At 35.3% G+C, this 72089-nt stretch overlaps 3 protein-coding genes across 3 annotated transcripts; all 3 read right to left on the bottom strand.

Moving 5' to 3' along the window:
• Window positions 1–23079: 23079 nt before the first annotated feature.
• LOC129001106 (uncharacterized) lies at window positions 23080–24042 on the bottom strand. Its single transcript, XM_054428288.1, has one exon. It carries the CDS (start codon window positions 24040–24042, stop codon window positions 23080–23082), a length of 963 nt encoding a protein of 320 aa, XP_054284263.1.
• Window positions 24043–24616: 574 nt separating this feature from the next.
• Window positions 24617–25864, bottom strand: LOC129001099 (uncharacterized). Its single transcript, XM_054428274.1, has one exon. It carries the CDS (start codon window positions 25862–25864, stop codon window positions 24617–24619), a length of 1248 nt encoding a protein of 415 aa, XP_054284249.1.
• A 111-nt stretch (window positions 25865–25975) lies between these two features.
• On the bottom strand, window positions 25976–28384 carry LOC129001088 (uncharacterized). Its single transcript, XM_054428262.1, has one exon. The coding sequence runs from the start codon at window positions 28382–28384 to the stop codon at window positions 25976–25978; it is 2409 nt and encodes an 802-aa protein (XP_054284237.1).
• Window positions 28385–72089: the final 43705 nt, after the last annotated feature.

Genomic DNA, 72089 nt, shown 5'->3' with positions numbered 1-72089 from the left:
ATACATGTAAATTAGTATGCGAAATGGGGCGAATCCTATCCGCCCAAAGGAAATATAACTGATATTCTGGAAATCTTGACAAAATTTCCAGTAATTTGACACTTTAATCATGAAATTTTGTCAAAAATTAAAGCGAGGGTGAGCGTTTAAAAATGGGATGATTTAAGGTTTTTTTTATATTTCCAATAAAAAAAACACCAAAACTCGACATTTTGTTACCTCGCCCTCGCCTTAATTTTGGATCAATTTTAATGATTAAAGTGTCAAATTACTGGAAATTTTGTCAAGATTTCCAGAATATCATTTATATTTCCTTTGGGCGGATAGGATTCGCCCCATTTCGCATACTAATTTACATGTATTTCTTATGGAAGGAGATTTTAATAAGATATCAATTAAATAAGTTATAACTCGTAATCTGTTGAACCAAAATAAACACATTATATACTTTTCTTGTAGAAAATTTAATCTTCTTCAATTTTATTATTTACTATAGTATACAAAAATTTGATAGTTTTCGAGATATAATCAAAAAACCCAAAATGCGTACCTTTCTCCCCCCCCCTTTCCCCCCCTCCACCCCCTGGCTCACCACCTAGGAGTCAGGACTTTTGGTATGTTAACACCCTAAGCCCCCTGAACAAGTTTCTGAAGGAATCGCTTAGTTACCTGCTCACGCACTCTACACCTCATTCCTTGACTGGACTATTACTATTCGTATCATAACTGTTGTTAGTGCTCTGTATACAAACTCACTTCAATACAAGTTAACTATGCATTATTGACAACCAATGGGTTATACCATTAAGAAGGTTCAATGAGGTGGGGCTCCCAGAACCTGAGATCCACAAAATATCTGCAATTCTTAAATATCTGGTAAAGTCCAATAGTTGTAGCTGCTTTTTTCAATCATCTGTTGCAGAAAATTGATCCACCATGAATGAATTGAAATCTGTAAGGGCAATTATGTATTTTATTTCGTTATTGAAACGTTTGGTAAGTCCAAACCAATGAGAAAGACGTCCTAGAGGTTTCGCCTCAGATTATGGAAGATGGATAAGATATGGATAAGAATACAACTTATATTTATTTTACCTTATTTTTTCTTGTGTGAACATCTGAGTTTTTACTAACTTTAGAGCCACTGCAGTTTTATAGTTGTCGAAGACGATGTGTCACGTAGTTGACGTTAATTGTGTATTTACAAAACAATTTAAACACAGGTTGTTTGTCAGTAATAGTTGCTTACGAAACATTAACAAACTTTACCCCAGACACCACACACGGGGTGCGGCATCTCGCTGTTTCCACGTTTTGTAGTAAGCTGCATACATAAGTTGCATGATAGCATTGACTTTATATTTTATGACAGTCTACAGGCGGTTCACGTTCCCGTTTGAGTGTCTACAACAAGCCACATACTGCTGGAGAAGAGCCGTGTCACTTTAAATGTTCAAGTTTGCTCTCGTCAACCAACCTCACATTGGTAGTCACACTCCTTAGTTTACGTTATGAATTGAACACCACAAATACTTGCTACAAAAACCTTTATTTGACATATCTCGTGGATAATTTTTTTTACCTAAAGGATTGTGTACACTGTTGTGTTGTAAATATTTAAATTCTATTATTTCGGGTATTTTGCTAACCAACGGAATACACCTATCTATTTACTATTTTTTGTAAGTAAATAAATTTAGTAGTAATAAGTAGAAGGGAGTTAATTTTATGTCTTGAGGGTAAAAAAAAGAAAACTCTTTTCCCCCCATAAAACTCCGTTCCCATTAGTCTGGTCATGCCGGTTTGCTAACTCGTTCGAATAAACATAGGATACATTTTGAACCTGATATCATCAAAATAATATGATTATTTATTTATTTATAGTGCTAACGGACACACCCATATAAGAATAAACTGATGCTTTTTTGCATCTGGGGACATAAAGCAATAAGTAAATCATTTCGGGTCCAGTTCTTACCATGAGACCTACGGTAATAGTTTACGGTGATATCCCTATATGGGAATTTCGCTAAAAGGGGAAAAATGCAAAATGAACAAATTCAAAGTGAACTGATTTACAGTAGCAAATTTAATCAGAATATGTGATTTAAAATAGACAAATTGAAAATGATGTTATTCAATGTGTATATTACATATCTTAAACCAATGGATAACTTCATCTACAGTACTTACTGGTGTGTCACATCAGAATGTTTTCAAGACAATGGGTTATATTGTGAGTTTTGCTGGGGGTTGACTTTGTTAAAAGCGTTTGAGGGTGTAGCGGCATGATTATAAATTGTGTTTTTCCTATCTTTATGACCATACAACATCAAAACAATAGCCTATCAATTTAACCTGCAAACAGTTAAATATCAGGCCGATATTATCTGCTAGGTGATGTTTGCTTCTTATCACATTGTTCACAACAATCTAGATAAGTTCTTTGTGCATACAACTAAGTTTACAGATAGCTTACTTAATTTTATGCAATAAATAAGACATAAGAGCAAGTAATTTGACAAACCGTAGTAACTGAGAAACCGTCATCAACCGCCCGTATGTAACCTCTTCGTAATATTTATAATACCCTCGACATAACAGTGACAATAAAAACGATCTATGCAAAATCATTAAAAGCATAAGACTGGCAGGCATTCCTTAAAAAAAAAAAAACAAAGCAATCATGTATTAAAACAAATAATATGGGGAACTCTTTATTTCCACAAAATACAGAGTAGAGAGATACATGGAACTGGAAAGGGACGCAAAGTATGACAAATGAGCCGTTTAAACAGCTGTTTATGACAGGTGTTCAAAATCCCACATTCCTAGGAAATTCTGCTGTTTTGCGATTTTATACCACTCAGTTTTTAAAGCTATTTAAACTTATTTAGGACTTCTAATTTTCCCATTCGTTTATGTTTCCAGTAAATCCCTTAAAAATTCTTCGATATAATCTGAATAACACCTAAACCCTACAACAGAGTGGTAACACGTATTAGTTGAATCTTTATATTTAAACAGTCAATTGCCTTACCAAAATTTATAGGATCAAGTGAGGAACGCGCTGATCACTATGCTACATATCCTCATTCTTTACCAGTGCTGTTAGATGGGTAGCCTGGGATTTTTACAAAAATAAAGTTTAAATATGATTTAATACATGAATCCCCAATGATGAAGGGGAATATGCAACTCATTCATATAAAGTTATTTTGTATGTGTTTTCTCCACTGACTAATAATTCAATATAATATTTTTAACTTAAACTGTTGTATTGGATTCATGGTGTCTACTGATAAACTTCTTAATATTGGGCGTTGTATACTGTCCAAGTGTTATGACGTCCAATCACATCACCTAGTCTCACAATGACCAAAACCAATACATAAGAAAAAAATGTGAAAAAACAAATTAAAGGAGTCTAATAACGTCCAAGTCCTGTTATGTCAAAAAACGTTGGAAAACATTCGAACACTGTAGTCTCGATCCGATGATAACCAACATTTCAGCAAGGTCATGTATCATAAGATACATTTTCTGTTTAAGAATGTCATAATGTAGGCCCGTCTATTATCTTGATAATGTTTGAAAATTGAAACCTTCAATTTGACAATAGGGATTTTAAATATCCATGCAAAATCATTAATAAGTATACTAGTGTACCTGTTGCTCGAATTCGAGCAATTGCGAAGCATTACAGGCGACTCACGAAGATTATGGAAATACTCACGATCTACACAACAGTTAGATATAATCAAAATCTTTTGTAAATATCTTATATTTCTCAAAAAGCTGATCTTGTTTTTTAGTGTTTCTAAAAAATTTTCCCTCTCATAGCCGCATTAGGTTGTCTATAATTACAATTATAAATGAAAAAAACATTATTTCTTTTCTTCTACTTGGTTGTGTTCTATGACTTTTTCTATGTTTCCATTGTTTGCCATCGGTTATTTCAATGATTTCTCAAGAAATGTAGCATATTGTTAATTCAGTTTTATTTTTAGCCTATATTAAATTGTCCAGGATTTCTCGCTTTTTTCCATTGTAATAATAATTTCACCAACCCAAGTTTCGTCTACAGATGCAATACGCCAAAGAATATCACCTACGTACAATCTCCAAGAAGTGGTAAAAAAAAGGCAGAAACCAAGCCAATAGACAATAGATATAAGTTAACTCCATAAGAAATCATTTTAAGAGTTACTGTGATATTCCACTGATTTGGTAATAGAAAATTATATTGCAAAACATGACACGATGCAGAATAAAATCGATTTTAAAATCAGAAAAACCCATTGCAAATACTGTACTTCATTTTGAAAAATTCAATAAATCACAATTTAAATATTAACAGCTGTTTCATTAAAAAGTAGTGTAGAATTATGCATATGGTAAACAAATTTGAAGAGGCAACTTTAAAGGCTTCTGGGGCAGAGCCCCAAGGGAATTTACCTCGTTCCTCTTTTGATGGCTCATCTATAGACCAAGACCTTTCTTTAGAGACCCCTACCAAGTTTCTACGCCCAGTCGTTCTCTCAAATTAGCTGGGACAAAAACCCAGTTTTTCCTCCATAAGAATAACATGGGATGGGAATTCAAAGGCCACTGGGGCAGAGCCCCAAAGGAATTTACCACGTTTCTCTTTTGATGGCTCATCTACAGACCAAGACCTTTCTTTAGACACCTCTACCGAGTTTCTACGCCCAGCCGTTCTCTCAATTTAGCTATGACAAAGAAAAACAGTTTCAAAATTAATATATAGATAATTATAATGTTTTTATGGACACGAAAATTTTAAATTTTAAACATTTAACTTTTTTGAATAAATTATTTTTTTTTTATTTTTTTTTTATTAGTCTATATTATTTACAGTTCTCTTTACTTGAAATTTTGCCAATATGTTGAGTTAAGTCGATTTCGAGCTACAAGTGATACAAGGCAGCCAGTTCCTACTGCCAAAATCACAAGGCTGAAGAAAAGAAAGAAGAATGTTTGGTGAGGCAGCGCCATCGGAAGTATCAGCCATCAGCATCAGCCGTCAGCAAGCCGCTCTTCGCCTCAGCAGCACTTCCGGTATCAGCACTCCGCACCTGTGTTGGCTCATCTCAATTTAAATTTATCAGTTTACTCAGAGCAAACCTTATCTCTGTCGGTAAATCCGTGATCGGAAAATATTCTAAGGCGCTAAATAACAAAAAAAAGAAACATTACATATATTAATGATATTATAGATTGTTTTGAACGCTGTTGGTTATATAACTATTAGTTATAGTATTTATAAATCAGATAACATTTGACATTAGGTTTCTATGTAAAAGAAATAGTAAATCTAAAAGAATGTCAAATGGTTAATTTATTATAAAACATGTTGGAAATAAACAATATACTACGCCAGTAAATTAGGGATATATAATATTTAAGGTCTCATTTTAAGACTTTTATCCGGGACCGATTTACTTATTCGTTTTGATGTCCCCAGAGACCAAAAACACCATCCATTCAAATAAATACGTAGATGTCTCTGTTAGCACGATAGCTCGAGTAAAACTGATCCGATTTTAATGAAATTTGGTACAAAAATTTAACCTTTGTATATTTGAACGAGTTCGCGGACTAACGCGATTTGATTACAGGAGCTGGATTTTATAATAATGATATAGCCTATTAGTTATTCTTTCAGCACGGAAAGAACACTGTTCAGTTAAACTGATTTTCTGAATATAATTAAACACAGTGGAACACCGTGTTTTCCTACAAATTCTTATGTAAATGTCAGTAATCTTCTCAGCCACCTATGTGGTTTACATTTAGATTAAAACAGCGTGTAAATAGTGTTAACCCAGGTAAAACAATCCTACCCCTCCCTGCTACAATACATTATGAATCTCTTTTGGGACTGCACATTTTTTACTGTGAGCGTTATTTTAAGCACGCCAAAGCTTTCATCTGGCCAATAACCCTTCGCAACGATTTCATAAAAAATGTAATTCGTGGTTGTTGGTAAAGTAGAGTATGCAACAATGTCATCACAAAGGTTGGTGGTATTTTATTAAAACTTTGCTTCAAAAGCCCAACAGATATTTTATGGACGCGACATCGAAACTAATAACATTTCATCAGCCAACTTTCCTGTTACTTGCATAATTTAAAATAGCGAGAGTGGTGTTATGCAGCCTTTACCTGCGTTTGGATAAATTTTAAAAGCTTAGTTCAAAGAGTTATAAAAGTCTTTTAATATGGCCTACTAAAAAATACATTTAACTCTAAAATCTTTCTAGAACACAATATAGAACGAATATAACGAATACAACGAATAGAAAATGTTTAAATTAATGAAGAATTCCAAATATCCATGCATAAAAGCATATATGTGCAAACACAAAATGTGTCTCAATTGAAATATTATGTAGCACTTCCTTAGAAGTATATTTTATACATTTCCTTTCTCCCCCGATAATTATCTTCTGCTAACGTAGGTTAACGGCAGATTATTGTAAATCAACGGTAATGTACACATAACCAACGTGTTGTATGCCTACTTAGTGGATTACCAGTTTAGTGTTGTACACCACCTCACTACAGGAGCTATTGTACTACCTGTTGCCGCCGTTTGTCGAATCTCATCCCTCAACTGACGAACACTCTAGGCGACTTGATGGTTCTTACACTGATCTCAGTTTGCTATCGGGAAAAAACGTCCAAATTGTAGTACTCAATACGCAACAAAACAATACTATACGTGGCCAAGGGAATGGCGTGGGTAATTTAATAGTAGTTAAAGTTGAGCACTCTCATTTGATATCTACATTAGTGTATATACACAAAAATGAATAAGTACATTAATTATCTACGTAGGTTCTAACTCAGATCTCACTCATACGACTGAAATACGATATATTGCAATAAATGCTTTTTGAATGAACGGCTAATCATTATCTTTGTTTTCCACAAACATTTATCAAAACTTGATTTAGATTAACAAACTATACATTCAAAATAATGTTCAGTTCATATTAAAATTCTTTAAACCAGAAGCCAAACTTTAGAAGTCAATCACGTCTCGAAGCACGTTTGGAGGGACTAATGTCGCCAATACGAGAGCTAACATTTACACATTGAATATTCAATATCTGGCAATTGTTGTAAAACCTAGATAGTGTCACATAAGCTTTGTTTGGATTAATTATTGTAGAGTGGGTCGGGCCTGATCCAACCTAACCTGTTAACGTATGGTGGAACAAAAGAGTGTTTTAAGATAATAGTAGTCTAGTGTTTCTATATTGATTCATAAACAATATTGTAAATATATAGCTGTAAATATTACATATAATATGGATACAGGAACAATATGATTCTTTAAAATTCCCCAACAAATTCCACAGCCTAAATAAAAATCATTTAACATATTCTGTTCCTTCTATATTGAAACTTATTTGGGCACATTTTCTAGTTTAAAATATAATTAATACTTGTCAACATGACATGGGTTGGGGTGAGGACGAGGCTGATGAGGTCGCCATTGAACGCCTCGGGATTATTTCGCAGCTTCACTATTGTCATTGAAAATAAAGCTTAACAATCAAACACTCTGGGAGCCGCAATTCATTCCAGCAGAACACGACTACTTTGCAATGTCGCACCTACTCAGAATATTCCTATCTTCATCCTTAAATTAAATTATTATGAGCACCAAGATATAATTCAAGTAATAACCGAAAACCCAAATCTGTAAAAATCGCTAAAGTATTCTTCCCTAAAACATTGTTACTCCTTGTATTCTCCTAAATTGTGGTAACAGTTTTGAAAAGGTTTCATAATTTTACATTTAAATCCCAGTACATAGTATGGAAGTTACTTTTACCTACGACCGTTTTTAAACAAGCCTTTCAGTTCAGTTCTTAGAACTGAAAAGATCCACTCAACAACATAGTTTATTTACTTAACAACATTGTTTTTTTCTCTGTTTTTCTTAACAACGCGGGTAACGGACCAATGAGGTTCAAGGATTGAGAGAAAAGAAGTAAAATTGTCATGCTTTGAACTTCAACTAATCAGCTGTTCAGGCCAATTTAATTGTTAATGAGTGGTGCAATAAATTAATGTTTGGTACAACGATTCGTTGCATCACTGTCATTGGCAATGAGAAATTATAAACGAAATAAGCTATGATTAGTGATTGATAAGTAATTAAAACACTGTCGTAGGTAAAGTAGGGTACGCAACCCGCGTAAATAGTCTAGTAAAGGGTGGCTAGTAAATGGTCACCTTTTATGAGTGCCTTAAGAACTCTCGTAGAAGTTTTTAATGCATTGGCCAAGGCTCGTACCTTAAATTTCTACTCGTGTTGGTAACACGACCTTGCGCGATCGTTGCGAAAACTACTATTTCCTAATTTTAAACTATTTGATATATACAGTTAAATCGGATAGTTCACAGCTTCATTGCGCAGAGCCTACAGCTATACTTAGTTTATACTTAGTGTTCAAATTTCGTACGGATACAGCAAGTATGTTTCCACACGACATTTATAACTTTTATGTTACTTTCTGCTATCTTTTTCACAATCTCGATGGAAGTACAGTAACACAATCGAAGAAACGTCATCTGCAGAGTCGCCAATTTTCCGTCCTCGTGGTTCCCCTTGCTGCGGTAAGATCCTGTCCAGATGTCGCCGTCTTGACTGAGATTCTCGGCTGGTTAGGCAGCAACTTGTATTTTTCCCCTTCAAAGACATTAAACATCAACTTGTTTCTTTATTTCGAGCTGCAAACAATGGAAAATCTCTGGGAATTGCATTATTTAAATCTGTCCAAGTTTAAATTGTTTTGTCGTCAACTATTCTCAGTAAACACGCATAAAGAAAGATGTAACGCGCGAATGGGGTGGATTACGTTTTTGGATAACGAAGTATGATAAATATTTATAATTATATGAGGAACATTATGTTCTTAATGTAATATCCGTTAGTATTTCATTCACGGGAAGTTTAATATTAAAAAAAACTGTATTCTGTACACTTTTTGGTTCATAAAATTAATGGCAATCAAGCAAACCATTTCGTTCTTAAATATGTGTTGTTATGTTTATAAACTGTTTTGTCCTGTAATATATTTATGCCCACCCCACTTGCAAAAAGTTATATTCATGATAATATTGAATCAGGTAGAATAAGTATTTTTTATAAGTCGTGTAAAGTGATTTTTTGTGTTAATTAAACATTATGTAGGGTACAAAAACTCATCTCGAGACACTCTGATCCTAATATGTGAAATAATACTAATATGTGCTAGAGGTGCATCGTAGATTATTTTTGCTATTCGGCAATGGGTTGGATTTTATTTGTTGCTAACTTACAATGTTACTGTGATGAATATAATGCACATGTAAAAGGGTTAAAAGGTGTTAATTAAGTTATATCGGCTTGTTCGTGCTGCCCTCAGCTCCAGTCGGGCTGATAAGGGACATTAATTGGTGGTTGTATGGCAACATTATCTGGTATCTTACTTGGCACTGCTCCCCTCTAATATGTTTACATTTAATTAACTTTTTTAAACAATTAACATCGGATGAAAGTTCGATCGTTTTAGATGCTAAGCTATGGATACTCAGCAATCCTCAAATTTAACATTGTTCAAGCAATCGAATGTTTCAGAGTACATAGCAATTGAGAGTTAGCTACGAATATGATGTACAATATTATATTCTTTCACAAAGTACGATCACTGGATGCAGCAATGAAACTGGCAGTAAACCCTATATTAACACATTAGTCAAAGTAATTAAAAGAATTGCCGAGCGAAATAGCCTCAATATAAATTTTTTTAACTGATCGAGGAATTAATTGGAAAAACATTTAAATCCTCCCATTTACTGACATTAATTGGTCTATTACTTTCTGTATAGTGATAGATTTTTCAGGTGAATCTCATTGTATTATCATAGGTATAATCTCATAGGTATAGGACAGTTGGCAAAATTGCAAACGGGGAATATTTACAATTATTTTAGTGAAATCAATCTTTAGAGTATAAAATGATTTAAACTATTTCACTTAAAGTTGTAAAACATCAAATTCAAGAAAATTTGAATTCATCAACATATCTCCTCAATCAAAATTGTTTTCTGAGATTTCTCTAATGCACTCAGACTGAAACCATCAGATTCGCTTGAGGAATAAAATCCTTAATAACTCAACCAGAAGGTCGTCAAGCCGCTGAAGGGTGTTGCATATTCAAGCAACAATAAAGCTGTTCTCAGACATCTGCTGAATTGCGGCGTAAACGATAGAGAGAGTTGCAGCCTGCTGAGTGGAACAAGCTTGATCCTCTGCTGTTAATATAGACACTGAGATATACTTGGCTGGATTGTTGAATTAAACAAGCTCTATATGTAAACATTGAGATATACGCGTTATTCTTTGTATGATGTCCAGTTAAACAAGCTGAACCCTCTTGCAGCTGTATAGACATTGAGAGGATACGCATCTCGTATTGAATTTATAGTCTAGTTCACTACCATGTAGACAAACATATGAACGTCCTGGAACAAGCAAAAACTTTGGCATTAAGGTCCACCACAAAATAGAGTCTGGGGAAACCTTGTATTTACAAACTATACCTTCCTTTTATTTATTTTACTACCCCTGTTAACAAGAGTGTTGTATTTGTAGCACCTGTTTGCTCTTCCTGATTGGTCGTGTAATGGACGACATTGAGCTACCAGATACACTGTGCTTGTGGTTGTGTGTATACACGTCCGTGTGTGAGAGTGTGTTAACGCACACATTGAGCTACCAGATACACTGTACTTGTGGTTGTGTGTGTACACGTCCGTGTGTGAGAGTGTGTTAACGCACAAAGGCGTCTATTATTGGCGTGAATTGTGCACGTTCAATGATCTGGAATCTCTGATAACAAATGGGCTTCATCAGCTACAGCCACAACCCCTCTATTGATTTCACTCCATTTAATAATTGGCAGATAAGCTTCTGCGCTTATAAACTTTAGATTTTTTAGTCACATAATGTGATACGATTGTGTGTTCTAAACGCTTTCATTAGGCTTTAAATCTGCATTAGATGTATATCATGTACATTCCATTTATATACCCAACCTCCAACATTCATCATACATTGTGTTCATAGTATCTGTCCACCTAATCCAAACCGTTATTTATTTATATAAGAGCTTTTAAACGTATTATAAATTAATCCATGATGCTATTAATTACATCCATAACTACTTTACTATACATCAAGGGGATTTTAACTCAATAAATTGGCGTTCCTAATTTTAAATATTGTTATGGGATGAGTTTCAGAAAACATAGACGAATTTAAACATATTTAAATAGCTACAGAGATTACATCCACAATCTGGTTTGATGTGTTGATGGACTGATTGTAGAATTTATTTTCTCAACAGTAATGATTAAAAATATTGTATTGAGTGTATTTCTATGTCAAAAGCATGATTTTACTAGGGAAACGGCCAGGATCCTGGTCTTACTTCTTTTGAACATTGACCTATCATGTTTGAGAAATAGGTTCCGTAGAAGTCCCTTTGTATAATGAATTACCAAGTTAGTGTTTTGAAATTTAAAATGTGTTATAATTGAGTTAAATTATAAAAACCTTTGCCTCAGAAAATTGCAGTAAAAGTGAATTTCCGTTTACCTAAATGGATTGTTTAATATTTCCTCAATTAATATGTGACATTTATTCCTAATTAAAATAACGTTCGGTTAAACGACTACTTAGTTTTGCGGCTACAGCGAAGTAATAAGGGGCGTTCTTTTACTATAGGAAAATGTGTATAGCTTAGGATTACACAAAATAGTGCATCCCTTCATTCCTGTTAAAATTAATGTTCAAAAGTTAATGTAACTTCTGTGATTTTACCTATTAAATATCACAGTTAGCCTAATCTCATCGCTTACCCATGATAAATATTGTTGACAAGCTAATGGGAGAAAGTATGTATCAGATTGCTGATACCGTTTATTTTTTATTTTTTTATGTAACTGGTTAACCGTAACAAATATACCAACGTATTGGTGGCAAGTAGTGGAGCTTCTCTTGGCCCTGTCCTTGATGTCAAGAAGTGTTCAGTTTGTAAACACCGCACTACGACTCGCGAACCTCGTCTTAATTTAAATTAATTACAATAATTATGTTAAACGTTTGAAAGAAAACAACAGAGAGTGTTTGATATGCATGTTCAAATGTTTTTAAAACATCATACACTATATTTACGAATAATACAAATGTTGTTCCACTTTTCTTCTACAACGATCGAGATGCTTCAAACAACATTTCGTTTTAACCTGACTTGCTTTAAAACGTTTGCTTCACGGTTTTTATTTTACATGTATAAGAGAATAAATTAAATGACTGATTGAGGCATTTTAACCCAGTTATAAAATAAAATAACAGATAAATAAATACAAAACTTGTTATATTACAATAGGTATATTTGATCTACAAACTCCACGACTAATTTTAACGAAACAGTTTAGATTCTATGATTTAATTTTAACAACGAAGCAAAAATATAAACTATTGAATTCCATTTTAAACATGATAAAGCTCACTTAGAGGATGGCATCTGCTGTATAAAGTGACGGATTTGACTTTTAAATTAGGTTCGTTCCAAGAATAAGCAAGGAAGCATGATATCGCTCAAGAATCAAGTGGTACGAGAATTCTGGGTGTATCTATTGTTATAATTTTACAAAATTAGTCCTCACGGTAGTATAGGTAATTGTTAAAACATCGAGATATTGTACAATGTTTTATATATAACCACATAAGTTGACATGGAGAAAGCTTTAGTTATTAGGCCTACTTATTGATTTAAACAGAATATGAACCCTAACATTATTGTCTTGGGAGTAGATGAACTAAATAATTATTTATTTAATAATAAGATAAAAAGCTCTCTTACTTTCCCTAGACATTGCTGAGGCTGAAAGGGATTTTTTTAAGTCACTATACAAAATTAAAACAATAAAAATTAGTTATACCGAACTCAATCATCTGAACATTTCAAAGTAGGCTGTAGTTATATTTGCTCAATACGGACTAATTATAAGCCTACTACCTGCTGCAAATATTAGTATACTGTATGGTAAAATATTGTTGCAGAAAATCAAGAAAATTACAGTCAGTTCAGTTATAATTAGTATATACTTTATTTCGTGTATACTTCACTGAAATCTATTTTGACTGATATATATGGCACGGCAATATGCAGTCACATTTTACCAAAAGTATCCTAGATATTCGGGGAACGTCGCTTCGGCCGGTTGCTAATAGCTTATTAGCCCATTAATTTATCAACAAAGCACGGAGCCCATAGTCCCTGTGGGTCCAAGTTGTTAGTCTGTCACTATGTAATTTACAAGTGCCATTACTGAATGTACACATGCTATATAACTTTATTCTAAATATGAAAATATTTTTACCGGCGTTTCGTACTCCAGAAATTAAAAAAAGGTCTGATATTGTAGTTTTATAGAAAGCAAAAATTTTTAGAATCAAGTGCTGTTTAGGATACCTTAGTCATTTAAAAATTCAAATTTGAATATTTGTCTTTTTAATGTAAAAACTCATAGACCTATACCTACAATCATAAATACGTCAATTCCTACTATTGGTTTGTACACCAGTTGCTCCCAAATTATCGGATTCCCTTTCATCCTAATCTAAAAAGGAAATGTGCAATTTTGAACTATATATATTCTAAAAACTTTCTTATAATCAAGTTTTGTTGTAAATATATTCCGTGTAAATAAGTTCGTTATTGTGGAAATTTTAACTCATTTTATCGAAATGTTTAGCAAACTATCGCTTAATTGACTAAGTAAAAGTGGTTTGCGTGTTTATAGTTCTCTTATGTTCGAACATATGTATGTTGACTTACCAAAACGTCGGTTGGTTATGAAAATGTCAACCTTTACAGAAAGTGGGTATTCAATATTTCCCGTTCCCACATTTCAAAAACTATCACTGAAAATTTGAAGGAAAATTATGCAATATTCACCAAACCTGACTAGGGAAATTCTATTATTGTTTAATGTTAGTGCGTAAATTGAAAAGGGGAAATTCAAAATACTAACGAAACACTCAACAGAAATATTTACAAAAATATCCAATTCCACAATATCAAAATGCAAAAGGATAACACAAAAACAAAACATTCTTTGTTGTGTCAGATCCAAAATCCCCTAATTGTGAGCACAGCCGAAAGGTGTACACATAGAATTCCAAAAAAGACATTCCAATTTGACCTATAGTCAATTATTGTCAAAGCACCTACCAACAATATGTAGGAATACTAATACATACAAATTATTATACAAAATTAAAGTCATACCACATGCAACGAATTACTTGTTTTTATCATTTTTATGTAATGACACGTACATGTTTTATGTTATTTATTGGTATGTTCGTGTACAAGATACCAATAAATAACATCATCGAAACACTTAAACAGCAATTTAACAAAGACCGCTCAACTGGGTTGCACTGCTCTGAAAGCATTCCTAGTTGTAGTTAACCTAAGTACACATTGAAGCTAACATTTAAAATTGTTTTGATCAACGCATAGTACAAATAGTATTGGGTGTTGATCAAAATAAAAGCATTTCATTCTGAACCTGTTTGAATATGCTCTCGGTCACGTAACTGGACATTCTCTTATTCTGCTGAAAACGGAAACATTAATATTTTACCTCACATTAGATTTTAATTCACACTATTGTGTGCTATAAGCACATCGTGTGACGAATTGGCGTATGCCATAATCAGTAGGAACTCCTGATCCCCACGCTTTGTGTGCTATACAGTATATCGTATGACGAATTGGCGTATGCCATAATCAGTAGGAACTCCTGATCCCCACGTTTTGTGTGCTATACAGTATTTCGTATGACGAATTGGCGTATGTCATAATCAGTAGTAACTCCTGATCCCCACGTTTTGTGTGCTATACAGTATTTCGTATGACGAATTGGCGTATGTCATAATCAGTAGTAACTCCTGATCCCCACGTTTTGTGTGCTATACAGTATTTCGTATGACGAATTGGCGTATGTCATAATCAGTAGTAACTCCTGATCCCCACGTTTTGTGTACTATACAGTATTTCGTATGACGAATTGGCGTATGTCATAATCAGTAGAAACTCCTGATCCCCACGTTTTCAACTGGTTGTCTACCGGAACGTTTCGTATTCTCATTCTATTTAAGTATCATTGGAACCAGTCGGCCTTAGAAAATGTTGTTTTATCAGAAATGACACAGTTGTCAGCTAAACCATGATTTAGTTATGTAAATACGTAACCTATCTATTATAAGTAATGTTACATAATCTATGTTTATTTTATATGTCACATATCCCGCGGACAATAATCCATGTCAGTAAACGCCAAGAAACGAGTTTGACTTAGTTTGTTCATGGTCATAGTTGTTAGTAGTACAGTAGTTTAATAAAACTAGGCTGTATCTGTATCCGTATCCGGTACATCCGCAGTATGGTGCAGAGCAGGGCTGCCAACATCCAACATCTCTTGGCCCTGGCTGGGTCAGTGTTGCCAAATGGCACAGTAAAACTGTAACGGCCCGGAACTGGACAAATGGTCTTTTCTCTGGTTTTCCTCCATATTGCGCCACCATTGCGCTTAGATATCATATCCCATTTCGATCGCAAATTTACAAGTATTTGAAATAATAAAATTTGTATAGTTTTAAAATTAATTACTGCAAATATATTTTAAGTCAATGAACTCAAAATTCATGTTCATATTTGAATAATTTGTATTTTGTTTGGAAACTATACTAAATAATTTAAATGAAGCAATTTTTTCAGCTGACGATTCTGTCAGTTAATGAATGAATGAATGAGTGTACGACCGTCTGTTTTGGTTGGCTCACACACCGAATGTTAAAACATACAACACATATCTGAAATAAAATTGCACTTAATTCCTAGCATATACAAATAAGATACCCAACTACATCCATTTTATAGAAAACTAAAACACATCTATTTCACTATGGCTTACATGAAGGTTCTTTTCTTTATCTATTTTTTTTTTTCATTAATAGTTGTTAATTGGCGTAGTCATAATTGAAATCTATGAAAATTACTATGAATATTCAATATAGAAGAGAGTATGACACGTTTTTAAAGACATAACTAGTGGCTTGTAGGGACATAAGTCCCTAAAAAGCTCAAATGGAAAAGAAATTATTGTAATATTCAAACGAACTCAGAATCAAATTGTCTATGAGTCAGGATAGATATCCCAGTAGCCTACAACATATCTTTTGTGTAAAAAAAAACAGTTTGTCTTTGTTTGCTTTTGTTGATGTTATTTTCAATAAAGAATTTGAATGATCCCAGAGGTTTAGCTGCTAAAGGCAGCAAACATGTTTATGAATAACTAGGGTTGCTTTCAGAGAGGTGAAAGCCAGTTGAGCGGAACAAACGTGATTTGATATTTGTATAAGTAACTAAATGTAAAAAGGTCAATAGATTTATTTACTAATGCTGGTTTTAAAGATTAAAATTATAATAACTCAAATTTACCTCTTCGAGAAGTGCATTATGGTAGTTTTGACCAGGAAAATATTACAGTAGTTGGAATCTGATATTAACATCCAAAAAGTAAAGTATAAAAATGAGAAAGGTAATTTAACATTCAAATGCAACTGTAGCCTACAACAAAAAAACATTGGGCTACATTTTTCACCCTTACAATCGGTTAAAGTATTTAAGTATAAAAAAACAGTAACTATAAAAAAAAACGAGTATTAAAGTATAACAACAGGCGGGGAAATTTGACATTTAAATTCAACCGTGCAACATAAAATGGCTGAAATGTAGGCCTAAACATAAGTAATAAGTAAACATCGCATTCAGCTGATTTAAGTGAAAACAGAATAATATAATAAGTAGGGAAGACATGCCTTAAATATACAATGTAGATAATATAATTAGAAATTAGTAGCCTACTTCTGGACAGGCCTAGACAATTATCCATACCGTGGTTAAAAGTGTACTTCTATAAGCCCAGGTTTACTTATCAACGGTTGTAACTGGACGTATGTATAGTCCGTGGCTTGGCAATCAAATAACAGTATTTGTATAGGATGGGCTACTGTTATCAACATTTGAAATAACTGAATTGTTACCAAATTACTGTTTCACAAAATGCAGATTCCATTTTCAGCCGAGCCATTAAAATGAGGATTTGCCGAACAATTATTAATATTACAGAATAGTATATAATGATATACAACTTTTCACATTCCATAATTATACAGGGTGTTCATTTGAAAACTTTCCATATCTGTTGTGTGCAAAGGTAAGGCTTTAAACACTTGTTTGTTCTCATTTCCCCCTAATTTGGACATCCCAAATCCAATAAAATTATTTTCAATTTCAAAAAATGCCCCATAAGGGCCCAATTTGGGGGGTAAGGGTGCTTTTTGAGAAATTTTCAAATGTAAACATGGGTTGTGTGATACATCAATTTAAAGGTCTAATCACCCCGACCATTTTGGTGCAATAAAAATGTAATTGTCTTTAACCGTATTTACAGGGTGGGTCAAAACGTTTTAAAAAAGGACTTTGAAGTTAAGTACCGTATTACCCGAACTACTGAACGGAACAGCGCCAAATTTCTTTCCAAGCTTATTCTTGATCTACTCTTTAAGATAACTTGTAATAAGGGCATTTTCCGTGTTATTTTCTATTTTTTTTTTAATCTCAAATTTGAAGAATAAAAGAAAGCTGAAAACTCAAAATTCTTAAATAGCAAGGTATAAAAAATGTCATGCCACGTGAAAGGTCCTTTTTTAACAAACATTTTACGTATTTAAGTTTTCTTTCTATCTCTTACCGTTTAAAAATTGCAGTAGAAAAACGGAATTTTCTATGGTAAAATTATAACTAGTTTTCTAACAAAACACATTGCACTTTGTTCAACGATGTATTATGATTAATTACAAATTGATCAACTACTTTTACTTGTGTCAGTTCATCTTGGACCCTTCATCCTGTTCTTTCTCATTGGTAACTGAGCCAGTTTCAGAAATGTCTTAACTAAATCATTTACAGCTTTATGACTTAAGGTCTTACTTGGATATTTATTGTTAAACACTTTGCAGTTATCCTGAAACACTTTTGTTCTGTCCAATAAGTAAAAATAAAGTCTATTTTTTAAGTGTACACCATATTCGATTAGATACTACAGAAAATAGTACTTTTTGAAATTAGTACTACCATTGACTAGTCAATGGTACTACAGAAAGCGGCCCACATGTAGGTTGTCCTCATCAGCTATAAGACTTGTTTTTCACAAAGTAAAACGTAATGACTTGTTTGTCAATCAGGGTATCAATAATTATGAATTGTTTCCTTCAGTTAATGCACCATTAAATGTGTCTAGAGACGAACTTTGACTGTTTGATTAGAAAACTAGTTACAATATTACTATGGAAAATTCAGTTTTTCTACTGCAATTTTTAAACGGTAAGAGATAGAAAGAATACTTAAATACGTAAAATGTTTGTTAAAAAAGGACCTTTCACGTGGCATGACATTTTTTATACCTTGCTATTTAAGAATTTTGAGTTTTCAGCTTTCTTTTATTCTTCAAATTTCAGATTTTTTTTAAATTAGAAAATAACATGGAAAATGCCCTTATTACAAGTTATCTTAAAGAGTAGATCAAGAATAAGCTTGGAAAGAAATTTGGCGCTGTTCTGTTCAGTAGTTCGGGTAATACGGTACTTAACTTCAAAGTCCTTTTTTAAAACGTTTTGACCCACCCTGTAAATACGGTTAAAGATAATTACATTTTTATTGCACCAAAATAGTCGGGGTGATTAGACCTTTAAATTGATGTATCACACAACCCATGTTTACATTTGAAAATTTCTCAAAAAGCACCCCTACCCCCCAAATTGGGCCCTTTTGGGGCATTTTTCGAAATTGAAAATAATTTTATTGGATTTGGCATGTCCAAATTAGGGGGAAATGAGAACAAACAAGTATAAAAAGCCTTACCTTTGCACACAACAGATATGGAAAGTTTTCAAATGAACACCCTGTATGTTAGTTTTGCTATGGTCAAATGTACAAATCCAAATGTTCTCTTTTCTTTTGGTCAGTATGTAATAATTTGCTAGAATCATTGACTTTATATAAAGTCAAAGCTAGAATACTGTAGATGGTTTGTTAAGTTAAGACCATATGCAAGCATTTTTGAAATCGTTTCCCCGTTTAACCTTAACCAACTATTCCATTCCAAAAGTTAAAAAATTATATGGTGCAACACAAATAAACAACCCGATCGCCTACCTATAACCTACACTATACCTTCCTAATCTAACCTTACTTCAAAACACTTAATGTAGTCACGAATACTCATAAACCCCGACCTACCTCCCCACATGCCTAAATCAGTGTTCAATCTGCGTTTTATCAATAAGTGTAATAACTTACTGTACCGTCGATGTAATTAAACATAATATAACCTATGAGGTATTATCGGATTAAATACCGATTTCGATGCGGTTCGATATATCGCTTATTAAATCCTGATTTCTAACATTGGCTGTTTCTAATCAGCTGGCAACACAAATAGGTTCCCAAGAGAGTAGTCACCGGTCCGTATCCCTCCGCTCCTTGTTTATGCTCCGCGCATTGAGAAAGTAGTTCAGTATATTTTCTCGATTTTCAGTGAATTCCGTGCCTTAAAAAAATGTTTTAACGGCATTTTCTTGTTTATTAAAATCATAGGAATGGTTTAAAATCGTTTAAAAGACAAGTATAGAAAGTTCAGAAATACCTTATGATTCTCTTGTTTACATTTTTCTTGTAAACAAAAAAACTGTCATAGCTACTTTAGTCCCATAAGCCCAATGTTAAAAATTTTAAATTTTAAATTCGTTTTAAATTGCATTAGCATTATCTAATTGAAATTTGTTTGTTTACAAACCATCTCATTATTAGTCTAAGTAGTCTTGTTAAGTTTGGCTGAAATGTGTTCAGCCGTTATTGAGTGATGGTGTTATATTGTTTGCATTGAAGTTGATCCAAAAGAGCTTCGCTCGCTTCGCTCGCTCCGCTCAAATATTAGTTTATCAAGGTAGCTTTGGTTTTTTGGTTAAAGTTGATAAAAAGGCTTCCCTGATTGAAATACAGTATTGGAAATTGTCTTCGTGAAATAGGAAAAGGTAAAAAATGGTGTGTTGAAATAAACTTAGTTCTTGGTCAAAACCGCTAAATTAGCATTCCTAACCCTACCCAGTTATTATTACTAAGTCTATGCTCATTTTGTAAAGGTTTAACAAAAGCCTTAAGTAAAGGCATCCGGTTGACAGAACTTAACCCTAAATTTGTTTCTGATCAGCATTTAAGAAAACCACTATTAGCCTAGTGTAAGTATATGTGGTGGTATCCTCCTAAAGGTGCGATTGATTTACACATTCTACCAAAAAAGAGCCTATTCAACGTCTAATTACTAACTATTTTGCGACTGGTTAGGGTTCCATTACCCAGTTATCGAAACTAATCACGACATTAATATTTTTGGTTAGTTTTAAGAAACGGAAATTACCTCTATGTTCTACTGTTAAATATATAGGTTCTCCCTTTACTGCCGTGCATGCTAGGCTATATTATTTGAACCTTTTTTTGCTTGGATCAACAAAGCACTTAAGTACTTAATGAACAAATACCTGTAAGAACCTACTTCATCTTTATTCCCAAATTGTTTTCTAAGAGTAAACCTTGAGGTTATTCCACTTCATACAAAATAATGATTAAACACTACAATAAATGTCAATATAAATGTTAGTAAATTTACAAAAAAGTGTGGAATAAATCTTAAACATATGTTTTGAAATCAAAACAAAAAGAAGATCTTCATTTAATCTGGAATTGTTTCGTTAATCTTGAAAACAATTTATTTCGACTTTGACATAACTAAAATGTCTTGATTATTATGGGTTACGTTATCCCTTTATATAGTTGGTTTTATATAGTATAAATTACATTGCGGAATTGACTGGCAAATGAGTAATCCAAATGTAATATTGCTTAGTTTCTTAATGATAAATCACAATCAGCTGTATTATAGTAAACAAAAATCAGCAGTAAATGGCTTCTAATGCTATTCTTATGGAGAACATTTTACGTTATATCTCGTTTTTTGGTAACTTTATGGGAATTTCACTATTTTTCCCGCCGTCACGGGGTTGAGACCTTTAATTTGAGCCCTCCCCCGTCATTCTACGATTTTGCCGCAAAGAATCGGCTTACGTAATTAATATATACATAGATTGTTTGCTTAAATATAGAATTTTGAATGAAAGGAAAGAATAAAAAAAATTTAATAAAAAAATGTTAACATTAACATTTAACATTAAAAATTTAAATTGATTTATTTATAATTCTCTAATTAAATCCCATCTCCTTCTCCACGCCTCTCTCATATCGTTTTATTTGTTAATTTACGCCAATCCCTACCCTTTATTAATACCCACACTACTCCCACACATATACAGTAATGGAGTAATGTCCATGTACGTGTTCTTCCCAATTTATGTTTCGTTTTCCAAACCAATACTCCCTTATATTACCTAAAAATAGGGCATATATAAACAAAATGATAAACTGTTTCATATTATTCTCAAGAATTGCACAAACTACAAACGAGATTTTTATTCGTCATCCATGGTTTGTGGTTAAAATCAACAAAATCTTCTCGGGACTGAATTCTGTCAGAGCCTTTGAATTCAAGGGTTGGTTGATAATTGTGATCGATGTCCATAACAATTAAAGATAGTTAATTATTACTTTAAAAAGTTCCCTATTAAGTATTACTAGAGATCGTCCAGTGGTTCAAGGCTCAACCAAAAATTGTCGATGTACACTCTCTATTTTCACCCCACACTCCAAATAAAACACGTGATTGGAATTTCCTTAATTTATTTTGATGTTCTGTTTATATTTCGTCACCAGCATGGCAACCCATAAGGCTCATGTAAATTTTAAAATGTATTTTCTTGCTTATTTTTGAGCCAATTTTATTTTATAAAATAATCCTGCATATCTACAGGAAAATATATTTCTAACAGTATGCGTAGATTTACCATGCGATGCTCACGAGCTGAGAAAAAGGTTTTAAAGAAACATGCTTGCCTATTAATATATAGATTGTCTAGACAGTGAATTCCGTGTTTATTACAAACTAAGGTTTAATTAACTGTTCATATAAAAGCTTTAACTAGACCACGTTAGTCTAATTATGCAGTAATATTGTTACATTATAATAAACCGTGATCTTTTGAACGCATTTAGTTTATTTTAAGTAGTTACTTCCATTGGATGTTTCTATGAGAAAATATATAAAAAACAGTTTATGTAATTTTAAGAGTGTTTGAAATTCATTATGTAGCTCCTGGACCTTAAGTTTAACTAAGTATAGTTCGGCCGCTTAGAAAGCGACCTCCTCTAGCATTGGTTTAGCATTAGCACGCAGGTCGTTTTCTATGCGGCCGAACTATAGTAGGTACCTTATAATAGTATATTTTTTGGGTATCTTCGTTTGTTTATCTTAAACGATTTGCATGGGAGTAGACACGCTGTTCCGTGGTTATCTAAGAAATGTAAAGCATTTTAGTTTGCATAAACAGTTTACAAGAACCGGTTTGGTTATTTTCAAGCTAAATATTCAAGTTTGTTTGTATTTGGTAGGTGTAAAACATTCAACCAGTGAATGATTTGTAGAGAATGAAATTAAATGGAGATTATAAGAGGAGAAAAAAAATGAACTCACTTTTGGGATAGGAGAACAAGCACTGTTTTATTTACTTTTTGATACACAACATGTGTTAGCAATAGAGAATAATTTAATTTGATTAAGAACACATGTTAGTTGCAAGGAAAAGAGATGTACATTAAATAAAACATAGAGTGTTAAATAATATGAATGGTTAAAGTTTACTGAACATACCGGGGGCCTTGAATCCCCAATGGATTCAACAAAAACAGTTCACGAATCCACAGTTGGCAGGGGAAACACTTTGTGGGCAGATCTTCTGAGGTTGCCACTTGATGTTTTTAAGTCTATCACTCGCACAACCCCATCAGCCCCTGGATGAACTGCTGTAATTCGAGCGAGAGGCCACGAGAGAGGTGGTGAGTCCATATGTACCAAAACAAGGTCACCCACTTCAAGATTTTTTGATTTCCGAGTCCACTTGGTACGTTGTTGCAAGTTGTTTAAGTATTCTAGGTGCCATCTATGCCATATGCGTTGATGAAATGCTTGAACTAGCTGCCATTGCTTGAGACGGTTTTCAGGAACTGTCAGGAGATTAGGTTCAGGTACTGCTGTGAGGGGTGCACCAATCAGGAAGTGTCCGGGAGTCAGTGCTGCGAGATCCGAAGGATCATTTGAAAGAGGTGTCAGTGGTCGGGAATTGAGCATTGCTTCGATTTGGGTCAACAATGTGATGAATTCAATGAGTGTTAAGACTGAGTTTCCCATTACTCGACGGAGATGATGTTTCACATTCTTTACAGACGATTCCCACAATCCTCCTTGATGCGGAGCGGCTGGTGGATTAAAATGAAAATTGATGCCTTTAAGTGAAGAGAATCGTTGAATCTTCCGTTTGGAGTCTTGACAATAAAGAGATTTTTCAACAATCTTGCGTAGGGTAGAGTCAGCACCAATGAAGTTGGACCCACAATCCGAGTAAATGTCGGAAGAATGTCCTCTGCGAGATACAAATCGAGTCATTGCAGCAATGAAAGATTCAGTCGTTAGGTCTGTTACTACTTCCAAATGTACAGCTTTCGTGACGAGGCAGATGAAAGTACAAAAGTATGACTTTATGTGTCTCACTGCCTTGAGGTTGAAGATTTTAACAGTAAAAGGCCCTGCATAATCTATGCCGGTGTGGAGGAAAGGTCGAGCAGGAGTTACACGAGACTGAGGGAGATCAGCCATGAGAGGACACACATTTCTAGGTTTGACTTTGAAACATCTGACACATTTATGGATACGAGAGCGTATGGCACAACGGACAGACAGTATCCAAACATGTTTGTAAAGTAATGCTTGAGTAAGCTGAGGGCCTGAATGAAGATTGTAGATATGGTAGTGGTCAATGAGGAGATTTACCACATGATGCTTTTTTGGCAGAATAATGGGATGTCGAGCATCTTCAGGAAGTGATGTCTGAGAAAGACGTCCTCCAACACGCAATAATCCAAATGAGTCAATGAAAGGTGAAAGACGTTGTAAACGAGTGGAGCAAAATGATTTCCGTTTGAGGCAGTTGATTTCTTCTGTGAATACTTCTTTTTGTACAAGTTTAAAAATGTGATATTTTGTGTCTTTCAGTTCCTGTGTTGAGATGAAACCTTGGCGTTTTTCAGAACCTTTACAGTTGTGTATGAAACGAAGGACGTAAGCAAAAATCCTAAGAAGTCGTTCCCATGAAGAATATTTAATGAGAAGATTGGTCAGCGTAGATTCAGTGGTAGTTGACACAAGTACAGTTAGAGGAGTGTGTTTTACTTCATCTAATGTTGAGATCTGTAGGTGAAAAAGTTACATCAGGCCAGTTTGAAGGGGGAAGAGAAAGCCAAGAAGGCCCTGACCACCAAAGGGGGTGAGACACAAGCTCAGTGGCTAGAATACATCTTGAAGCACAATCAGCAGGGTTTTCCTTGCTAGGGATGTAACGCCAACAGTGATAGGGGACAAGTTCTTGTGTTTGGGCGACTCTGTTAGCCACGAATGTTTTCAGCCTGTAAGATGGAGTTTGAAGCCATGTCAAGGTTACTGAAGAATCACACCACAAATAACATTGGTTGAGTGAAATTAAGGGTTTGAATGAAGAACAACAGAAGTTTACGAGTTGAGCTAATAAGTGGGCAGCGCAGAGTTCTAATCGTGGAAGAGTCACCTTCTTGAGAGGGGCGACTCTAGTTTTAGATAAAACCATACGTGTAGTCACTTCTCCGTTGGGTTGGGAACATCGTACATAGACAACAGCTGAAAACCCACGTTCAGAGGCGTCTGAGAAGCCGTGAAGTTCAACACTAGAATTTGGAGAGATTTTCAATGCTCTAGGGATCTGAATGTCTGCAAGTGCTGGTATCGCTGAGATAAAGTTACTCCAAATTGCACTAAGTTCTGGAGTGAGAGGTTCATCCCATTGTAGACCGGTCGTCCAGAGAAGTTGAATAAAACATTTCGCTGTCATAGTACATGGGCTAAGAAATCCACAAGGATCGTATATTTTAGCGACTAGACTGAGAACGTGACGTTTAGTTAGTGTTTTTGGCGGTAGGTTGAGATGAAATGAAAAATTGTCCGAGTCTGGAGACCAGTGTAGGCCAAGAATTGAGAAATGGGGATCAGGTGTATTTTCAAGAAAGACTGGAGAGTCTTTATGAGTGTCTGGAAGAGACTGAAGAAGCTCGGGAGAATTTGAAGTCCATTTTCGAAGTTCAAAGTGTCCACGGTTGAGTAGTTGAATGAGTTGATTTTGAAGGTTCTTTGCTTCATCTACCGTGTCTGCTCCAGTTACAATGTCGTCTACGTAAGTCTGAGTGCGCAAGACATTTGCTGCTTCAGGGAAGTCTTTACCTTCGTCTTCAGCTAACTGGTGGAGGGTACGAATCGCTAAGTAGGGTGAGCTATTTACTCCAAAAGTCACTCGAGTGAGTTTGTATGTGGATATATCTTCAGAGGGATTGTCACGCCACAAGACGAGTTGGAACAGTTGATCGGAAGGTTTGATTAAGATTTGAAGATACATTTGGCGAATATCGCAAGTGAAAACGATATTGTGTATTCTGAAATGTAGCAATATATCACAAATGTTGGTCTGTAATTTAGGGCCGGTCATGAGAGAATCATTGAGGGAAATTCAGCTGGTTTTGCAGCTTGCATCATAAACGATTCGGAGTTTAGTTGAGGTACTGGATGGTTTCACAACTGCATGGTGTGGCAAGAAATAGTGAGGAGAGTTGATATCTAGATGAGGTAGTTTTACCATATGACCTTGAGAGATGTGTTCATTTATATTGTCAGAGTAAGATTTATACAAATCAGGAGAGAGTGTAAAACGTCGTTCAAGTGAGTGAAAACGTCGTTCTGCGATGAGTTTGGAAGATCCTAAAGGTGGATGATTTTCTTTAAATGGTAGCTGAACTAAGTAACGGCCATTTTCGTCCCTAGAGTGGGTAGCTTTAAACAGATCTTCACACTGTTGCTCTTCAACCGATATCTTTGAGGGTACAGATAATTCCTCTAATTTCCAAAATTTCTGTAGAGAGTTATGCAATTCGTTGTCAACCGTTGAGAGCAGAGAGATGGATGGAGTGTTGGCAGGCTGGGAATCGGTTGAACAAGGTGCATTCCCCATAACAACAAAGCCAAAGTGAGTTCCCATCATGTTAGGCATGTTAGGGCCGAGAGAATAGTTTTCATTCGTTAAAAGAAGAGGGAAGAGAGAAGCTCCAATCAGCATGTCAATGGGCCCTGATAAGTGGAAGCTGGGATCAGCAAGGGGGTAAGGTTTTACTTTCAATAGAACTCTTTGTGATATTTGAGATCTAGGGAGATTGACAGATATTTTATCAAGTATGTGCACTTCATGGTTGGATGCAACTAATTTTCCTGCCAGTGTGTTAACAGTGAGGTTCACAATACCCTTTGTGAGAGTTGGAGATTGAGAAAGACCAACTACTTGTAAGTTGGATTTGAAACGAGGTGCATTCAGTAGTTGAGCAGCTTTTTCACTAATAAAATCACACATGCTGCCACTATCAATCAATGCTCTGAACACATGAGAAACGTTATTTTGAGCAGTAACTTTAACCAGTGTTGTGCCTAAAATTACAGTTTTAGGGATTTGATTAGCAGGACTGGCTTCCTGTGAGCAAAGAGGTACGGTAGGTTTTTCATTCGAAACATGAGTGGTTGATGGTTGTGATGATGTAGAACCTTGAGATGTCTTGTCATGTTCAAAATGAAGTAAGGTGTGATGACGTTTGTGGCATTTGAAGCAAGATGCTTTAGACTTACATGTTTTAACATCATGTTTTCCGAGGCAAGAGACACATCTGTTGTTGTCCTTTACGGTTTTAAAACGTTCATTTGAAGAAAGAGAGAGAAAGCTAGGACAAGCATAAACCTTGTGGCCAGTTGATGAGCAGACAAAGCAGGGAAATGAGAAAGGATTTTTTGAGTTGTCTTGATTTGATGGAGTTGGAGTAGAGACCATTGTAACTTTCTGAGCTTGAATGAAAGAGGGCTTGGATGTGAAAGATTTGGGTTTAAAATTTGAATTGTGGTTGTTCGTACTTTGAGCAAACTTGGTATGTAACACAGCGTCTTCCATTTGGTTACACTCTTGATTAAGAAACTTGACTATTTCGACTACTTCTGGTAGAGAATGTGTTTCGCATTTTATATTAATTCTAAAAGCCTCTAGTTGTTTTAGAAGGTCATTGTCTAGTTTTCGTAAGAGTATGGTGGACAACAGAGGGTTAGAGTTAGAAGTAATGTCACAGTCAAGAGCTTTAAGTGCTTCTGTGTGTTCATAAAACAAGTTGAGGAACGTTCTGAGACATTTGTTTGAGGTAGAGGAAATGTCCGGTAGGTCGATCAGTTTGTTGAGGTGAAGTGTAGTTAACCTTCGGGTGTTGTGGTATCTGTCTCTGAGGAGCTGATAGGCAATTGAGTAATTGGCTGAAGTGATACTGAAAGCTTTTACGAGATTTAGTGGTTCATTTTTGAGCACGCTGAGAAGATATTGAAATTTAGTGACGTTTGAAATGCTTTCATTCAGATGGATGCTAGTGTCAAATAAGTTGATGAAACTTACCCACTGTAGAGGAGAACCATCAAACGTGATGAGGTCTAGTTTTGGGAGTCTTACGTGAGCAGATGATGAAGCTGAGATGTCACTAATTCTTGTTGAATCTTTACTTTCTTCTGGAACATCTTGCGGCTGCTGTTGGAGAAGGGCTTCAATCCGAGACTTGGCTTCGACGAATAGCAGTCGCAGTTTGTCTTCAGTGTCACTTACTGCATCCAAATCTAATTCTTCTGATATATGTTCCAAGGCTCTTTCCAGGTAATTTTCATAGGCTTCATGTTTCTTTTCTAACTGGTTCGAGAAGTTGTTTAAAGTTCTGATTTGTATCACTGACAAGATTGAGGGGGAAAGTGTTTCAAGCTCTTGTACAGATTTGAGAATCTTTTCAAAAGAATTTTGTATGAGAAGGGTTGATTTGTTGAAGTTTGAGAGTGAAATTGATCTGGTAGCCATATTGGACAAAACAAATGGAGTGAAACTTTACTAAGAATTAGATAGAGTTTGTGACACTATGAGAGTGGGGAGAAACATAAAGAGATTGAATGATAAAATAAAGATATTTCGATAGCTTGAAAGTGTTCTGAAAATTGAATCCAAAGACTGAAATTCAAAATCCGGCTCGAAGGACCAATGAATGATTTGTAGAGAATGAAATTAAATGGAGATTATAAGAGGAGAAAAAAAAATGAACACACTTTTGGGATAGGAGAACAAGCACTGTTTTATTTACTTTTTGATACACAACATGTGTTAGCAATAGAGAATAATTTAATTTGATTAAGAACACATGTTAGTTGCAAGGAAAAGAGATGTACATTAAATAAAACATAGAGTGTTAAATAATATGAATGGTTAAAGTTTACTGAACAACCAGTTTAAAGATTTCTTTTTAGATAGTTTCCCAGAATATTCCAATTTTTTGTTTCAAAGCGGAAAAGCTTCTAAAGCTTTAGTTTGTTCAAACATTTTCAAGTAGGGTAACCAGGTGCAGAATCCCGATAAGAGAATCTCGTAGCTATAGCTGGGAAAGGTTAGGCTTACGAATAGGTTTGCTGAATATAAATAGTCCAATTTGTACTCAAACCATCTTAGCAGAAAAATGAATGCTTTGTATGGCTCGTGACAAGACTGGTTTTGTATTTTTCATGTTTAAAGATGACAAATTACAGAACAATTAACACGGGTAAATTGTTCATCAAGAAACACATAAGGTTAATTAAGAACTGAGGACAAGAGACACTTAACGTCAAGTTAATTAAACCTTCTTCGTTTCTCCCCGACCTGTTCGTTGAAGACGTCTATTGTTCAAAGGGTCAAGTACTGGTGAGTGAAATACTACTGAAGTTCTGGATTGTTGTAAAATAACATCACTGACTTATATAACATTTAAATTTAATTGTAACCATACAACACTTTATTGCATTACTATTAACGATACAAAGAAACTGACGAACGTGAGTAAGTGTATAGCTCTCTTAACAGCAACGAAGATTAGTATATTAGCACATCAACACTATTAGTATATTATATAAAAATGCTGATTATACATCGAAACACTTAAATTGTTTTGGAGGTAGGTGGAAATCCTTTTTTTTTATTGGCAGGTGTAGAATGCTTCCTCGGTCCGTGGACTCACACCAACCTACCAGGCATACCATTCTTACGGACACTGCGTTAGTGTATTGGGATTGGGACACGCCGAACCTCTATTTACTTAACCTTATCCACATCTGGAGGGTATCCAGTAATATAAGGCCGAGCAAGAACGATCTTTATCGTGTCAATGTTCTGCGACGTGAAGACTACACCGGTCTCCGCTAAATGAGACTCGATTATAGCCGCCTATCCCACGCGAAGAAAGCTGTCCCACAGAAAACTATCTGTCCGTGCCATGGCAGGACAGATAGTTCGAGCTGGCGACTTTTCTCATTTTAAACTTATAGACTTGAAAATGCCGGGGGTCTGAAAATACTGGGTTACGAATAAATAGATCCCGCTGTGCAGCCTTTCCCCCCACAATCGGATAACATATACGGGAAGGTCCAACGTCTCTCGACTCAGCATCCCATTCGCGCTGTTTGCGAACGAAGCTGCGGTCGCGCTCTTCTCTGTCAGATGTATCTCTGTGAACCTCAGTCTTCCGTCGGTAGATTGTCTGTGTGTGTGTGTGATTTTCACATAAATGAGATGGGAACTATCCTGGCCATCACCATCATTGCAGATTTGGATACTTACTACGAAGAACCAAGGATAAAATATAATTTTGACGGGGTAGCCTATTCTACAAGAGACTAATTTCTATATGCTGTTTCTATAAAATAAAATGCGCCGCTAGCCAATACAACAAGGAATATCTACTTAAGTATCCAAGAGTCAATGCTTAAATTTAATTACATGAATATATGAGTTTCATTAAAACACATTACGACATTTGATGGCTCCAAAAAATAATTGGTGTAAGGAGATTCACGACAATCAGGTCTAATTGAAACACACTAAACGGCTAGAATGTAGCCTACTAACTGTTAGTTGTATGAGCAGTGAGGTTAACAACTGGTAGCATACGAGGAGGTTTGTTTGTACCAGCCCAGTGATACCATTTACTGTGTTGTTTCTTGTCCATTGAACAGGAAGTGCTGATAACACAGATACACGTGTGTAATAGCTTCTCCCCAATAGCAATAGACCCCTCTTCCAACAATATTAGGCTGATAACATTCTTATTTGAGTTTTTATGTTAATCGTTTATGATGAATAGTATACGAATTGGGATATTTGTCATAAAAGTTAAAACTATTAAAAGAATTAGTTTACTATAAAAATCATTTTATTTGGTAATGATACCTTATTTTACTTCCATTTTGTGATGGTTTTCTTATTTTTCAGTGTCTAACCTACACTTCTATAAAGAATAAAAGCATCCGATTAAAAATCCCCTTCTGTGAAATGCGTGTAGAATACAAATTATCCAAAACAACTTCAAATGACATCTCAAGTCAAGTTAATTTGATACAGTTGTAAAAGAATTCTTTATATTGCGTATTTAATATGCAATCAGTCTAGAGAAGTATACATTTCAGTTTTTGTTTACTTTGCTTTCTTACATATATTATATATGATAATTTAAATTGTATTTATTCCTTAAATATTGGAAATCTGTACTGTTCAATGTGTACCGAGGGCATGTTTAATTAAATAAAAAGGTATGTATACTCTTTGACTGTTATCAAATATTCAACGGTATGAGTTATATAGATCTGTCACAAAATACAATCGTCATATTCTAACATGGAAAGACTAATGGTTTATATTTTTTTTTTACAACAAAAAGGTGCTTAATATTTGCCTTGAAGTTGGTTACTTTAATCTATTTTATAACCGTGGTCGATTGAGCCGAAAGTATGTAATATGTTCGACACAAAGGCTTTCATTATTTCATTTTGGTCAAGTTTCAAGGCATGTACCGAATGTTATATAGTTAGGGGTTTAGTTTATCTAGATGAATTTCATAAAAGCAGGAGCCTGAGGCAAATGTTAAACAAGTCAGTTTTCAGGCTGATGCGAATCTTTCGCTAGCGCCATATAATATAATACATATTCATGGGGTCTGCTTTCTCCTTTTACACGTTAGGGATTTCCTGCAAACCCCAAAAACACCACCTTTTATCCTTGTATTTTCTAGAGTATTACGGTGGTAAAAATACCATTCAGGTAAGGTTATTTGGTCTATAATTCAAACCATGTATTTATCATGTAATGTTTATATCTAGAGATACATCTCTTATTCTCCTGTTCTCTCACTTTGATGAAGAATGTATTTCCAATTAAATCGAAAATGGTAATTACTTTGTAATAAGTATATTACTATTACTGCCTCAATTATATTCAGCAATATTAATTTAACAGTGATATATTTTGACATTTTAACGGTGACCTGATGTATTTTACCTTCTCTTCCCTATTCATAGTTTGTTTGGAGAAAGTATTATTTTCGTTGAAGTTTACGAGTTTGCGTTTTGGGCTGGAACTATTCAGGGCCCCCTGAATCCAAAAAGTGGTTTTCGAAGTGACATGTGTGTGGGTGTAAGGGGCTAGAAAGTGTATAGAGCTACAGACTACACAATGGGCAGGTTTTGATGACATTTGGTATGTTGAGAATACTAACCCATAGGCTAGTATATCCAACAGTGTTTTTTTAGCTAAAATTATTTAAAGCCTTAGTTTTCCCATAAAATAATGAAAATATGGCATTTTCAACTAGAGTGCTAGAAAGAAAGTTGATTTAAATTTAGTATGCTATAGTATTTTTAACTCCAAACAACATCGTACAATTCCCACTCTGTCAAAATTACGGTTCTAAAGTTATTGCAATTTTGTTAATTTTTACCTATAAAATATAATATTCACTTCCACCGCTTACCCATTTTAAGGGTTGTTGAAAAGCTAATGGGAGAAAGTATGTGCCCGTTTGCTGATACCATTTATTGAATATTTACGAGTAAAACAAAATTAATTAATTAATAAGTTGTATCAAGTAAGTTATACAATATACTATAAGTTTCCCAACTGACAAACAACTGTATAGCACTACTGTACTTGTGTATGAGAGTTACATGAATATTGTCGGCGTTTCAGCACTCACCCGACCGTGTGCCAAATACATGGCCGATTGATTGAAAGAGATAGCGCCTCTGTCTGTGTTAATTCAATTCGTTGACCTTCTTCACATTCATTGTACATTGCAAACTGTAGTGTTGTTTATGATAGCTGTAATTTTATGTTACAACCCTATGTTCCGCAGCAGCAAAAATACCTAAAAATCGTATAAATACTTAAACGTATCTTTAAATTGACTTTGCGAAACGTATTTAATGCAGAGGAGAATTTTACTCTGAAATAACAAATTAATGATGCTGGTATTGAGGAAATCATAGAGTTCAAACGTTATGTTTTACTTATAAAGCATTTGTATTGAAAAAATACGGATTACTGTTAAATGCTATGATGACCAAGTATGATGGTACTATGAGCAGACATGGTAACATAATATTCGTCCATCATGATAATTAAATTATACTGAAATTACAAAACATTCGAGTTTTAGGAATTCGGACTATACGTAGTTCATACTACGATATCTAGCTAGTTGTCCCACAGCTTTATGAAGGACTAGCTGCACCCGCGGGCTTCGCCCCGTTTAACTTCATAAGTAATCGCATGGCTCATTCACGTCCTGGTTGAAGTTCGTTCGCTACGCTCACTCACCTTTTGGTTGGAGCTCGTTCGCTGCGCTCATTTGCCTTCAGGTTAGCTCGTTCGCTACGCTAACTCGCCTCCAGGTTGAAGTTCGTTCGCTACGCTAACTCGCCTCCAGGTTGAAGTTCGTTCGCTACGCTCACTCACCTTTTGGTTGGAAATTAGCTGTTGTCATAAATTAAAAAAATAATAATAGTGCTGCACCCTGTTGGTAATCCTTGTAACTTTTATGCTATTGCACATCATAGAACAGAACCAACTTGTTTAATTGAAACAGCTGTTAAGATTCATTAATTCCTTTTAAATATGAAAAATCATAAGATTAATATGGGGAACTACAGAGCCACTGGGGCGGAGCCCGAAAGGGTTTTTGAGATAAGAATATGCCTATATGTTAATCGGGGATGTGAGCTATCATCATGCCAAATTTCAGCCCAATCCGTCCGTTTATGCGTGATTGAGCAACAAACACACACACAAACATACACACAAACTCACAAACTTTCAGATTTATAATATTAGTAAGATTGTCTGACACTCCACATTTCACCAATGAGTCGTACAGTTGTACATTATTACATTACAACTTCAATATCCATTTTGAACTTTTTCTGAAAGACTGACATTTATTTATTACCTGAAGACTGTTTTTTTTTTTTTTTCAGAAGTTATTTATATTTAATATGTTCTGTTTTGTTAAGAATACAAGAATGTTTCTTGTGTTGAAATACATTTTATATTTTTTCATTGACTGGAATTTGTTACTGACTTCGTCCATGAGAGTAAAACCAGAGTAAATCGTGCACTCTGACGACCACAACCCTCCAATGGTCTCATCTACCCATCTTAGTATCTAAGCCGCTTCTTGTCAGGGGTGTTTACTCCTTCTTTTCTCCCAAGGAAAAACACAATTAATAGTGTGAGTTTTGAAGCTAATGAGTGAATTTTATTCAGCATCACCTGTTCTATTTGATCTGTTGATGGCCCTCATTGTGGTAAATGGCGTTAGATAGCACAAAAAGAGGGCAAAATTTGCGGTAAATTTCTGCTAGTCGACCTAGTATTTTCATAGTTGAAGTCTTTAGTATTCTTGGATGGCTTGGATTTACATTTGCGAGTAAGTTAAAGCTATAAGTTATAAGTAACTTAAAAGTTTAAGTTATAAAATACAACAAAAACTTGTATGATACGTATTTTGAACTCAATAAAACTGCAATTATTTGAACAACCGTGGAGTCCAAAACCATCAAAACAGCTTTATTGTGAGTTGATTGATTAAACCAGATAAACATCCTACACTGACACTGTACATTTACCTCAGTTGTTACTGTAACTATCAAACTACTAACTACACTATAATGTACGCTGTACAACCTTTGTTATTTACTTCCGAATAACATTTGCTCCTCTTCCATGATAAAAATTAATATAAAGATAATTTGTTCAGTTTAGCTTTGATTGGCCAAATTATTATTTTAAATAGATTTCTATAGGACTAGTTGATGGTTTTGGACATTACATTATCGCACTTGGTATTATAAAACAACCCCGTCTTATTGCCTTAAATTAGTTGTGTAAAACTTTTTTTCGAGATAGTTCAGGCACTTAAATTGCATGAACTTAATAGTTTATTTCATAACATTAGGACATCATTTTTAGACGCGTTGAAGTTCAACTCTGAAACTTTAAGCATGGAAGGAAAAGACAGTTGGCTCGTGTAATGTACTGTTTTTCGCCGTATTGCACCATTCTAAGCAAACAATTTCAATACAACGTTTTCGTATATTTGTTATCTTTAAACGTTAGCATCTTAGATTACTTTCGCCATTGCTTGCTTTAAAAAACTGTTATACAAATCTATTTATCATTGTAGCCTATACTACTATAAAACACAAATAAAATAATAATTACGATAATAGTATATCTGTCAATCGGAACTGTTTCCTCTTAAAAATCAGCAGTCATCAGTCAAAAGGGGAAAATTTAATACCTGGATATCCTCGACTCCAGTTTACTCTTTTTTTGCCCTACGGATAACATAACTAATGTATCTCCAACACAAGTATTTTTTATGATGAGGATAATGCATTATGTACCGTCGGGTTGTAGATGTGTTTACTTTGGTGTGTTGGACTCTCTCACCTACTATAAACCTATCAGTTCAGGTAATGGAAGCCTTTCAGAAAACGCTGAGTCCAAAACTTCAAGAGGGTGCCTTCACACGCCAGGGATAGCATTCTAGTCTCAATGGTCCAATGGGTTTAGCTGCACTGGTGCATCACAATTATTCTGTTCTGGTCGTACAGCACTCTCCTGTGGAATGTAGACATAGAATTCAATGCTCCGAGACTGAACAACATCATATGAACGAGTTTGTCCGGCTAGATCGGGCTAACGCTTGTTTTGGGGCACTTTCTGGCTGCTTCCTCCCACACCCAATGAAAGAAGCTATGCAGGAAGTAAGGCCCCAGACAGCCGAGTCCGGAGAGAAGCTGGGTAAGATACTATTCTACTTTTCAGTCCTCTCACTCAACCGACCCTAAGAGATCTTTAATGAGTCTCACATCTACGAGCCATAGTCCATGGATAGACTCAAACCCATCTTCTTCGGTCATCCTTCTTCAGGTAGTGTCGCCAAACTTCCATTTGGCTCTCTTGGGTATCGGTACGACTGAAAACACCGTCCCTATCAAATATCCACATTACCTCAAAAGCAAGAAATCACTCCCGGGACTACGATGAAAGCTGGCTCTGACCTTTTGCTTTACGCCGAAGCAATACTAAGACCATTATTATTTCTCCTCTGGACCACTGCCATCTCTCCTCTGAGTTGTTTATTTTGGAAGGCGTCTGTAGTTTTTCGTCATGTCTTACGTCCGAAGAGAAAAACTGAGCGATCAACAGGCATCAAAACACCCATCACTTGCGTCCTACTGGTGAAAATAAAATAATACTGTATCTGGTATGCCCCCCTCCCCGCCAAGAATCCAAGGGACTGTCCAATTGGATGAGGTAGGCTTCAGGAACGAAGTGCAGATCCACCTGGGTATCTTACTGTTGTTTGTCTCCTTTTAACCGACTCTTATGGCGAGCAGAAGTTAATGTTGGATATCGTCTGTTCCGGCCCAACATGGGTAAAAATAAGACGTGCGAGACTTCAACAAGGGGTAAAAAAAAGATTTGGTCAAGGAAGGCCGAAAGAAAGGAGAAAGGGTGGCCAGTATCAAGACAAGGAAAGAAGAAGACTTGTCCCCAGCTAAATAAGGAAGAAAGTAAAGAGATCTCTTCTTCTTTTACGACCTCTCTTAAATTTATCTTATGAAAAGCAGGGAATACTGTAGTCTATTCTATAAATGGCACACGGGGAGCAACGTATGTATTGAAAATAGTCATTTTTTATTACAGCACCGGTATAACAAATATATTATTTTTAATATAATAACATTGGTAGGTTATCATATCATAAATATTTTACGATATTTTACCCGTGTTTAACTATTTCAACACTACACTCTGCCCGCGTGCCTGTACAGTGTACACACGACTGTGTGCGGCCATCAATAGACCTGTCCAATCCACACACGCTATTGTCCGCAGCTTCTTTTGTGGCCCCATCAATAAATATTGCTTTAACCAACTCGATCGAGTTACTTTTCAATTCATAAATAAGGTCATGCTGGGGTTGAAGCTAGCAATATTTGTCAATAATGTTTACTGTTGTATAAGGAAATCGTACAAGTAAGAGAAGGTCAAATTGTAACGAATCAAAAAAAAAAAAAACAAAGCGTGTGTAGAAACACACACATCGCCGTAACATGTGTATTCCTGTGTAATAAATGAATTCGAATTTTTCATTTTGAGGTCCCTAGAGACAAAAAAACACTATTTTGAATGAATGACTGGCTTAGGACATTTTGAAAGTAAATCCATTTCAATTAATTTTCAAAAATATTAACGAAATATTATAAATGTTATTTTTATTTTGGACTCTTTTATAGATTACCAAAATAATTTTAAAAGATAAAATATTGAGTAAATCACATTTTTTATTACAACTTATTTTAATGGCATTTGATTGCTTGTTTAGGGCAATAGGGATTTTGTTTGGTTTATTATTAACATTTGGCAAATATATGTATTTCTTTTAACCTAGACACATTTAAAGTTAAATCAAAACAATGTTTCATGTTTGTGTAAACATATTTTTAAATATTATGGTATAATATTAGCAGAAATTATTTTTTTACAATCTCTGCGACGTGACCATTTCTTACGATTATATTTTTAAACATATTTTTTAGAACTAGTCGGATATTAATTAAAGTTTTAAAATTACGCAACCGAAAAAACAGGCTAAATTATATTACTAACAGTATAAAAACTGTAGCTGCCAACAAATGATTTTATCACTGAGATAAAATGCAAAAATCCAATATTGTTTCGGGCTTCGGATTCTCGTTTGCCGACAAAGTTTTCCTTAACAAAATAACTCGAAATAAACCAACTTCCGCCTCCGAATCCCGAATACTGATCACAGGCTGCTCATAAACAGGGCTTACTCGAGGCGCGTTCACCTGGGACACGGGCTCAAACTTTACACCGACAACGACAACGACAACGACAACCACGACGAACGTCTCGCGACAGACACTCCACTGACGTAAATCCCTGGTCGGGATTGCTTCACTCAAACCGGAAGTAACGTAGTGGTCCTGCCCTGAGGTACCTCTGAGTATTGACATGGAAAGATGCAGGTAGACTTGTCGTACTATTGTAAAATCTGAAATATGTGTTTAGATATTTACATAAACTTCTTTTATGTTAGAAACATTAACAAGATGATGTTTACTACATGTCTTTTTAGGGGGACTTTATGAAACTTGATCTGTTTGGATATCACAGGGTAAGCTATTCTTAAATAATTAGCTAGAATTGATGCTTAAACTAGTTGATAACAATTTGAATTTCCAAGAAAAAAATAGTCAAAAACAGCATGTCCTTTACATAAACATGGTATTACTTTAAAGCTGTTGTCAGTGTATCCATAAGGATGATTAATCTAGAAGGAGTATGTAAGAAGGCCACCTTAAAACGTCTTTCATTTGTACAGTTAATGTAATTAGGTTAACAAGAAGTATAGTACTTTGGGTGTCATAATTCTTAGATTCAACCAAAACGTACCTTTTGTATTTTATTCAATGTAACACCAAATCGTCTTTTTCGTACTAAAAACCCAAAGAAATGAAATCTTAATTGAAATATCTAACAGAAGTTATAAATTTCTGAAAAAGTAATAGTGCCGTGCGTTACTTTTGTTCACCGGTATAATGGTGAACATATCAGCAGACGATAGATTCAAATTGACAGATTCAATTAAACTTGGTTGGTTCAATTACTAACTAGCATCATGACTAACAACAGCGTGGCAATACAAGCATCCCTAAGTATCAGAGTGGTTATATAGACACAACAATATTACAACAATATTAATGTGTTGTAATTGTTATTCTTATAACATTTTTTTAGCGGAGCAAACCAAGCTATAGCTTATACGTAGACTCTTAAAAAAGTCTCCGAGGAATCTGTCCAACGGGGTTATTTATTATTTTATCGATAAAGAAATAACATAAGCTGTTGACTTAATGCAGTAAATCAAGAAACATCTGATAGAATTAGAAACAGAGACATCTATATTCTATATACTTATTTAATATGCAAGCAGGTTTTTTGTGACAATTACTCCTCCGAAATTTGGTCGAGTTTCGACCACTGGACGACCTCTCGTACTTATTTAATATGCAAGCAGGTTTTTTGTGACAATTACTCCTCCGAAATTTGGTCGAGTTTCGACCACTGGACGACCTCTCGTACTTATTTAATATGCAAGCAGGTTTTTTGTGACAATTACTCCTCCGAAACTACTGAACCGATTTACATGTTCTTGGTGTCATTGGAAAGAGCGTAACGTGAAGTTGTGCAGAAAACTTTCTTTTTAGGGAAATAGTTAGAGGGTGAGGCCCTGGGGCCCTTTCAAGTTTCGTATTTCTCCATAAGATTAACATGGGAAACAAATGTTGTTATGAAACTCCAGCTGTTGTCAGAAATTAAAAGTGAGAAGAAGAACATATGTTAATTGTAAACAGTCAATAAGTTTGCTAATTTAACAGTTAGTTTGCCACAAACATTTACTTACTCGGTTGAAATGAAATAGTTACTATTTGAATTTGGGTTGGCGTAATTATTACAATGGGAAAAACGAGAGAGCCTGGATAAATTGATATACTAAAAAGAAAACTGAATTAACACTGTGCTACATTTCTTAATAATATTATTGAAAGAGACGATTTGCAAACTATGGAAACATAGGAAAGTCATAGAACACCACCAAGGGGAAGAAATAGAAATAATGTGTGTTATAAACACTAAAAAAAATCAGCTTTTGAAAAATGATAAGATATTTACAAGAAATGTTGATTATATCGATCTGTTATGTACATCTTGAGTATTCCATAATCTTTGAGTCGAATCTTTTATAGTCATAAAAAAATATGACTGTTATTCGTTTTAAAATAACGCCTGTAATACTTAGCAATTGCTCGATTTCGAGCAACAGGGACACTAGTTATGGATAAAAACATAAGCGTCACTGGCTCGAACCCTATACTAATAACTTTACAATTTCGTTTGGACGTTTTTTGACGTCCAATTTAAATAATAATAAAAACATTTTTACCTTCGGACAGTGACGTCATTTGCTTCTGTTTATGATCAATTACCATTTCTGTTCTAATATCCTTGCTGTTAACATACTGTTTATGGATTATTTTAGTGTATGAATAGGCCTAATGGTTTAAGTTTTAATAATCAATAATCAATCAATCAATCGTTGAGATGGGGACGCCACCTAGGTGCGTATTTTTTGACGTTTAGGATCACAGTTTTATATCGAAATGTTCATATTCACTAAAAATAATTGTCAAATCAATAAACTTAATATTGTAGTAAATGAAAATTGGTTTTATAATTGGTTTTATAGTTTATCATCCCGAATGTTTTAAGATTAATTTATTGAATTCACGTCCCTGAAAATCGCTGTGTATTTTATTTTCCTTCCCTGGGAACAATATGTAACTATTTTATTTACTCCTATAATAATTATCTCCACACAAATATTGTCTCAATTTAAAGTTGTAGATAAAAATAATAAGATTAATGGAGAGGGTGAATGACAAATTCCCGATTACCCGACAACTCCGATCAATTTTGTGGACGCTTCTGCGAACACCACCTATTAAATATAGGCTAGGTTTAAAATTATATTTTAAAATTTAATATTGAATGATTGTGATGTTAATGGATTATTTGGGCATTTTCTTTTGTGTATATAAAACACTCGATTGAGCCTTTTTTTAGAAACCCGGCCATGAAGTGCAAAGTTTAGTCTTTAATAAGTAAAATGACAACTCTCTCAGAAAGGTTTGAGTCAAAACAATTTAATTAAGCATATTGATACAGTATCCAGTTACCAAAGAAGGTAAAGTGGAACAACACGAGTTGTTTAAGTACTGCTACAGTTCTATAAAGAGAGGGTAGCCAAATGTCTATTAAAAGATTAAATGTAGTATATTGCTAAAATTTATCTCATTTATAAAACAAGAGGCTTGTCCTTATATCCAATCAAAATATGTTTGTAGTGTTCTTTTTACTTCGATTTTATTGAGATTAATAAACCGTTACTTAAGTCTTTAGTTCAACTAACTACGCTAGTTGTACGAGATGATTATATTTAAATAATATATTTAAAGATTAAATTGTATGTAAGACTTAATAAAACGTTGACGATGTCTATTGTAATACTTGTATTACTAAATGACAAATAAAGATCTTGAATCTTTACTGGAGTGGCGATTTACTATGTATCGGGTTCAATTGTAAGAGCCACTCTTCTTTATGGAAAAAATAAAATATGAATGCAGATTGCCGGGATATCCAAGTGTTCCGTATATCCTACATCAGCATTCAGAACACGTTAAGATGAACATTCTGTAGACATTCTCTTTGATTCTCTGTCCTACTTGTATGTACTCTTTTCAAAATCAAACTATAGTTTGACAACTTGAGTCAAACACAAGCATTTGTAGGGTGGACTTGTTTTCGAAATTTTATTATAAACTTAGTTTAATCTATGTTTACCACATTTTAAAGTTAATTTGTGTCTTATAGATACCTACAATTTTTTAGGTTTCATAGCAAACAGTCAGGTTCTTAGAATTGGATAAACGTGTTTGAACCATTATCAGTTAATATTCTACCAATTGCTTGAATTTTGATGGCATATTGTTACTTTTGGTACATTAAGTTCTGTGCCTCGATATATGATTGAATTTATTTTCAAATATTAAAGGTGTTACCTACTTGTAGTTCACTTGTAGATTAATTATCCTACAATTTGTGACTATAGTGTAAGTGACTATTTGAAGCATATGACAAAAATGCTAGAACGAGGACACAAAGCCGTAACATCTTTTATAAATCCAATCTCGTTTTTTTTCATATTACCGTATTTCATAATGGAGGATAGTTCTGACAATTATTTTCATGGCGTTTCACGTACAATTTTCGACACAACTCAAAGCACATCATTATGTTTTAGTATTAGTTGCAAAAGTGTAATAGAAACAAGTGTATTTTGAGAAGTTGGTAGAGCATTCATACATTACTCTAAAGAAAATATATCTCGGGTTTTGTTTCTGGTAAATAGATAAACGAGGGAAGCAATAAACCCCGAGTGTGATATATTTTCTGAGATGCTATCCTAACTCAGAGTTATGCCTTGTTTTGTAAATGGAGGGTTTACTGTGTGAGAAGTTGCCAGAACATGGGCTCGCTAGTCGCTACAATCCGCACTGCGCCCGTCGTGCCGGCGCCGCACCCGCGCCCGCACTCCGGCCGCGGCCTGTTAGAATTGGCAACATCGCAAGTAGTGCTGTTTAGAGCCAGATGTCCCATTGGCTAACAATCCAGACAGGTGAGGCCCGCGCATTAGATCACGTGTTATTCATATTGTTAAACAGCCCAACTGACAGTGTTGCCATTTCGAACGCCACGGCCTGGAGCTAAAGGGGCCGTGACTCAACATGCTAGCGCCACCAGAGTCATATTATTGGTCACCTGACAGGTATGAGGGATTCTGTTGAATATTTCCTTTGGTCATTATTTAAAATCAAATTCTCATTTTCAAATCAATCGTTTTTCATCTATATCAGTTGCAGGTATTATTAGTGCACAATAAAATATCTCATACATGGTACAATGAGATTTCTATACAAAGTGATAGTAAAACTGAAAACATCAAGAAGAATGATTATTGTTATTATTGGACATTAGTGGAAAGCATTATTAATGTATGAAGCGTATGCCAATGTAAACGATGACAGCAGTCGTTGTCGTTGTCATGACTGTATTCAACGTTATTGATACATCATTTCAACGGAATGTCGAGTAATGTTACAGTGTAGGCTGTGTTATGTGTAGGTGTTGGTGCTGGTGTACAAATCCACATGTGTCACAATGTTGTTCTAGTTAAGGGAGGATTTTATCAAAGTTTTTTATCAACTTTTTTTGTCAAACGATGGGACGCAGTAAAAAGTTTTCCATCCACACATCCATTACGTAACAATGGTTCAAATACATTAATGAGTTCGCACTTCCGTAGGTGACGTGGTGATCACTATAATAAAGTTTTGATATTCGTCGTCAATATGGCCAACTAAATGATCTATTCCCTTAATTTTAAGATGTTTATATTTTGAATATGTGCGTGTTGAAAAAATGTTTGGGTTCGTTACTGACGATGTATTTTATAGCTACAAGCATTGAGTGCAGACTTAGCTATAATGAAAGCATTCCTAACATATCGAGTGCGTGGTCGTGGTCGTGGTCGGAGAGAGTGGTGTCTGCCCTGACGAAGGTCGCTGACAAGCAAGTGTGTGTGTGGCTTGTCAGTGGCAGAGACGTAGACATGCAGCAGAGATTGGTCAAAGGTTTGATCTCCTCGTACAAGGCGGTCGTCAGTTATGTGGTTGACCAGGTGAACGTCGTGCCGTCGCTCTGTAGACACAACGTGTTGGTCACCGATGAGTCTCGCTGTAGAGATCTACTCTCCCTCTCCCTCCCCCTCACTGTGGACCATCACTACTACGTCATCGTGCTCGGCAGCCTTCCTCTACACCAGCTTCACCTCTGCATCGAGCAGTTCGGCGTAGCTCGAGCCTCATTTGTGTCTCTCGTCGACACCCAAGTGTTTTCTCTTAGCTCTCCTGTCTTCTCACCGAGGCGATTTATCAATTCCACTCTTTCTGTTAGCTTCAAAACGGAAATTTTCACTCGTGTTGACCTCAAAGGATCTCCTGTGCTAATAGCTACATTCAACTGTCCTCCTTTTGTTGTTATTCCTGATGTTACGAATACAGGTGGGCATATCTATTAAACATGTTTTTTATAATATTTTTTGAATTATTGATCTTCTAAGTTGTAATGATTAGTAGGTAGTAAATACTGCACAAAACCCACGAACATATCTACAGAAAGTAAAACAGAATATAAACTGAAAGTAAATGATAGAGCCTATAAATTGCAGGCTAATAAAGAGATAAGACAGTAATTTCTTTAATGAATTGATCAGAAATGTGGTTGTTGTTTGGTTCAAACACGGCTGATTCGATGCTATAGGAAGTACATAGCTATATGTTTCAATCTTTGGATAGTTCTACATATTACGATCCGTCTAAAATAAATTTTCAGCTTGAAATTCTTTACAAACTCTCTATCATCCTATTAGTAAAATAGTTTTAAACAATATTTAATTTTATATAAATATGCCCCTAGGTATATCTACTTTCGAACAATCTCCCGTTGTGTTTTGAGTCCCACACTACTCTTACTACTTTGTTGAACAAATTAAAGACGTAAAGCCCGGTTGCAGAAAAACAACTATAATGTCAGACGTTATGTGTAGTGTATGATTGGGAGCTAAGCTAACTTCCAGAACCGACCCTTACCATCCAACCAAAACTAGCTATAGGTAAAGGGTGTATCTCTTTTACACCCCTGAATCATCTTTTCTCTGCGAGCCTAACAATCGTGAAGTATTAGGTCGTATTTTATGACCCATGTTTTCCATCTGTACTTTTGTTAATAAAACCCACAAAACCAATAGTAGAAAAATATTCTCTGAAAAATTTTAAGTAACATATTAACAAAGGTGATATAGTTCGTAAGAGGATCTTGACTTTTGTAATTCGTAAAAAATCTGTATATTTTTATTGACAGTATACATGTTTTGTTTTTCAGATAGTATAACAGGGATAGAGTGGGAAGTAGTGAAAAGTATGTCTAAGCTGATGAACTTTACCATAAAGTTGGCTGAATTAAAAGGTGACAAGAGGTGGGGATATTTACAGAATGGCAACTGGACGGGTGGCATCGCACGAGCCTTGTATGAAGGTGACGCTGACATTGGAGTCTGCAATATGTGGTATACACTTTCCACATACCAGATCATGAACTTCGGCCATCCTCTCAATGAGGTATGTCTGAGATTGTGGTTGAGGCATGACACTTATAGAACAGTTGTGCTGACAAAGGATCTGTAACAATAGGTGGCAAGATTCTCGATGGGGCATGCTTAAATGTGACACCAACATCGGTGTTTTAGGTACTTACATGTTTCTACTTAACATATTATAGATCCTATCTCTCAACAATATCAACTATTAATACAGGAGCTGTGTGAATTATATTTTGTCGTATATGGGTATTATATCTTCATGTTTTTGATTGACAGATAAGTTTTACTTTCATCGTTCCTCGACCAAAGCCTCTGCTACAAAACTGGGGAGCTTTAGTGAAGGTGTTTGCCAGTGGTGTTTGGTTACTAATAGTAGCTGCATTTGTCTTCTACACGTTGTGTTATTGGGCTCTCTTTAACACATTCATCCATCCTAGGAGTATAACTAGTAAGTTGGTGCTGAATAATTAATATAATGTAATTTTCTTCAAAACAGTATGATAATTAACAAGCCCTAAAATAAACATCCCCTCCACAGAAAACCCGCATACTAAGCGAATTTCTATTTGCCTGATTATATTTTCACTCAAATATTTCCTTAAACATGTCCATATTTAATTCCTATTAAAATTAAATCTTTTTCGCGAGTACATGGGTTTACTACTACTAGGAAGTGTTTTTTATTATTGAAATGTTTAGTATGGTATACATAATTTTGTTTCAAATTCAATCACGATATGTCCCCAAACAAGCTTACTACAAACCGTTTAATTATTTTCCATCAGATTGATTAATTAAGGCATTTTCTCCTTATTAACCGCATAACAAGGCTTCAATATACGGAATTATTTTTTTAAGATCTAAAAATGGTTTGAAATGAAGAGATGTATTTGGGGTCAAAAATAGGGGAAAACTAATTTTCGCCCAAAAAAAACTCATCAGCCCCCGTTCCCATAGTTCGATCATGCTGGTTCACGAAATCGATTGAATAAACACAGGTTCGTATCAAATTTCATGAAATTGAATGATTTTTGCCAGATTTATCGTGCTAACGGACACACTCACACATATATGAACTCGAATGGATGGTGTTTTAGACTCTGGGGACCTCAAAACGAAACAAAAAAATTCGTCCCGTGTCCAGGTCTTACTACGAGACCAACGGTAAAGCTTTTATACACGATTCGCTAAAACTTATTGTTTCATACAATAATATCTATCATTTTTAAGTATTATTTAAGTGTAAACTAACCCTTCAGTTCCAAATTTGGGTTTGTCCCAGGCCTGGTGAAGGTGTCGTTGGTGGTGTTCGGGATGCTGATGGGCACCACGTTCCCACCTCAAACTACTGCAACGCCGTGCAGCAGACGACAGCTGATCACCTGGTGGCTTGTGTTCGCACTGTTGCTAACCTCCACCTACAACACCAGCATATCCTCGAGACTGACTCTGCAGGGCTATGAGCAACGCCTAGACACTATCAAACAACTAGTGGAGCATGGCCTACATTGGACTGACCATCCGTCCCACAGTCGCGAGAGGCGATCAATATACTTCAACTTTGCTGTAAGATTAATTTGTATAAATATAACTATTATCAGCATAACGTTACAAGACCATAATTCTTAATTTGGTGCTACATTCATCCTCATTTACGAGTTTATATTTATGAAGTTTTATATTGGTTGTTCAGTTTTAAATGAAAAAATTAAAAGGCTTTACTTGCACCACTTATAGTACAGAACAGTTCGTCTAGCTCAGATTGGTTATATATATCGTTTATATATATTATATATATCGTGTGACCTTAAATAATTAAATAGATTTCATTGTATAATGGCGTTTCTTGCAGAATGTATGGCAGAAAGAATGGGAGAAGCGATACGTGTACGTTTCATCAGAATCAATGAGGAAAACATTAGACTCAAGAAAGTTTGCAGTTCCTATCCAGCGTTGGGGAGAGAATCTGTTGTTCTTATCAGTAGGCGGTCTGGATATACACACAGACCTAGATGGTATGCGTATTCTCAAAGAAACAACCACCCATACCTTTGAGAGTTTTAAGTTTGCCAAAGGCTCACCTCTCTTTCATGCTTGTCAGGTAAAATATATTGTATTTATACCAAGTATATACAAACTACAATAAAGGTGTTTAAATTTTACTTGATTTTTACCATACATTTACAAATTAAATACCCACAGTAATATATGACCTATGTTATTTATCTACTCAATTTACAGTAACCATTAGTAGATGGGTAGTAGTAGTAGTAGTAGTAGTAGTAGTAAGGCAGTTAGTAGTAGTAGTAGTAAATAGGGGAAGGCGGGAAAATATTTTCACGCCCACTAGGCTTGCAAGCCTGTAGTGTGGAACTTCTCCGAGTTAACTGTGAGACCCATAAACTACCCACTAGAAACCTACACCCTTCAAACTCCAGCCTGGAAACTCTTGTTACGCTTAATCAGAATTAAGCTGAGTTGTCCTACGCCCACAGGGCTCAATTCGTTTCTGTCCGTTGATTTCTTATCCGACCGGAGCCTCAATCTATTCAGGTATTTCTTTTCCCCTTTGATGATGTTCCAAAAAAAAGTGACCAGCAGTCCTAATTATATCACCCTATCTCATGGTCTTGCAGACCATTTTGGCCAACAATGCCCCGATATGTTAGGTTGTCTCCAGGCGCAGCCTACCCCAACGTGGACAGCCAAAAAACTTAAGTTCCTCATCGTCAGGAACTGCCGGGAAGTATATGCAGTAGAGGGAATAGGACTTCAAGTGCAGGTATGACTAAAATAGCCGTGACCTGACAAGAGCTGCGTGGCGTGAGGTAGTAGTAGTAGTCCACCTCACCATAGTAACAGCACACCAGTGAGTTCAAGCAATATACTGGTTCTATTTGTTGAGTGCTTCTGCTCACATTTCAGAACCTTACATAAGCACAGACTCTACTCAGACATCTATGTGTTTTAAATAATTTCTTAATAAAGAGTTTTCTCTCGCGGCACCTAGGACGCCGACGTTGGTCATAAGTTTACTAAGAGCAGCAACACTCCGAGTAGCCTTGTCTGCCATGTGGAGGATCTGACCTCTCCGGGCCAGCTTTTTGTCCACCACGACACCGTGAGAATTAGCGGTGTGCGTTGATTGGACCACTACATTTCCCCCTCGTAGAGTGATCGTGGTGTCGAGCCGTTCCTTCTGAATGCCATCGATGAATTTACGCCAATCATGGCTAAAAGTTCAGTTTGAGTTGGACTAGCTCAACATAGTGTGCAGCGATGAGGGCTGCGACGTCGTTGGTGTAGCTAATAAACTATAAAAAACTGTCTCCTCCAATAAGTGGAAAAAATGTGTACCTCAACGCGTCCAACACTCATCTCGTTGAGTTAAACTGTCAGCTTACTGCTATTGCTATTGTATTAGCAATCAACTATGGTTACCGCCTTTGCAACGTAGCTGGAGAGCTAAGCGATTATGTTACCAGCTTTTCCCAGTTCTATTGTTATGTTCTTAAAACCTAAATGCCAGAATGTTATGTTATGAAAATAACAGTTAAATAGTTGTGTGCTCTCGACAAAATAAAAATAGTATGTTTTGTGTTTTACAGGTAGTCCTGCTGCGAGTTACAGAGTCAGGTCTGGTCAGATACTGGACCACTCAGGCTAGTCGAGCGCCTCAGCAGCAGTTCGCTCGCAGACTATTTCAAGAGGAAGAGGGAAGGGCAGATGCCCAGAAGCTCACTTTAGCCAACCTGAGCCTTGTGTTCTTTATACTGATTACTGGTTTGACAATTAGCACGCTTGTATTCTTATTTGAAATACTTTGCAAAAGAGGAAACCAATTAGCGAGTACATATGGCCTAGGTAACAGGTAACAATTAAGTTGTTTTTATAACAGCATATTAGTGTTAATAAACTAATAATATAAACTAATAATAATAAAAAAATAATAATATAAAATAGATTAATTTCAATTGTATATATAAATATTGTAATTTTCAATGTATATAGTTATTGTTTTAGTGGATCATACATGTCTTCCTACTTAAAAGTGTTTTCGTTAGATACCTATTAAGCAAATATGTCTATAACATTATTAAAACTATGTGACTGTCTGAGAGTATGCCTTTCTTGTATAAATTCACTATAAATGTTATATTTAGATAATCTATCCAAGCATAAGCATATAATTAGCTATCTAAGTTATCTACCTGTGTCTACAATGGAATATCCTTAGATACTCGCGTATACAACCTAGATACTAAAGCCACAGACAATAGAGTAACCAAAATGGCTTAGACTATTGTCTGTGCTTAAGCAGATTTAGTTTCGAGATTGGCCTAGGATTCTGCCACCGATAGTTATCAATTGTTTACCAACTGCAGAAATAATTAGCTTACAATTTTTTTATTGTACTTTCCAGAAATGTTTAAAGAAAATCGCAAAAAAATATTGTAATTAATCATATTGACAAATTTGACTTAAAATCGTGGGTAAAGTGATTTCCCGGTGCTCTTTGTTGAAAGGAAGAATGAATTATGCTAAAAGATCCGTATTCAATAAGCTGGAATAAGAAGTGCTTGGTGAAAGACACGATCAGGCATGACCCTACATAAGATTAGCTCAAACGCGACAGATTTTATCTTTAAAGTAGTCTAGTTTTTAGCAGCACTATCATGTAAAATTTTAGTGTCTTTTCATTTCTCAAACTATTCTGGATGGGTTATAAAAAACTTTCACATTAGGCTATGATTTGTATGTTGGTATACTATCAAGGAAATTATAACCACCCGGTTCTCTTTTACAGTTGATATAAAAAGTAAATGGAAATATTTCTGATTTTTTTACACAGCCAAAGTACATAGTTGCATCTTGGCCATTACCGTGTCACTAAGATAGGAGTGGAAGTTTCGGAAGTTGGAACAATTAATCTTCGGAGAAAGCTAGTAAACCACGATACAATAGAGGATTGTACTCAACTAAAGAACTATTGGAAATAGAAAATTGCACCAGAAATGGATTGCTGAAACGCATCAAAAAACGTCAACCACTAAACGCCATATCTAACGACGCGATCAAAAATCTATCGCTCCAAAATACAACAATTTCAAATCTATGATAAAAGAGGGATTACAAAAATTAATAAAATGTCAACGAATGATCAATTGATTAAAGCATAGTAAGCTACGCCAAATATGTTTTATCATTTAAATACATTTATGAATAGCTATACTATTTACTATTATAAATAACATATTCAAACGTTGCGAACAAAATTGTTTGTGTTAAGTATCGTATATGAGGTCCGCATTGTAGCAATGACAGGCTTTTCATCCGATAAAGGTTTAGCTTTGTGAAACTCTATCATCATTTCTCTCATAGCTTGTGACACAGGCACTCTGAAAGGTATTGGTGTTTTGTGAAGCACTTTACTCCTCAAGTTCCTATCAGTTCAATATACTACTTGGGATGTTGTGAACGCAAGTAACCAATATCAATAACCTATGTCTAATTTGTTCAAGTTTTTAGCATGAGATGTAACTCGGACAAACTCACTAGGGTAAAGCAAGGAATTTACTTGATATTGTCTTTGGTGATTATGAATATTTTGTGTATTGCAATATCTTCAGGTAAACTAATTTATGACAACCGCGTGACGAACGTATCGAGTGCGTGGTCGTGGTCGTGGTCGGAGAGAGTGGTGTCTGCCCTGACGAAGGTCGCTGACAAGCAAGTGTGTGTGTGGCTTGTCAGTGGCAGAGACGTAGACATGCAGCAGAGATTGGTCAAAGGTTTGATCTCCTCGTACAAGGCGGTCGTCAGTTTTGTGGTTGACCAGGTGAACATCGTGCCGTCGCTCTGTAGACACAACGTGTTGGTCACCGATGAGTCTCGATGTAGAGATCTACTCTCCCTCTCCCTCCCCCTCACTGTGGACCATCACTACTACGTCATCGTCCTCGGCAGCCTCTCTCTACACCAGCTCCATCTCTGCATCGAGCAGTTCGGCGTAGCTCGAGCCTCATTTGTGTCTCTCGTTGACACCCAAGTGTTTTCTCTTAGCTCTCCTGTTTTACAAAACAGGACATTTTTTAAATCCAACCTTTCTTCCATTATGAATTCTCATCGTATAACTCGTGTTGATCTCGGAGGGAGGCCGGTCAACATAGCTACGTTCAATTGTACTCCTTTTGTCATTATTAAGGACCTATATGACCCAGGTAAGCTTCTAACAAGTTTATTATATTTGACGTCAACAAATATTAGGCTAAACTAGATTACTTTAGGCTACAAATTGTATCGATTAAATCTTTGAGTTGCCTAATTAACTTCAGCTGTATAGTGTACGAAGATATTGTGCTAATAATTACTTGTAAAACGGAAACGTCAATTAGGCTATAAGACAACTAATAATAAGACTAATAACAACTAATAATAAGCTAATAAGACAACTTAACTATAATTGCTACCGGTATTTACCTTCTTTCAGTTGTAACAAAGAAACCCCTATTTTGTGTAGTGGGTTCACAAGGGTTAATTGTTACAGATACATACAATGGCATAGAATGGCATGTCGTCCGGAGTATAGCCAAAGCTATGAACTTTACGATTAGGCTGGTACAGTTGAAGGGGCCTGCCTTGTGGGGACACCTGCTGGAGAACGGTAGCTGGAGTGGGGGTATCTCCCGGGCGGCGTACGACCGAGAAGCCGAGATAGGAGTCTGCAACCTGTGGTTCACCAGAGACATGTACCAGATTATGGACTTTGCTACTCCTCTCAATGTGGTACTTGCATAATATGTATCTCGGGTTACTACTAAATAATGATGTTCAAATGCTCTTTCTTCAGAGTAATGAATTTAATATGTCTTGAGCGGTCATTTTCCATGTAACAAAGAAATCGTTTATCAAATCTGATTGAATCATAGTATACTTAGGTATTTGGTTAACTTAATGACAATTTAAACCCTTATCTTCTTCGGCCACAATGAATATAAATTAATTTATTAAAAAAACAAAACAACTGTCTCTGGGGACGTAAAACAATATTTTACCATATTTTCTTTTTACAGATAAAGTTTTCGTTTATTGCCCCTCGGCCATCACGATCTCAGCACAACTGGAGAGCGCTGGTGCAAGTGTTTGATGTACACGTCTGGATTCTCATTTTACTTTTATATTTCTTCTGCTCTTCATCCTACTGGAAGTTTGTCAAAGCATACATTCAAAGAAGAACAAGTGAGTACAATAGAAACAATCTCCCATAAACCTTGTTTTAATACAACGGTGGAGGAAACTGTTAATTGAAATGCCTTTTTGCATTCGTATCATATATTTACGTTTGACTCTATGAAGTAATTTTTTCCATAAAAATGGTATTGATTATTTCAAAAAGGCTTCGCTGGCTGCCTAATATGTAAACATTGTCTATGTTATTTCAGTACCAGGTGTTCACTCATGATTACCTTGACGTCTTTCTTTGGTGCTCTAAAACTTTTTCCGTGGCATCTAGGGTGCATGCATACCTCAAGCTTCTAACGTTACGGATTGGACTGGCTTGTTATAATAGTGTTTTACGCCACCTCTTACTACGTACACTTTATCATGTTCTAGAGCCAGAACTGGTCAAGTGTTTCCTGACCATGTTCGGGGTCCTGATGGGCACTCACTGGCCGTCCCACACCAGGAACTACGGAGCTCGACTACTGGTCACCTTGTGGTGTGTGTTTGTCCTTCTACTGACCTCTACCTACAACACAACCATCGCCTCTAGACTCACCGTGCAGCGCTACGAGCAACGCGTCGACACTATCCGCCAGTTGGTGGAGCAGGACTTTCGATGGTCTGACGAGCCTGAAAACGATTTCAACAAGCGATCCATCTACTTCAATCTTGCTGTGAGTAATATAGGACTGTTTGGTTCAAGATGCATAGTAAATACTTGGGGGAACGAGCTGGTCTAGTGGTAAAGCTCGGGACTTGGGTCGCCGAGGCCCTGTTTTTAAATCCCGCCAATCACAAAAGGATTTATTGCCACAATCCTCTAGGACTAGTCTGAAGTAATGTGCATAACAGTTCCGAGCGTCTTATGTTGGGTGGGACACAAAAAGATAATAAATCTAAAACACTAAAATAAAGCTAGAATACTAAGATAACTGACATGATAGTTTCCAGGTCCAAGATTTTAAGTTTCATTTATAGATAATTATTCATTTTAAAGATTTGCAAATTTATATTTGCCTTTCTTTATTGTTTCGCCTACAAGAGATTTCATTTCTGTCACTACAGAATGAAAAGGTTTTTTGAGTTGTCTGAATGATGAGTACTGTATATTACTAAATATGAATAAGTTTGCGCATTTCTTATGTACCATGGATGGATAAAACTGAAGAAGCACGGCTCTCTTTTATTACAATGCCATATCTGTTTTTTGTCTTTTTACAGAACTACTGGCAGCGGAGGTGGGAGCGACGGTACGTGTCTCTACCCACGAGCCGCATGAGGGAGGCTCTCAAGAAGGAGAAGGTTGTGTTCCCCTTTCAGAGATGGGGAGACAGATTGCCGTTCCTCCTCATAGCGGGTATTGACGTGGCTCGAGACCTGGAGGACTTCCGAGCCATCAAGGAGACGACCACCAACACCTTCGTCAGCATCATGTTCACCAAACGATCGCCGCTCTACCATCCTGGCCAGGTGTGAACCCCTTAGATCCAAACATGAGCCTGATATACGTGTAATGAAATTATCATACAACTCTCATTCGCAGCCTAATCCCACCTTTGTCATGTTTCAAAGCTATTTTGGTGCATTTTAGTCCAGTCAATAAAGGGGTTGTAGAGGACATGGAGAGGGGGAAATTTTTTTCTGCGGGAATATGTTCGGGGTAGTTAGAAGAAAAAAATACCAAAAGTCCCCGCCCCTGACCCTGCTGCTTCAGCGGGGGGAGGGGGGGAAAGACCCCATTTTTTAGATTTTTACTTCTACACTGAAAACCGTGCATCGTACGGAAAAAGTGTAAATTATAAAAAGAAAGATGATAAAATTCTCTACAAGAATGGTCATATTCATTTTACCGTATATGCATTGGTTTAAAAGATATTCTCAAAATAATATAAATTTCTTAAATAAATTGATTTTTCACGCATTTTTTGTCAAATAAGTTTATATAATCCATTAGCCTGTTGTTGTTTCACATCAATCAGGATAGAAAACAGGTTTTTGAACACTAACCTATATAATATAATATATCAATCGTATATATTGTGTTAAAAATAGTTTATATAAATTTAAATAAGTTATGTATATTTTTGTCATGGAAACAAGTGACTTTGTCATAATATTACACTAATTTTTTTTTTTTTTTTTTTTTTTACTTTATTTAATTTACAATCTGTTCAAGTTGAACAATAAGCAAATGATATAAATAGTAATACAAAAATAACTTGAAGAACATGAGCTAGTGATTGACCACCGTCAACACTAGCAAACAAAGAGAATTTTGATAACACTTAGCCGAATCTGAATGGTAGGTCCAATATCGTATGTCGCTTCAGTCTGTAAATGGTGTTGTGATTGTCCAATAAATTAAGTGCAAGATGATTTGAATGATTTTCCAATTTTATAATGTATTTTTCACTATATTTTGTAATTTCTTCTTTTACTGTTCGAATTTGAAGATCATTGTGAAGTGTTCTGTTGGTAACAAACCAAGGAGCGTTGACAATTTTACGTAATAATTTTGATTGGTAACGTTGAATAATTTCAATGTTTGAGGTACTTGCTGATCCCCAAAGCTGAATACCATAAGTCCAAATTGGTTTTAAAACTGTTTTGTACAGTAACAATTTATTTTGTGTACTGAGTTTTGATTTAGATCCAAGAAGCCAATTAAGTTTAGTTGTTTTTAAATTTAGATGTTGCCTTTTAGTCCAGATATGTGCCTTCCAATTAAGCTTTGCATCTAAGTGCATGCCCAAGTATTTTATTTCCGTTACTTGAGGGAGGTGAATATTGTTCATGGATACTGGAGGACATGTAGCCTGATTTAAGGTAAAAGTAATGTGTGCTGATTTATTTTCATTAGTTTTGAACCTCCATGTTTTAAACCAATGAGAAATTTCATCCAAGTTTAGCTGTAAATTTGCTGTAGCTTGAGCTGGATTGTCGTGGACAGATAAAATCGCTGTGTCATCCGCAAATGTAGCAACCATAGTGTTTACACTTTCTGGTAGGTCCGATGTATAGAGAATATACAAGTATGGTCCAAGCACGCTTCCTTGGGGGATTCCTGATTCTATAGGGTAAAGGTCAGTTAAGTAATTTTGATGTTTAATTTGGAAAGTTCTGTTGGTAAGATATGATTTAAAAATAGGAAAAACTGAATGGGGTAGTAATTTCTTAATTTTGAATAGTAAGCCAGAGTGCCATACTTTGTCAAATGCCTGACTGACATCAAGGAAAGCAGCAGAACAAAATTGTTTGTTTTCCAAACAGTTTCGAATTGTATGAACAACCCTATGGACCTGCTCCACGGTGCCATGTCTCCGTCTAATGTAGCTATATTTGTCCAGATTTATTTATAACAATTACCGAAATCAAGACTTAACACTATTGTTCATGGTCTCTCCATAATCCAATTCTTGTTCATTAGACTCAATATCTGCTATCAATGTGAGAGTGCAGTGTATATATTCTTCATCATCCTCATTTATCAGAATTGGCATTCTATTTAAACGGTTTCCTTACTGGCATAACAGCCAACGAGGAACATTTAATGGTCATTTCATTGCATGTACATCTTTCATTACTACAATCTTTAGTATATTTGCACAAAACAATCCCAACATTTCTCGTGGGTTAGGTGGTTCATTGGTTAAAACTGGGAATAGATTACCTTTTTTGCGCTCCCAATCCCACATTTCTGAGGGTAGTTGGTTTTCCAAACAGAATTGTCCTTGATTAAATTATACAAATGATGAAATGTCATATATTTCTAAACTGACAGCAATGTTTGAAAATCAACCACTCTTCCCTGAAACTCAAGACATCATGTCAATCTGGGGTTGTAGGAGATGAATCCGTTAACTGTTACGATGCTGCATTACGTAGTCTGCGAGTAATTATTCAAATTGTAATCATTTGCAGACAACAAGCTGTCACGGGAAAATATGGCTCTCCCTCTGTCCTCTGTGAGTTCAACCATCGATATCAATGATTAAGACGTTGCAGCAAAACCTTTAATTCTGTTTCAAAGGATTTGTATAAGTTAAAAAGTTATCAAGATTTAAAGGATTGTTAACGATTTGAACTTGCTCAATTTCCCTTTATTTAATGAGAGTGGTATGAGTAAAGACCAAAAATGCCTGCACCATTAAAGTTCTTTGGAACCAACCAACAACAGTTTTAACGACTTTTAATTTGGTTATCGATGGGGTATTTCTCACGCACAAGGTTATTAGTCCAGTCAAGGAATGAGGTGTAGAGTGCGTGAGCAGGTAACTAAGCGATTCCTTCAGAAACTTGTTCAGGGGGCTTAGGGTGTTAACATCCCAAAAGTCCTGACTCCTAGGTGGTGAGCCAGGGGGTGGAGGGGGGAAAAGGGGGGGGAGAAAGGTACGCATTTTGGGTTTTTTGATTATATCTCGAAAAATATCAACTTTTTGTATACTATAGTAAATTATAAAATTGAAGAAGATTAAATTTTCTACAAGAAAAGTATATAATGTGTTTATTTTGGTTCAACAGATTACGAGTTATAACTTATTTAATTGATATCTTATTAAAATACTCCTTCCATAAGAAATACATGTAAATTAGTATGCGAAATGGGGCGAATCCTATCCGCCCAAAGGAAATATAAATGATATTCTGGAAATCTTGACAAAATTTCCAGTAATTTGACACTTTAATCATTAAAATTGATCCAAAATTAAGGCGAGGGTGAGGTAACATAATGTCGAGTTTTGGTGTTTTTTTATTGGAAATATAAAAAAAAACCTTAAATCATCCCATTTTTAAACGCTCACCCTCGCTTTAATTTTTGACAAAATTTCACGATTTAAGTGTCAAATTACTGGAAATTTGGTCAAGATTTCCAGAATATCAGTTATATTTCCTTTGGGCGGATAGGATTCGCCCCATTTCGCATACTAATTTACATGCATTTCTTATGGAAGGAGTATTTTAATAAGATATCAATTAAATAAGTTATAACTCGTAATCTGTTGAACCAAAATAAACACATTATATACTTTTCTTGTAGAAAATTTAATCTTCTTCAATTTTATAATTTACTATAGTATACAAAAAGTTGATAGTTTTCGAGATATAATCAAAAAAACCAAAATGCGTACCTTTTCCCCCTCCTTTTCCCCCCCTCCACCCCCTGGCTCACCACCTAGGAGTCAGGACTTTTGGTATGTTAACACCCTAAGCCCCCTGAACAAGTTTCTGAAGGAATCGCTTAGTTACCTGCTCACGCACTCTACACCTACTTTTGGATCATTCATTGACTGGACTATATAGGGCAAAGGGGATCTTCAGTGTCTGTGATATGTGATGGATACGTGAGGTACGTGGATACCTATTACCTTGTAAGGTAATGCATTGTTGTTTTTGACGGATATAGCAAATTCAGTTAACAGCACGAAGATGGCAGACCAAGAAAGACGCTACGGATTGAAAAAGTCAGTACCGTAGCAGTGGCGGTCCGAGGATTTAATTTCTGGGGGGGGGGGGCTCCGGTGGTTAACCCCCCCCCCCCCCCGGAAAAATGTGGAATATAAAGCACAATAACGTATTTTTATATGCATATGAGCTCTAAAATATCTTCAAGCTAATAGTATTTATGTTAGCTTATAAAATATTTCAGAGAGAATATATAAACCTGTTTTCTATCCTGATTGATGTGAAACAACAACAGGCTAATGGATTATATAAACTTATTTGACAAAAAACGCGTGAAAAATCCATTTATTTGAGAATTTTTATATTATTTTGAGAATATCTTTTGAACCAATGCATATACGGAAGAAATGAATATGATCATTCTTGTAGAGAATTTCGTCATCTTTCTTTTTATAGTTTACATTTTTTCCGTACGATGCACGGTTTTCAGTGTAGAAGTAAAAAACTAAAAAATGGGGTCTTTCCCCCCCTCCCCCCGCTGAAGCAGCAGGGTCAGGGGCGGGGACTTTTGGTATTTTTATCTTCTAACTACCCCGAACACATTCCCGCAGAAAAAACATTTCCCCCTTTCCATGTCCTCTACACCCCCCTTTTGAGCATTCATTGACTGGACTATTTGGCTTTACTCTTATTTTAGGTGTTCAATTATATTGTACGATCAGAAGATTACTTAAAATTCGTTTTACTATTTTACGTTGTAAGACGTTTAAACTTTTGTCAATGGTTTTAATTTATTTGTTTCAAGTTCTTATACAGATCCAATAAGTGCTATTGTATTATTGTAATAGTTATCATTGTTTCTATCACTATGGTCTAGATATCCAATTTTATATTAATGCTTCTACTCAAGTGAATATTACAGTTAATTTAGGTGTTATAATTTTGGATGGTTAATTGTCTTGAAACCCACACCTGTCCTTAATTTATCTACCTCTAACAAAGTTACAGGTGGCGCTATTGCGGGTTGTCCAAGCTGGCCTGATCAATTACTGGACCTCTCAGGCCGACCGTAGTCCTCAGAACAAATATCTCAAGAGGCTCCTGTACGAGGAGAAGCCAAGGAACAGTCCCAAGCAGCTTGGCTTGAACAACCTCTGGTCTGTGTTCTGTATGCTCTGTGTGGGACTCTTTACTGGCCTTAATGTATTTTTATTTGAGTGCCTTTGTAAGAGAAAGCCCCCCTAGTATACAAGCTTGGATATTTGGTTAGTTATTGAATTATCCAATGGTATTCTGGACGTTAAATGCTGTTTAATGCTGTGGACGGTTTCTGAGTGTAAGTGCTAAGGTTTTATTCAACCTCCTTATTATAATCTCATTGCATTTTTTTAGGCTATATTTTATTTAAAATTGTGGGTAGAATTACAAAATATTTACATCTTTTACATCACTAAAGTAAAATAAGTTTTTGTGTTGGATCCTGTGGTATTTTATTGATGTGATATTTTCTCATGTGCGGAGTTCAGCGTAGTTGATGAGCGTTGATGAGGGCCTTTTTGAGGATCAGAGCAATGAGCGTGGTTCTTATGCACCCGTTACAACAGCTAGTTTGTACTGAATGGTAGGTAAAAAAATGTGTGATGGCAACAAGCGAGGTTATTAAAGTTGTATTAATATTTTCTACTTATTTTACAAAGTATGGTTATTTAGTTGTAAACATTGTAGTATGGTATCATGATATGGTAAAATATTTTTTTAGTTGTTAATATCAATATTTCAACAATGCTATAAAGGGAAATCAACTGGTTCTACTTGTATAACTGTTCTATTGTTGTAACTGTTGCATCTGTAAAGGTACGAAGAGTTAAAAATAGTACCACACGGTAATGAAATGTACGTACCTTGGAAGCCGTTATAGCAATTAAGAGAATAGGCACACGTGCGAAAGTAAACTAATGTGTTTAATACAAGTGAATACATAAACCAGGACAAGTCTACAAGGCGTTCAGAGTCTGAACGCGTAACATACTTTAATCCTCCTACACATTCTTAGCTTCCGCTGGGTACCATATCTCTACGTAATGAATGCAAAACTAGTCGTGTAAACATTGCATTCCCTAACTAAGCACTTAGTTTTTCCTGCCTAAATAGTTACGGCTTGACGTTAGACGCCTCCTTTTATTTAAGAGTTTAATTGCATTGTTTATTAATGTACTTGGTTCTACTAACGTCGAATTGATGTGCGATGAATGTTTGAAGTTTTTTTACAGTTTTATCACCTACGATATTTTTCCAACGGTGTATAAATTAACAGTTTACAGTTTATTAACAGTTTAGTAATTAGGTTACACCAAACATGAGACAATTTCATTAATAGTTCACAACTTCTTGATTAGTGTTTTACGTGTTGGCTTTGTTATAGAAAATTAGTACAATTTCGTACTTCTTCCTACAATAGTCAATATATATACTCAACATGTAAACCTTAACAATGGGATAAAACAATTTAACATAACATGTGGTAATCGATTCATATTATTTTCCGATTTCGATATTAGAACAGTCACTCAGTTTATATACAGGGTGAGTTTCCACTGAGTATCATAACTTTGCCAGTAGGTTCTACTCTCTAAAAGGAACAAAAAGGTCCTATAAAGACCCTCGGACATGGGTTTATAGGAACATTTTTGTTCCTTATAGTGAGTGGAACCATACTGGCGAAGTTAACACGCTCAATAGAAACTCAACATGTATATACTAATTATATTCTAATATTACAAGAACTTTATTTTTTAGTATTTATAACCTAATATTTTTGTTAGCCGGTTAATCATAATCATTCCATGAAGTGACAATAAATACAACGGCGCTGCCAGCAATACAGAGCCACGCGTGTATTGCGGGTGTTGCGTCGGGAGAATACAACGGCGCGGTTGACTGTTCCAAGGGACAGCCTTGTATTTGGCTCGAGAAAAAGATGGGAAATCATTTAAATATGTTCGTACATGTCAATGGCAGAGATTATTTGCAGCGTTTTTGTAAGGTGCGGCTGTACACATTATAAGACCCCCGCCACAGCAAACCTGCAGACTAAGTGAATTTCCATTCGCCTGATTGGATTTACACGAACATGTCTCCTTAAAAATATCACATTTTTCCCCTATTTAAATAGCATTAGTTTAACGAATACTTAGGTTTGATGCAACGGGTAGGGTAAAAAGGTGTTTTTTTTAGTTAATCTTTTAGTATGAAATTAATGCATTTTCCAAATTTGATCAAATTTGATCAATTTGATCATAAAAAAGCAAACTACAACTGTCTACAATTTTCTTCATAAGAATAACATAGGAATTTTAAATTTACAATTTTTTGGAGTTTTCTCCGTAGCCATTAGGCGCATAATAACGCTTCAATATACTAAATTATTTATTTTTTAAGCTCTAAAAAACGGTTTGGAAAGAAGTTGCTAAATTTTATGTTTTTAGGGTAAAAAATGGGAAACCCCAATTTTTACCCCATAAAACCCCCTTTAAACCCCTGTTCCCATAGTCCGATCATGCTGGTTCGCAAACTCTTTCGAATAAACCTAGGTATACACGTTTGTACCAAATGTCATCAGAATTGGATGAATTTTGCTCGAGTTATCGCGCTAACGGACATACACGGATGGTGTATTTGGCCTCTAGGAACCTCAAAACGAAAAATTAAATCGGTCCCGGGTCCAGGTCTTACCATGAGTACTAAGGTAATAGCTTATTCCCCATATGGCAGATTCGCTAAAAATTATATTTCTACTAATATACCATAAACAAAATCTGTTTAAAGTAAATAAAAGTTATGTGCATTACGCTTAAAAAAAATTATATAGCAAGGGATAATTCAACACATTTGCACTGTAAAAATATGCTACAAGATTTTTGACATTCTGGTAGTAATTATTTACAATTCTGTTAATTTAAATTAACATATATGTTGCCTACCGGTCGTCCCAATTTGAACTGAGGCTATCATTTTGCGATGGTAAGTATTCGTTTCGATTAAAATGCATATTAACAAAAATATTCCATACAGAATTCTTCTGATGGCTACTTTAATAAGGTGACAAGTATTTAGATTGACTTTTTCATAAGTGTTGCAGTTATCGTTTTGACAAGTAAAGTATGTAATCTGAATTTTCATGACCTCTCCTTCCCAGCTTAGTGAATCCTTAATAAATAAAAAAAAACATAACAGGCGTTTTGTTTATGTTTCTTGTAGAACAACTACTAGACTGGGGGCAGATTTAAGAGAATCACGACAGGGCCATTTTATGTCATCAATGTTACTGATTTCTTAGGCTGCTGAAGTTTTGTTGATTGCCGAAGATCAAAGAAAGTTGCTGACATTCTGTGAATAGAGACATCATGACTGTGTCAACAGTCTTTCTCATGTACAGAGACATGTTTAAAAAGTGTCACTAACATGAGAAGTTATTGAAAGTTTTATTGGCTTTTTCAATCAAAATGTATTCCAACAACGGTGTGTTACTAAAGTATAAGAAACTACTATTAGGCCCTCAACAATAAAGATGAAAGTTGGCGGAACTGTCTCAGTTATGGATGGAAGGATACAACTCAGTGTCGGCAACGCAGTTCTCCATTGTCATCAATCGTTGCTTTCTTATCGCTTTCACTTTGTTTCTGATATAACATGAAAGCAGTTTGAGTTAATGTATAGACATATTCACAATCAACAAATAAAATGTCGCAGTTGTGGAAAACCTACAATCTAGTAACTTTTAATGGCTTCGTAGTTCGTTTATTAAAACAGGTAAAACTTGAGTTCGGGTCGAAAAGAGTCACTTTACGCCCTTCTGATGAAATATAGGCTACTATTAAAATTTTTATTTATACGTAAATTGGTTGTTTGATGACTTACGATGACGAAATTTTACAGGAAAGTTGTATGAATCGCATCAATAATTGAATAACATGTTTTCATATAATTAGTTTTATTACATATTTTACAAAGTATTTTATAATATTATTTTTCGTAATTAAAATAAAACGATGTTAGAAATCGCATATATGTATGTTTTTTTACATACCAAATAAATTAAAACCCACCGAGCAAACTCGGTTGTATGGTACTAATTTAAGAGATAAACAACAGAATGAGCTGCAGGCAGATACACTGTGAGCTGTGGTGCAGTTATCAGTATTACAATGTTCTCTATACAGTCTACATACGTCACACACCGCCCATGATTACGTCACGTACTGCCCTGCTGCTAAATGGCAATCAAATAAAAATCACAAGCCTTTAATTGCAAAGCTCTTTAGTAGGGATCTGAATTATAACTGAGGCGTGATAAAAATTAAACGCTCCCGCGCTTTCTGCTGCTAAATCATGTTTAAGTCATATTTATAACATGCACTAAATTTTATTTAATTGCCTTTAATTTTTAATATGGATGGCTGTAGTTTTATAGCTGATTATTTAAATATGATTAGAATGGTTCTAATCTCAATACCTTTCACTCATACTATATTGTTCATTTATTGACATTACAATACGCTCATAATCTGTCGGATGGTACGCTACGCTAACCTCATCCCACACCACTTTACCCCTTCATATATTCTAAGGTTTCTGTTAAAACAAGAACACAAATATTTCTCGGTATGGCGGTGCCGAGACGACAGTCAAGCGTTACAGTGGAAAGCTTTGACAATCGTGTTTTGGCAGCAATAGAGCCGCAGTGCGGATTTTAGCTAAGAGCCAAAATATTAAACAGAGATAAATCAGATACATTGGTGGCTGCGGAACGTAACATTGCCATCGATGTACAGTAGCTGTAGTGTTGTATTCATTGTCTCTACAGTAATGGTAGTTATCTATATCTATCCATAAACTTTTGGATTAAATGGATATTTTTTACTTTTTTATATATATTTTTTTATAATGACAATTTATGGCTTTGTTATAATTAATTGGTGAAAGGACATTATTAGTCCATCTCTATCGCAAAATCTATATATCTAATTCCGTAAGCCCAAAATTTTACAATGAAATTGTGAGCGAACGGGAGGCTGTAGAATGCTGGGAGAGGTCTCATTTTAAAGGTCTGGGCATGAAATTTTGGGAAAAATTATTCATTTTTCTTAATTATGCACCAAAAGGTTGTTACGGAATAATATAATTCACATTTAAATAGCATGGGAATCTAATTTAATGTCTTTTTATTTAGTGTAAACACAGCTGAGATTTAAAAAAATTATAACCACACCTGAGTGTGCATTATTTTGTTATTGTAAAATTAAAATTGTTAGTGATGTACAAATATACAAATACAAAGTGAACATTTAATCTTTTAAACAAACAATTTGATACTTTTAAACTTAATACTTTAATGTATTGTTTTTTGCACAGTAATAATGTAGACCAACACGCAGAGGTACCTATTGTTCCTCGAAATGAGAACATTAATAGAAGAAGAATAAATGAGCATCGGATGAACATGAAGTAATTCCTGTGTATAGATTACCACTTTGATTTGGTGAAATTGTGGTACAAGGCCGAACCTTCACAAAAGTTGGCATTTATTTGAAAAACCCAGGTTTACCCATGGTAAACTTAATGTTGCGTTCAGCCGGGTAAAGCTGCCAGATGATGTTAAAACAGTACTGGAACCAAATAAAGACCAAGGAATCAGCCAAAAAGGATACTATACAACAAATGTTGTTTTCAGAGATATTTTGTTATAGTAGCATTTTACAATTACAATTTGGATGATGACATTATCTCTACGTGTTTTTCTAAGTGAATTTGCCTATATTCAAAGAAAACTCTATATAGATATAAATAATAGTAGTGAAGATTATTATTAGAAAATGTTACTTAGTAGTATTATGATTAGAAGGTTTATGTTATAAACCCACATCATGTCCTTTGGAATTTTTATTTTAAACAGAACAGACATCAAAATGCTTTTTCCAGGTATGTAATTAGTACTATACATATCAACGGCTCACAGTTATAAACAAAAATGTTAAACGATAATTCAAGGTAGGGTAACCCCTTGGGGGGGGGGTAACCCATGAGGCTAATAATTTGTTGAAAATATATACTAGAATATATATAGGGGCTATTGCCCCTGCAAGCCACTAGTGTTTTGTAAGTGGCTTTAATAGTTTAGACTATAATTGCCCAAACATGTTTAGTATCGAGGATGTTCTCATTTGAATTAAATAAGTTGATTACAAAGTAATTGAATAATTAAAATAAAACTAATTTAAAATTGATGGTACTAATCTAGTAGATCAAGATAAAAATTAAGAAAGGGGTAAAACTGTGTTACATGAAGTTACTTGAGAACTGCTTTATTAAGTTCTTTTAGAGGATTAGTCGTTAAATTGACCCAAGTTGGAGTTTCTAATGTTTTGATGTTTTTAAAAAGTTTGATAAGGCTACTGAGTGTAAACTTATGTTTTAATGTAAACCTCTTTAAAAGGATACTATTAATAATTGACTATTTACTATTTGTTAGAAAATCAATGGTAAAATGTTTAGACATATTCAGTTGTAATTACTTTTATTTACGTTATTGTCACAAGTATTGGGTTGTTTGGTTTTTCTTTTATTTCTTTGAACTTAAATTCATATTTTAACTTATCTAGATGGACTTGGTCTGTTGTTGTAATGAGTCCTCCATACTATGTCTCAAGTAATCAAATATTAAAAGGGCTATTTATTGTAAATTCATAACGCAATGGCTCAAATCTTGATATACTGATGTTTTCATGAATCAAAGTGCATAGGCCTTTACCCCAGACAGGAATTGATTGAACGCTTTCTTCTACAGACAGGAGATTAAATCTAGTTAGACGAAGGGGGAAGAAGTGACGAGGAGCGCCCTCAGGTTTAGGGTTAAGGCTCTCTTCCAACGTGCAGACAAGCCATTGCGGTAATGATGACCCTGCGTTGACAAATTCTGAAAGTCATCAGATAAATCCTAAACACGCTTGTCAATGTTTGGCAATTTCTAGAAATTATAGCTTTTATTTCAACTTTATTCATAGACCCAGTTGTTTTACAACCCAGAAGATGCGAAATTGTGTTTTTGTAACAATAAAATTATCTTACAATCAGTTACGTAATGACTGGTTATATTCCTCATTGCTTCAGATGATCCTTTTCACTACTTTTTTTCTACTTTGTCGGACCTGTGCATTAAATTAGTTAGTATAGTGTCTATTTGGTGCACAAAATTTTAGAGTGTTCTACTATTTCTATTTAAAAGCTTTATGCCTATCATTTTGGCCTTAAATTTTACATTTGTTAAATCTAATGTCAAGTATCCTGGATACTCACAGATTGTCAACCTCTGCCATTCATTCTGTTAATGTTACATAGTTGCTTTGTCATACCAACATTCAAAGGTAAATCACTCCTTGTAGAACACTTATGTTGTGAACTATCCCATTACACAGAGTACATATTGTCTGCTGTAACCCAAGTAACGGACCGGGTATTTTACATGAACATCACGAAGGTGTCATAAACCACTTCGAGAGTTCGTCCTAGCGCTTCTCTATAAGTCGGGGGTTTTATAGGGCATATAATACGACAATGTTAGCGCAGTGTACAACAATAAATATGCTACTTTCTTAAGCACCTGGTTGCCAAGTTTTGTTGGCGATTGTATTATTATCACCAATACGTACATAAATTGGTTTGCAGTATTTCTTTGTATCGTTTTTGACATATTTCACGCTTAGTGCAATAGGCCACACTTTTCTTTTTACAAATAGTTTTTCTTAAATGCATTATTGACAACTGCTACTACTTTTAGCATTAACAACAATGGCGACTGCAACTCCTTCAAACAAATCGTGATTTCGTCCCAAAATCCTCTGGACATAGACACAACGAGCTAATTGCATACCAAGGATATGTCTCAACAATATATTATCATGTATCACACCAGATGTCCTAACAGTCAAGATTGACGCGGGTTGGCCTGGTAGACAGCTGTTATTAAATACCAACATTCCTTGGCCTAGCCTTGACGAGTTTATTGTTCATCAAGCGTAAAATCAAATTATTTTGTCAAGCAACACTTGACATATTATCTACAACATACAAGTAATGTTATCCTTTAAACTGATGTCTTCTTGTTCTCAGGTTGATGAACAGGTTGATTGGTTACGCTACGATTCCGTTAACTGATCACAAACTAGGCTAAAAATAAAACGAGAATATAAATCAAAACCTAAAGGAACGAGACTCCACAAAATATGTCTGCATGTTCTTTTACTGACAGAACAAAATATTGATTTTATGCATTTATTAATAAAGAGCACAAGCTAAAAGTCAGTATAATACCTCACATACGAAATATAAGTTTTATTAAGTATGTAAGTAAAAGAATTGCATTGGTTTATTACTTTTGAGACAGTGCTAAAGTTCATCAATTAACTATTCCAAAAAATAGTAAATTTATCTAAATTCATCAATAATTATTTTTCAGTTTGTCATCGTTACTCTGTGACTTGAAGTACTAAAAAAAAAATAATTTAATGCAAATACATATTGTACCGTTGTAAATTGTAGCTGTTTTACCTGACATACATACGTTAAACGGAATCAATTACCGGCGTAGGAGGAGGAGCCAAGTGACGATTGTAAAGCGTATGTTCAAATTTAATTGTTCTATACTTTCATTTACGAAAGTGCCAAGTTTTAAGTTGAAAGAGGACAATGGGAGCCTATTAAATCAATTTGGTATTCACGCTCCAGGGTGGGCTTAAATCATGCCACAAAGGCGGCAGGGAGAGTTCAGCGCTAAACTGGGATAAATCAGGGAGGGGTGTCTTTAACAGCGTCCACTCCACCTAATATATAGCTTTATAACAATGCCAGGCATTTAGTAATGCATACCACCAACATGTTTTGTTTTAAACAGGGATATGGTAAGTTGGATATATAATAACGTTATTGCTGGGGGATGAGGCAATACGACGAAATGATGTGGTATTTTTAAAACCTGCGTTGAACACATTTTCATAAAGCATCGTAGAGTGTTGTAAATTTGAATGACTTGTCTACCACAATAAAATGTCAAGAACAACCACATATTTTTTTTAAATTTTAATTTACATCTTTGGTGGAGCGTTTGACATCCCAATGATGGCTGAACTTGACAATTAAAAACATACTATTGCCAGGTATGGATTAATAACTACATCGTTACGGCCAATTAATGTTTCTCCAGCACTCTGGTAGAGTTTTGAGGTCTTGGCCGGAAGCCCCCGCTCTGGGTCTAAATTACTGTGACACATTAGTTGCAGCCCAGAGGGGAGGTCCCCCGCGATCAGTAACAGGGTGTGCGACTGTCGTTGACGACAGGGTGTGGAGTGTGGAGTCACAAAGGACATACTTAATCAAGGGCTTACACCTCCCAATCTGTTACGTCACTTGACTACACATATATCACTACAGTATAATCAAAACAGTCGCGGGATGGTTAAATATACATTTTTCATGTTTAATGAAGAGATCTACAATACTCAGTTGATCGATTACATGATGAAATTTAACTTACTCGCTTGACGGGAGTTTCCCAAATGCTCTACAATACTGTAATTTGAGGCCGGAAATTCCCATAGTTCAAATGTGATGCCCACTAAGTAGCACCTCACATGATGGGTATAGAATTGAAACAATTAAGAAGTATTTTGACAAATCTATATCGCTATTCTGAACCCAGTTCCACATGGCACCTTTTCAAATATCACTCAGTATTCACGGCGAGGCTAGCAAATGTTCCTTGGGATATGTTTCTTAATATTCTCTTTAACATAATCAGGAACGTTTTTGTACTATGTGTAAAATTAGAATTAAAATTATGTGTAATTCTATTAGTATCAGAATATAACCATATGAGCCATTATATGGTCATATTATGAGAAGTATCATTTGGAACCATAGTTGAAAATTTAAACTATTCAAAAATATATTATTTAATGGACCTAAAGTACTCACGTTGTCTTTATGTAAAATGATGTGTTCGGGGTCACTGCTGTTGCGTCCTCATGCAACCATTAATGCCATATGTTGCAATAAAGACCTTATAGCCCTTATGCGGCATCGGCATTCAGGTACAATAATGAGGCACCTTTCGTGACCCTGCGCCTCACTACGTGTGTCCACTGAATTTTACCACAGACATGTAAATAATATAGCTTATTAGACACTTAATTTTTAATATTATTATGCCTGTGATTTTACATTATGTGCAAAGAGCATTAAGCATTGCATGTATCTGAAATGTGTCATTTGAAAAACACCCATGTTTAAATACGGTACATAAATAAAAATAATTTTACTTTGTTATGGCTTAATTTGACTTTTTACTTAGTTTAAAGTACTATACAATTATTATTTAGTATTAAATTAAATTGGATAGTGGGTAGTTGCTTTAGTTGGCAGGGTGGCAGTCACTAAACAGTAACCTAAATTAAATTTGTCACAAAAACTGGTGGAGGGAATGAAGCTTAATTAATCAGCGAGGTTGTTGGCCAAACCTGACGCTCCGCTCCCAGGAAATACCCGTATAACCTACGTCGCTTTCAATTTAGTTTGACTCGACAAACAGTAAATACCTAGCTAGCTACCTTTGATGTCATTTTTCACTTAACGGATCAGCTTATGACATACCATTAATTATAAAAGGTATAAAATTACATTAGTACTGCCAGAGTGATCCTGTATGGTTTACTATGGCAGTACTGAATAATTTTATACCTTTTATAGTTTGTTTAGTGATTCGGAGAAAAGCAAATTAAATATGTTAACTTTCATCTTAAATTAAGTACCATTAATGGTTTGTAAACCACTTCTGCCATATTCGGTGAGTAATTTCAATCGAGTGGCAATAGCAATTAATTACTTTTTCATAAGTAATTAAATAAAGCGATCTAGTAAGTATAAAATCTGCAGTCTATCAAAAGATATATAAAAGTAGCAGAGTAGACTACCCGTCCTTCGTACGGGGTTGGCATAGAGGCTTAAAATGCTTATTGCAGTTATACTCAAGCTTTGCGTTTGCAATGGGGCAGGACAAAGTTTGATAAAATTTGCTTCTTTAAATTGACGGTAAACTAATTGACACATCTATCATAGCCATAATGTTCTACCACTTCACCTAAACAATAAAGAAAAATAAATTATTACGAATTCACAAACAATCACAAATTATTCATGACATTAAAAACATAAACAAAACTGTAAAAAATCCTATTTTGACAGTTCTCTTTGCGTATCACAGTTTTTTGTTGCTGCTTAGCAAAACAAATTATAGTGCTGCACTCTGTTGGTAAATCTTTTAACTTTTTAATGCTTATGTATATCATAGAACCAACATTTTAGTTGAAACAGCTGACTAAATTCTTTAATTCCCATTAAATATGAATACTCATAAGGTTGACATGGGGAACTACAGAGCCACTGGGGCGGAGCCCCAAAGGATTTTTGAGATAATAATATGCCTATATGTTAACCGGGAATGTGATCTATCATCATGCCAAATTTCAGCCCAATCCGTCCAGTGGCTAATGCGTGATTGAACTTCAAACAAACAAACAAACAAACACACAAACTTTCACATTTATAATATTAGTAAGATTAGTAGGATATATAAGGTTTAGTTATTTTGAACATTCATTCTTTAACCATTGCATACATAAAAAAGTGTACCAATTATTGCTATAAGACAAAAATGTTGTCGACATAAGCCTTGTGGCAACATGTTCATTGGATTCGTACAACAACCTTTTGTGAAGAAGATGGACGACCAACACTGTGACAATATTTCACAAATTTTTCATAAATAGATCCTCTAGGAGTATTCCAATGACGATCATTTTACAAACCACACAACATCGTGGTCCATGGAACAAGACAAATGATCTTGATAAAGCACTCCACTGCATGGGCGACGACGAATGTCTTGGACAGGTGGAGTATAACTCACAAGTGGGGTAAATAGACCAGAAACGCGCCAGTTCCGCCGACCAAGTAGCTTTTGGCTGTAAACGTTTGAACAAAATTACATTCCTGAAAACGTATCTTTTTACAACTCATGGTACATTTAGTTTATGTTTTGCACAGCAAAAGTTCACTTAAGTTCAGAAATGAACTACCGATTATTCCCTTGTTACATTTGTTCAACGAAACATTTAATTCTACATTAAACGTTAGATTTGTGAAAATTAAGGTGTAGTTTATTTTCCCACATTATACGTATCTTCCTCTTACTACAATCTGCTTACCGTTCCTCTACGTATTTGAACTAAGTTTGAACTAAGTTCATGACTAAACATCCTCAATTATAAGATATTAAGAATTCTTGTACATCAACTATTGAATTTTCACATAATAACTGCGTGGATTTCAACATGTTGAGAACCAAATTTCTTTCAGCAAGAACGCCAGGTGTGAACTCTTGATAAGAAAACGTCCCCAAATATCAACCCTACGGCGCGGCGTGGCGCTAGGCTTGATAATAGGTTTGCTGAATACAAATAGTAACATTTGCACTTCAACTATACACAGGCAGATAGCTGCGAGCAAGCTTGTGAAAACCGCAATGTCTGTGAATTGGGAGTAATGATGCTTCGAGTAATTTTTACAACAATTTTACACCCTTGATAAATTCTCTTGCGTTTAAAATTATCTAACCATCCTTGGATATTACGCTCTCGTATTAGGTATAAAAACAATGATAATTTAACGACATTACCTATATTGAATCCTGGCCTCGTGGTTCGACAAATGAACAATTCCTAATTATTTACGTTGATCTCAGTTTCAACTTCATATGGTGAAGTTGTTCTCACGGCAAATAATGTTTTTACTATTATCTAGGTATGTTAACCCCACCAAGGGGATAAAAAACATAAAATATATAAACATTACCCTAACTAAAAAATTCCCTAACGGTCAGTGTTGTCACATATCTCTTTCTAAATTACACCTCAAGAAGGCTTAATAACATTCATTAACACACACTCACATTATGACATTCACATTCATTGTTGAAGAAGGTTTGTATGGGAAACTGAAAAATCTTCTCTATCCCTGCCCTGTTGCAGGACCCCAACAGAAAGGATTCAGCTTTGTTCGTCTTACCCGTTGCAAACTGTCTACCAGATGGTAGAGAATCATTTTACCCAATACGACCTGAGCAATGTCTTTGGAATTGTTCATCAGCTTTTGCAGGACCCCACCAGAGAGGAGTCATCTTTGTTCATTCTGACCGTTGCAAACTGTCTACCAGATGGTAGAGAATCACTTTACCCAATACGACCTGAGCAATGTCTTTGGAATAGTTCATCAGCTGTTGCAGGACCCCACCAGAGAGGAGTCATCTTTGTTCATTCTGACCGTTGCAAACTGTCTACCAGATGGTAGAGAATCACTTTACCCAATACGACCTGAGCAATGTCTTTGGAATAGTTCATCAGCTGTTGCAGGACCCCACCAGAGAGGAGTCATCTTTGTTCATTCTGACCCGTTGCAAACTGTCTACCAGATGGTAGAGAATCATTTTACCTTATACGACCTGAGCAATGTCTTTGGAATTGTTGATAAGCTTTTGCAGGACCCCACCAGAGAGGAGTCATCTTTGTTCATTCTGACCCGTTGCAAACTGTCTACCAGATG

This window comes from Macrosteles quadrilineatus, unplaced genomic scaffold, assembly GCF_028750875.1.
Source record: "Macrosteles quadrilineatus isolate MER2022 unplaced genomic scaffold, UCM_ALF_1.0 Scaffold_1__1_contigs__length_201487025, whole genome shotgun sequence".
Lineage (NCBI taxonomy): Eukaryota > Metazoa > Arthropoda > Insecta > Hemiptera > Cicadellidae > Macrosteles > Macrosteles quadrilineatus.
Note: the sequence above shows the minus strand (reverse complement) of the source record. Positions and strands in the feature narration are given on the sequence as shown.

Bases quoted from the DNA above. Each gene is read 5' to 3' on its own strand.
- LOC129001099 (XM_054428274.1), bottom strand. From the start codon at position 25,864: ATGTATCTTCAAATCTTAATCAAACCTTCCGATCAACTGTTCCAACTC.
- LOC129001088 (XM_054428262.1), bottom strand. From the start codon at position 28,384: ATGGCTACCAGATCAATTTCACTCTCAAACTTCAACAAATCAACCCTT.
- LOC129001106 (XM_054428288.1), bottom strand. From the start codon at position 24,042: ATGGCTGATCTCCCTCAGTCTCGTGTAACTCCTGCTCGACCTTTCCTC.